The sequence below is a fragment of the Taudactylus pleione genome, unplaced genomic scaffold, assembly GCF_031769625.1.
Source record: "Taudactylus pleione unplaced genomic scaffold, aTauple2 ptg001463l, whole genome shotgun sequence".
Taxonomy (NCBI): domain Eukaryota; kingdom Metazoa; phylum Chordata; class Amphibia; order Anura; family Myobatrachidae; genus Taudactylus; species Taudactylus pleione.
This window is the reverse complement of record NW_028285861.1, coordinates 1,100,922-1,173,010: the sequence shown is the minus strand read 5'-3', so window position 1 is coordinate 1,173,010 and position 72,089 is coordinate 1,100,922. Positions and strand designations below refer to the sequence as shown.

Below are 72,089 nucleotides of genomic sequence, written 5' to 3'. Positions count from 1 at the left end.
CGGGTTGGCCCCATTGTTGTACCTCACCTGGGGGTTACTTCACCATACTGCCCTTTTCATCTCAGGGTATCTTGCAGTTTCTTGCACTCTTCCCCTGTGACACAGACTACCGCTCCCTGCAGGGGTTTTTCGCAGTATATGAATTCCCCCTGGTGCCACCATAGTCTGTCATTCCCCTTGCAGGGATTCCCACAGCCACCCTGGGTGGATGTCGTTTTCTACGAAACGCAAAGTGGCGTGGTTGACGCCCTGTGGTTACTTCCCAGTTGGCTCTGCGTGAACTGGATACTGTTTTGGGCTCTTTCCCTCTTATACGGGGGGAAGCCTATTTCAAGTATTTTTATCCCTGCTTTAGGGCTGGTGGCAGGTCCATTCTGGTTAGAGTGAATGTTGACCTGCACCTGTATCATACACCCTCAGTATTGCGTGCCTTCTGGTTCCCTGTTGCTGACTAGCGGGGGGATCGCATGGCGGGACTCTGGCTGTTGTCAGTTATGAGGTATTACAACAGTGTTTGGCCTCCTGTCCCAAATTCCCTGAGGGTCATCACGAGCCCCTCATGGGGTGGATGGGCGTGTTACTCGTCGGATTACAGACGTTACTACGCATCCCATTCCTGCGTGGTCGGATTCTTCTGATCCGTAGGTGGTAACTCTGCCTGAAATCAGTATACTCGCTTTCAGGGGTTGTTAACCATCCTACCATGGCTATAGCATGGTTGGTTAATACTATTGCATACTGAGCTGATGCATTTGTAATGTTTTTTCCCCACCAACACTTCTGGGGTTCAAATATATTTGGTCGCTCACGTAATATATGCAGTTGTCATAGGTGGACATGCCTATATTGGATACCAGTCTCCTAACTTTCGGCTGCGACGGTATCCTCCGTAATACCCTATGGCTGCGCTCTGGGAATGCAGGGGTGCAGATACCATCTATAGGGTAGATCTTGTTGGGTCCTGACCTTGACAGTGGCAGTACAAATTTCCCGCCTTCAGCTATGCCGACTACAGGGCCTCAGACTAAGTCTTTTTGTCCTCTGGGTCAGCCTAAAGGTCTGTTTCTTCAACCGAGCAGGCCTGGACTGCCAGCCGATCCTGCTTCTGAACCTACGGATATATCGTCAGCATGACGAGACAGGCCTACCACTGGGAGATGGCGATTTTCTCAGTTCGCCCGGTACTAGCATCTAGTTGCCACGGCTACGTGGGTAGGAGGGTACGCCCTCTCTTTGCTCAGGCGCCCTATTTCCATGTGATGGTACGCAGGCCCTTATTCGGACCCGAACAGGGCCTTACGAATCCAGAAAGCTCTACAGTTGTTGTGGTAAGCGGAGCTAATTGGGCCATCCCCACTTTCTCAGCGAGGGACTGGTTGTTCTGCTTTCTTTCTGGTGCGGTGGCTGAATGGTCCTCTTTGGCCTATTCTCTGTCTCAATTCCCTGAACCAGTTCCTAATGCTACCTGGGCTCAGGAGGCAATCCCTATGCTCCATCATACTATGTTTGGAACCTGGGGACTTTATGGTATCACTGGATATACAGGACGCGTGCCTACGGGTACTTACAGAGACCTTGCCTCAGCATGGACTGAGGTTTGCTGTATCACAGCACTTACGGTTTTTCGGGCTCTGCCTGTTGGGACTGTTCTCAGCCCCACAGGGGTTTACCAGCGTTTTGGATTTTCTGACAGTTCGTTCAGTATATCCCAATGCTCCTGTACCTGGATGGCCTCCTGCTCTTAGCAGGATCACCGGGGTACTTTACAGCCGGGTCAGGTTGACTGTGGCTTCTTCAGGGTGCAGACGTTTAATCAATGGGGAAAAAGTCCTCCCTGCATCCCTCTCTGGGTATTCTTCACCTAGGAGCCCTGCTGGATTCTCAGAATCTGAGAATTCTTCTGGCGTAAGACGGCATCTCCACTCTTCCATTAGGAGTACATGGATGTCTGCGCAGTCGACATATGTCTTTGCACTCTGGGATGCATGGTCCACTATTCAGTGTCTGTCTTTGGAAGGGTGGAATGGGCTTAGTTCCATTCCAGGCCTTTCCATAATTGGCTTATCTCCAGATGGAACAAGTTTTTTCTGTCTGATCACTGTTCAAACGATGCTGCTCTCCCCGGAGGCAAGTCGGTCCCTTTTCGGGTGACTATGACCATCTCGTCCAGGGTATTCTTTGCTAAGGACAGTGTCTGGTTCGCATCCATTTCAGTGCAATTGGATGTCTGTCGATTCCACCCTGTCAATTAACTTGTTGGAACTTTAGCCTGTCTTGGGCCTTCACTCTGGCATAGCCCTTGTTTCCTGGTGAACCTGAAAAAGTTCAGTCCGACAGGGTCAGAACAGTGGCTTCCTTTTTAGCAATACTGTTCGTTGGGTGGCAATGTCAGGTATGTCATACATTCGGACATTGTCTGAGGGTCTCCTCCCGACCATCTCGACAGTGTTCATTTCAGGTGCTCTCCATTGGGAAGCGGGAGTCCTCAGCCGTCACGACGTGCATCCCGGGGACTAGTCTCTTCCCCAAGAGAGGTTTCATCTCCTGGTGAGCAGGGGGGGGGGGGGCCCTCCTGAGGTGACACTCATGGCCTTCTGACTCTATCACACTATGGTGTTACAGTCCAACTCTGGGGATTCTGAAGCAACCTTCAGTGACTCTTTGTCGGTGAAGTGGTTCTTCCAATTTGCGTACCTGTGTTCTCCAGTCTCCATTGTTCTTCAAGGGAAGTGTTTCAATCGAGACAGAGATGCTTTCCTGCTGGTGGCTCCTGATTGCCCCAGATGTCAGGGGTATTTGGTTTTTCGGAGTCTCTCCATCGATATTCCATTCCTGATGCTTCACTGCCCAGACCTGTTGTCTCAGGGTCCTGGGGTTTGCCTTGGACCTGGGTCGTTTGTCTTTGACTGCGTCCCTACACTGGTCTTACGGCTTCCCTGGCTTTGTCATCGTTGGAATGATTAGAGCACATGGATCAGCTTTTGCTGGGACCTACCACAAACTGTGGCAGCCATAATTCTTATGGTATTACACCAATCGATATGATCCTCTGGTGTCCAGGATTTCCAGATATTCTGGCATTCCTTCCGGCTGGCTTGGGTTTCACCCTCGGCCTGGCCTTCCTGACAGTGCAGATCTCTACACTGTCAGTATGATTAGGATATGGAATTGCTCCGCTCTGATATCCAGTTCATCCTTTGGAGTGTTTTCTGGATTATGCCTCCATTTGTCCTCCCTAGGGACTCCTTTGGAGTTAGTAGTGGTTCTTCGTTAACTCCGGGGAAAGTTAATGGAACCGCTGGTTGTGATAGCCATTACATGGTCTATTGCTTTGGCTTTCTCTTTCTATCAGGGAGTTTATATCAACCAGGTGAGTGTCGGAATTGGGAGCGTTCTCATGTGGCTCCCTCTTCTGGAAGGTATCTTGTCAGGGTGTGAGTTGCTCTCACCCTGTGTTTCTTCTTAGTGATTTTCAGGTTCCATATTATTCTGGAACTTATGGTGCGGCCATTCAGTCCCCAGTCCTCTCGGCTGGTGTGGCCTCATTGACTGTGGTCCGGCCTCTGTGGATTTATGTGATCCATTCAAGTTCCTGACGGAAATCGGACTCCTTATTGGTGGTCTGAGATTTTTGGTTTTAACAGGAAAGGATGGCCGGCCTATGGCCATATGTTGGCTGGACGGCCTTGTATGTCTTCTTCAGGGGCCTACCCATGGGTAGGCCTTTCTGTTGTTGCTGCTTGTTTTTTCTCGGGCCATGTAACCCTCGTGGGTGGCTCGCTGTGGCGCCTTGGCTGTTTTGCCTTGCTAGGTGGCCACGTGGTCTTCTGTCCACACCTTTTTAAGGTTCTAGGCATTGTTTTCCTTTGCCTCTCAGGATGCTTCCTTTTTGGCGGCGGATTCTCCTCTCAGCACAGGAGCGTCCCCTCCCTTGGTTGAACTGCTTTGGGACATCCCCAAGGTCAACCCTGTGGACCCCCTATGGACCCTGAAGTAGAAAACAAGAGATATGGTAAGACCTTACCTTTGTTATCTCTGTTTCTACAAAGTCCATAGGGTCCACAGGGCGCCCGCCCTGACGCACCTGGCTTCAAATGGGCTGTGCGACTGGTCACCGGTTTTCCGTCTCCCATTTCTGTGAGTATGGTTATCGACTATTCCAGTTTTCTCTCTTTTTCTCTCCTCCTCCGGCCTTTGGCTACTTACAAGCTGAGGTGCCTCTGGCTGGGGGTGGGGTTATAGGGAGAGTGGACCCAAGTGCATCCCTGGGAGCTAAAAGCTTTAACTGTGTGGTGCCCGGATTTGGTTCCCAACCTATACCCCAAGGTCAACCCTGTGGACCCTATGGACTTCGTAGAAACAGAGATAACAAAGGTAAGTTCTTACCATATCTCTTGTTATTCTCTTCTTCTTAGAGGCCCAGTCATCTGCAGATTTTTCATAATCAAAGTCTGTTGGATCTGGTCCCTCTTGTGAAATCAGCATCAGGTTATTTATACCTCTTTTCCACCAAAAACCCAGGTCCGACCTGGGTTTTTGGACATGGTTCCAACCCTGGTCAGACCCAGGTCAGACACATTTACACTGCACCTTCGATCTGGGTTACTCCCAGGTCAGCCCTGTTAACACTGAACTCAGGTCTGCCCTGCTAAACCTGTGAGGTCATAAAGTGGGAGGTGAATGCCCCACAACCACCAATCAGCTAATTTTAGGCATGACCCGGGTTTCACCGTTTACACTGAACCATTACCTGGGTCCAACCCTGGTAGCTACCTGGGTTGTATTGCTGGGTCACTTGACCTGGGTTATTTTTCAGGGACCCTTTTACACTGAGCTGCGACCCGGGTAGACCCAGCAAAAACCCAGGTTTTTGCTCTGGTGTAAAAGGGGTATAAGTGTGCTCTGCTTCATGCGATTCCTTAAGCAGGTTTTAATTTGTTTTCGAGAAGAAAATCCTCTTTCACATTCAGCTGTGCTTACAGATATGATCAGTCCAATCGAAGCTAGTTTAGTTAAATTTGGAAAAGATTCTGTAAGCTCAGTTGTCATTGAAAATGTATGCATTATTTGTTTTGAATGTAGATTTTTGTAGGATTCTAGATCAAATAATTTTGATGCAACTGTCCCATTCTAGCTTACTATTTGCATAGTTTAAGATTGCGGGACTTCCATTTTTAGAATAATGCTCAAAAAGAATCTCACAAGCCTCATTTTGATCATGGTTCTCTGTATTGAAAACTCGTGAAAAACAGGATATTATTGGCATATCTGGAAATCTTGCTTCTAGGTGGTTAATAAGTGTATGTATTTTCCATAGATATTTTTCTTAAAAGCTGTAGCATTAGCATCAGAACAATTTACTTTTAAGGTCTGACCATTCACCAGCAAGATGGAGATTTTAAAAATGAGTAGCAGGTGTCTTTCAGTTCCATAATGCATATATTTGTAGCTTTCAAGATGGGGGTCTTTGTCTGTTAAATTAACATGTTGCCTTTGCCAAACTTTAGACAACTTGGACAAATGAGGCAGCACATCTGAAAGCATCATAAGTGAAGCTACGAAGTTGTATGTTCTCATATGTTTGCTTAAACTTTCAGCTGTGATGTCATTTCTCTCAGTGGCCTCTCTTTCCAGTGCAGCAATGACACTCGCCAAGGATTCTCAAAGACTGTACAGCAAAGTCAACAGACAGCCGCCTAGTGTCACTTGCCATTTTAAGTTTAATCTGAGGACTGTTCAGTATATTTTGGAATTCAGTTGAACCTGCCATTCTAACTAGGGAATTTTGAAAAAAAGATCAGTTGTCTTAAGAGGTCGTTAAATTTAACTAAATAAGGCACTTCAGCAGGTGCTTGGGCACTAGCAAGAGCCAGACGGTGGTTTATACAATGACAGAGCCTAGGCCTACAAAGTTAGATTTTTTTTTTTTTCAACCCTATATTGTCAATTTGTTCAAGTATTTTGTTATAGTTTCAGCTTTGCCATCAATTATACTACATGTGGATATAAAACTAACAGTAATCTTTTTTTTTTTTACTTGACAAACATATTTAATGTATATAATAAGTTGCTTCAAAACAGATGTCTGCTGTTTCATCACATAGAACACTGAAATATTCTGCTGAATGCAATTGTTTAAGTATTTCACATCTTATCGGTGAAGCTAAGATGTCAAGCAGTTCTCGCATTATTCTTTCGGAAGTGTCATTTGCGTTCTTTCCAATAACAAGATGGCGTAAATATGTGCAACCCATAGTCTTGTAGTGTTTATTCAAATTTCTGTACAGTGTAGTATGTGGTAGTTCGTTTTTTGGCCAACCAATACATACTTCTTAAAGCTGCCACAAAAGTATCTCTCTGCAAGTTAATAAAAATGTAAACTGATCGTTCAATGTCCCCTAAGCTTTCTTTACGGAGTCTTTTGCACGGAATAGTCACCCAAGTCACTTCCTTATTTGCATCCGGTCTCTTTCCATATTTTATACAAGTGGAACACATCATTCCACTATCTTTTCCCAACAACCGGTGAAATGTTTTAAACCAGCCATAGTTTACTCCTGCTGTGCGATGTTTACAGAAACATTTATCATGTGAAACAGACTGTGATTCAGAAGATGGTCCGGCCTCGTCTGCAGTGTCCTTGTTGGAAATCTCTGGCTCTGAGATTTTGTTAGTATTTTAATTTTTCTTAAAGAAACTTAAAATTGTTTTCTGATTTAAATTCTTAAGCTGCATACACACACAACAATTTTTTTAATGATTATCGTTAAACGATATCGTTTAACAATAATCGTTTGCAAAAATCGTTCAATTTCTGAGTCAAACGATGAACGATTATCGTTCATGCGCGTTCACGTTTGTAGTTTGTCGTTTGTAGTTCAGTCAGACTTGTCAACTCAACGATTTTCATTACGGGAATATGCAAAAATCGTTTGTAGTTCATAAAAATCGTTCATGACATTTAGTAAATGAACAACTTTAGTAAACTATTTTAGTTAATTTTTTCAAGGGAAAAATCGTTTACTAAAATCGTTCATTAAAAAAATCGTTGTGTGTGTATGCAGCTTTACTCATTATGGGTAACAAGTGGCTGAACACAGATTTATTTTTTTAAAAGCTCCCAACTACTGTCCCCACTTGCTGTCACCAAAGAAATAAATTTTTATACTGCCCTCAAATACAGGTGCCTTGCTGGCACAAATTAATTTCTTTTTATACAGCGCTCAAATACAGGTGGCTTGCTGGTATCACAGAATATACAGCCCTCATATACTGGCTCCTAAATACTATCCCCATAGATTATTTTGAGCACCAACACAAAGAGTGGACACAGGTCTATTCTCTTTAATCAGCTCAGGCAACTGTTCCCGCCTGAACAGTGCGCCTGTGATTTTATACAGGGGGAGGGATCTTTGCACTGCAGTCTGACACATCCCCTGCCCAGTACGGTCATCCACCCGACACCTCCCCCGTCGCATAGCTGCACCCCCTTGTCTGGCCTCCCCCTTCCCAATGCAGCGTCTGCTGCCCGGCACCTATCATAGCATCCCGACTGGCACCTCCCCCTGTCCCAATACAGTCAGTGTCCTCTGCCTGGCACCTTGGAGTCCAGCGTTGGCATCACATCCGGCACCTGTGTCCTTGGCAACAGGGACACATTAAGGGTGACCAGGAGACGTTGCGCATTGTGGCCAGGGGGGGATGCTAAGTGCTGGGCGGCAGAGGTCAGGAGACGTTGCGCATTGTTGAGACGTTGAGCATTTCCTGGGGGAGGGGAAATGCTAAGTGCCGGCGGCAGGGATTTCTTGCCGGGTGCTGCACCCGGAACATAGAGCATGGGGAGAACACTGGGGTCCATAGGCTCCACAGGGAGACCTTGGGGTATAGGTGATGGAGTCGTCCGGGCAAAACGCAGTTACATTTTTCTCCCAGGTTACACTGGGTCTCCCCCTATACCCGGCCAGAAGCACCTCAGTGTCGTTGGGTGCCCGGTCGGAGTCGGGACACTGATAACTTATTTTAGAAGTTTCTTCATTCTTCTGAGCAGACAGTCCAGAGGACGTCCCCGCTGCCGCTCCGTCTCGCCGCCGGCGCTGAGACGCTGGTACTGATTCGGGGTCTGAGCTAGCAGGGACCCTGCAAGTCACCTGGACTGCGGCCGGACGTCACGGGGAACAGGTAAGTGATGGGTCACTGTGCGGTTACCTGCTAGGAGCAGTCCTATTCCTCCAGGTGTTGGGGACCATCCGGGGATGACTGCATGTAGAGCCAGGCATTCATTTCCCTGCGCTGCCACTTAGATCACCAGGGACACAGGCTTCCAGCTTCCCAGGGAATAATTGCCGGCCAGGGGAGGCAGCCTTCCCTGTTTAACAGCTGGCTCCTCCCTTCTCAGCGTGCCTTTCCAATGCGGTCTGGCTGGGCTGAGGCAGCTCTGCTGCGGATACGCCCCCTCTGAGGTCTCTGGTGGCCATTTTCTCCTAATTCGCAGTACTGGCAAGCGGTATGAAGTCCGGGTCCCCTACATACCTGTCCTCCATTGTGGTCAGCGTATGTAGCACTATAACCTATCAGACGCTGAATTGTAGTGGCATTTGTGCAGGTGTTTTTCTGCATTGTATGTGACCTTATGCTAGCGCTGTCTGTATTTCTTTTTCCTTCGGTCAGCCATATTACTTTTCCCCTTGCTTTTTCTCACTGAGCCCTTACGGTACAAGTGTTGTCAGGGTGTGTATTAAACCTCACAGTTCATTCTATCTGTGGTGGGTCACATACGGTGTGCACGCTATCCTCTGCATTATGTCGGATGGCGAGGATGTGCTAAACTCTGCTCCCGACCTGCTGTCATGCAAGAAATGTGCTGCAGGGTTGGGTGAGGGAGAAATAGAACATGAGGGTTTGTGTGTGAGATGTTATACTCTAGGCCCCTCTACCATCTCAGCCTCCTCACAGGAGCCCCCTTGGGCGTGCTTTGCTCTGAATTAGGGTTGTCCTTCTTGATCTTTAGAGCGGCGTCCTGGCCACTCGTATAGCTGTGGGTGACCACCCACAGCTATAGCGAGTGGCCAGGAAGATGGTCGCGATGGTCAAGACCATCGGGCTTGCGACGAGACCCTTGTGGTAGGGTCTCGTTGCCACAAGCCCTGGATTGCTTTCGGCTCAAACACAACACACAAGTGATGTCAGTGGGGCCGGCCCCAGATGGTAGGCGTTCCCATGGGAACGCCTCTGTCTGGGCAGCCACGCCCCCGGCATGCCCACCAAAGGGGGCGTGCTGTCACTCAACATTGACAGTACGCCCCCTTTGGAACGAGACCCGGAGCGACGGTTTGCCCGTCGCTATCCGGGTCTCGCACATGCGCACGACGTAGCCGGCTCCGTCCAACCATCGACCCGCTTGCGAGCGCATCTGAATCAGGCCCTCTGTCCTCAAGACCCCACACAGGTCCTGTTTTGCAGGTCACGCACAGGAGCACAGGAGTATTCATTAGACACACTTTAAAAGATCCACATGTGGAGCTAATTATTTCAATGATTCTGTGAGGAGACCTAGAAAACATGCACTGCTTGGAGTCCTGAGGACTGAGTTTGAGAACCTGTGGAATAGCAGAAACAAACCAAAGTTTCTGGTTCATCGTATAGGGTATTTGGACGCTGTTGAGTAGTCAAATGCTTTTAATCACATGTGCGTCTTTTGTTTTTAGAAGGCTAAAGGGGCCTATCCATTTGCCGACTTGAAGGTCTGAACGTCTAGCCGTTCCGACTTTCAAGTCGCCGGTGCTGAGCGGCACTGAAAGACGTTCACTGAACGTCTTTTCAGTGCTGCCGCTGCTGCACGTCCGGCTTCCTATCTCCTAACATGCCGAACCTGACGACTGTCGTCAGGTTGACCGGCATGTTGGAGAGATAGTCGGGGTTGGCAAGGACCCAGTGTGCACGCGCATCGCAGGTCCTTGCTGGCTAACCACTTGCAGACTTTCTGCACGTTCCGACCAAAACCTCCTGGTTTTGGTCGCATCGTGCAGAAAGTTGGCAAATGGATAGGCCCCTTTACCCTTTTAATTAATGGTCTTAATAAATAGACCAGTGACACAAACTGGCAAACGTGATGGCCTGGGGGCTCTATTGCTGGATCCTAAGTTGGTGACTGCCACCCGGAACTAAAACTATCAGCATTTTGCAGCACAGAGCAATACCTTCTGGCCTAAACCTAGTTTGTGAAGGGTTCATCAAAAAGTAAGATAGTGACCTAAAATATGTCCGACTTTGTCAAAGCATCCTTTGAGCAAAAGAACAAGATGGGAGGCCTCAAATCATGGGTTGGTAAGAACTGGACAGAAGGGTGAAAGCAAATCAACCAACAAGGGGCGACACATTTGTGGGAACAGTATTTGGAAGATCTTCCCGAACAATGATTGATTTCCATTGTAGAAAGATGCCACAAGTGTGATTTCTGGTTACATCTGCAATAGTCTGCTACTTTGATGAGTCATAAAGTTTAACAATCATTGTTAAACTAAATTTAATCTATCAATTGTTTTTGTTCTATGCATTAGTTTCTGAGTACATTGAGATGTTAAACTGCATAAATTTCAATAAAAATGGAGATATCCTAAGCCTTTTGACTGGATGTGTACATCAAAGGGTTATAAATTCCATGAGGAATAGAAACTGGTAGAAACGTCATTCCAATGCTCAGAGATGAGAACATATGTATGAACTTGATTATAAAGATATGGAGATGATTCCTAAAGTAGATTTAGCCATAACCAGCGTGTCTGCTTCAACTTCAATGCTCTTTGAAGATGGGGTTCCTCTGAGAGATCTCGTGAACAGGAAAATAAAAACTGCTTTAAAAAAAAATAAATCTTATTTCTTCAGGAAACACACAAAAACCCAAGTATTTCCATAGCCTTTAAATATACTGCCTTTGAACCTTATGAATACCCCTGCCTATACCTTCTAATATCCTTCCTATAAACCCCTAAGGATGACGCTATGTTGCGTACGCAGTCATACAGTAAATAAAGACTCCAGACCTAGAACCTGTGGATCCAAAGCACAAAGTATTATTCAGGTAAAAAGTACAGCATATAATTTTAGCGCAAAGAAATTATACAGACCCAAGTACAGTTATACATACGCAACGCTCTCTGGTCCAGATGTAGGCATCAGCAAGAAACCCCTCGTCAATCAGCATTCAGCACGAAGACTAGGAACCCAGGGTCAGAGCACACATATTTAAACCCCCCAGAAATAAACAACACAATAGAGAAGTTTGTTGCTAATACCATTGGTCCTAAAGTAGAGGGCATATGTTACAAGGCATTTAACAGGTTGGTTCAAATAGACACAGTCCAGCCTCTAACAACTGGTGGTCTCTGGTTTCCCGCCTCATGCAAATCCTAACAGTTGTTCATATAATGTACATTTTGTTGCTTGAAGTCTGCGGTCCATAAGTTGAGAATGCATGTTGCGATCTCTCCATCGATATTACCGGAATACTGTTGAGAGAGTACGCATCAGTACAGTACCAAACATGGCTTACTTATCACGTATAAAACCTTAGTTACGAAATAATCTTTATTTCCTAACAATTATAATAAATGTGCATACTTGAATCTTATACCTTAAAGCATATGGAAACTTTTATGTGAGTATGTAATGTGTGAGTATGCAGGGTTTGATAAAAAGACGCTAGTTAACTTGGGGCAGATGCGTGCGCATGAAGCTAATATTTGGTGTTTTCATACAGAATCTTATGCATTCGCTAATATGCGACTAGTTAACAGCGCAATTGTGCGTATTAATGTGTGTATGACAAATGGTGTAAGATGCAATCGCATGATGCTAATAGTAATATCGCCACATGTACTAAAGTGTGAGTTTATCTAAAACGGCGCTTAGGCGGCCATTCGCAAAATGGCGTCTTGCGATCTCATTTCCAAGATGGCGTCTTACGGCCAGTCGCAAGATGGCGTCGCTGCGATCCAATTTTAAACCGATCTTGTCAATTATCCAGCTTCGACACCTTAGTGCAGGGGCTCCCAAATGCAGTCATCAAGGCACCCCAACAGCTAAGATTTTAGTGAAATCCACAGGTGAGCACAGGTGGTTAAATCAAATTGACTGATGTACTAATTAAGTCACCTGTGGTCAAGCATGGATATTCTTAAAACCTGGACTGCTAGGATGCCCTGAGGACCGAGTTTGGGAACCTCTGCCTTAGTGGCTAGGTCTTTTAAGATTATGAGGCTATACCCTGCAAATGCATATAGATGAGAAGGTTAAAAGGGGGAATTAGAGCAAAATTTGTTTTCTGTGTAACGCTTCTTTGGACATCATTGCTTCAGCAATATCTATGGCATCATCATTAGCAGCGAAGAGAGTCCACTGGTATTGTCCATCTATAGCCGATATACCAACTAAAAATAGTTATATTTGAAGGGACTTGTTCATTTGGAGAGAAACTAAAATCTTGGTAATTAAATCCTGTGGAGGGACGTTTAACAGAATATTACAGGAGCAAATGGACATGTATTTACTACCTCCTTCATTACATTGGCAAATCAGGGACACAAGAAGCTATAAATACACTGTTCCTTTACCTCTAGTTTCTAGCCTTGAAGATGAAGAGTGAAAGGCAAAGTTAAAGAATCTCATAATGGCTTTTGTCTGGAGCAGCCCGATCTCACCAGTAAAGGGGGGCATCCACTACACGATTTTAGCAGGCGATTGAACGATAACGACGTCGTTATCGTTCAATCGTTTATAAATCGTGCAGTGTTTGGTCGTTAATGATCAACAATGTGCGCTCCCGCTGGTCGTTTGATCGTCTCGTCAGTCGACTGAACATGCAGGTCAATTTCACTTGATCTATTAAAGATAGTTTACAAATCGTTTGCAAATCGTTCAAACTGAAAGATAAAATTTCAAGGGAAAATATCAAGGGAAAATCGTTTAGAGAGTGGACAGGGAGTAGATCGTCTAGTAGATGTGCCCCATAAGGGGTAGAATTTTGCATTATGCAGATGGTCACGTTCTGTCAAATACCAAGGGGTTTTAGGCATCGCTAGAAATGGATACAAGATGGAGTTTCACAAGGGTCCACAAGGAAATGTCTTTGCCCAGTCCATGATTCCATTAGACTTGGCAGGACATGTAGTTTTGATGAACTCTCTGAAAGCCTTAAGCAAAACATGAGTAATTGCCCCAGTTCCTTCAGATCACAAATGCAAAGGGTTTTTATTCCAGACTATCTTTTGATTATTTGTCAATGTTTTAGGAAAATTCCCCAAAGATGTCTCCTGTCTTGAAACTTCACCCTTCTATCTCTCCCGCCTCCTTTCTATGCCAACTGCAGAACCAGTAAATACTAGTTCTCACACACACTTGATCAAAGTATAGAGATTGCTTCCCCCATTTGCTGGGTCAAGTTACAGCCAGACTAATATAAGTGAATGAACAAAGACTGTGAGGACACACATGCATAGTTGCAAAGTCCCTTATAACAAGCGGAATTGGGCTTTTTTTTGGAAGTAGCTTGTTGTTTGTTTTTGGGCTTATATTTTTGTGTGCATTGCCGAGGCACCCCTAGAGGTAAGTAAATGTGTGTGTGTGTTTTACACTGGTAGTGACTGAGGGTGGGGGGAAGGTTGTGTCTGGGGAATAGAGGTCAGTGGACAGGGTGAAGTTGTAGGGGGCAGGCAAGAAGGAGAGGTAAACTAGATGATAGAAATGAGGCAGGTACATGTGGTCGAGTTAAAATTACTGACAGCCTCATTTATCAACAAGTTTATCACTCAAAACTAGTGATAAATTTCACTTTTTATGATAAATGGTGCTCCAGCCAATCAGCTCCCAGCTGTCATTTTTCTAACAGATGACAATTGGGAGCTGATTGATTGGCTGGAGCACCATTTATCATACACAGGGACATTTATCACTAGTTTTGAGTGATAAACTCGTTGATAAATGAGGTCCTCAAAAGAGGGGATAATGGAATTAGACAGGTGACAGAAATGAAGGAGGTAAAGAAGAGGGGTGAGAGAAATGCGGAGAATAAGAGTCGGGTAAAGAAAAGGTGGGTACACACTAGATGATATGTCGCCTGATCCTGTGGATTGGACTAACATATCGTCCACATCAGCCAGTGTGTACCCACTATGCGCGACCCTGCGCACTTCTGCGGGTCGTCCATCGGGGTCATTCCGTCGGCCTGCATGTAGGGCCGATGGAACGATCCAGATGCTGACGCCGGCATATTGGATGGAGCCGGTGCCCGACATATCGGAAGTTTGGTCACCACATCATGCAGTATGTATTGGCCACCTGCTATACATTGCGTGGTCGGGCGTCGCATTGCTGGGTGCACACATCGGTAAGTGTGTACCCAGCTGAAGACTGACAAGGGAATGAGGTATGAAAACGGAGGAGGTACAAATATGGTGGCTGGTGTAGAGGGAGAAAAGCAATATAGGCAGATAAGGCTGTGCATGCACTAACATATTTAGGTTAGAGAAGAGGGGGAATAAGGGAAGTTAACCAGGTAGAGAGTGAGGACAAAGAGACACCCCCATAAATTGGTCTTTTTATTGGGCTTTTTAGGATTGGGTTGGGCTTATAGGTTGCTTGTTTTCCATTTCAGAGTTGGCAACACTGCACACATGTTAAGACTGCAAGCTGAACAACATCTAAGCAAGGCCTGTGATCTCAAAGAACATAAGTATAAATTATATTGTTTTTATATGTGTAATTGAATATATTGTGTTGTAGTTAATTGTAACAGGGTTATGTATGTACTGTGTAATCCCTACTTTGATAAACTAATATTATACAGAGAACTCTATGGTTGTTTTATGTTATTTCATTTCATGATAGGACTTGTATAGTGGGGACTAAGATTTATAACAAAGAACTGTAAGGAATTAAAGGGAACAAAAGTATCCTTATCAGTCAAGAAAACCATGGGAGTTTTTTGCACTATTCTGGACATTATGGGGGGGAATTCAATTGTTTTATCACAAGTGTTTTTTCCTGTGATAAAGATGTGATAAATTTAGTCGCTATTCAATTGTACATTTTTTAGTCGTGATAATTCAGATTTATCACGTCTACATTCCAGCCTATCTATAACATGGCCAGGGCTATTCAATTGTTGGAAATTAAGCGTGATAAAAAATCTTTGTCAACCTATTTTTTTACTTTAGCACCTGTAATTTCTCACCATCCCTAGGGGTTGTGAGTTTTTAATAAAAAGTATTTAAACATTTGTATTGTTTTAATATTTAACTGGCATGCAATTGTTAAGGGTTTTTAGCAAATATTCATCAAATATTTCAATAAAATTGCTTTTTTTTGCTTCCTTTCAATTGCCCTCTTTTGAGTTGGTTTTCTTACAAGAAACTGCAGCTGTGAGGAGGGTTTCAGACAGACCCCAACAGCTTGGGGACACTTTTTTTTTTTTTGGGGTGGGGTTGCAGATAATATTCAGACAAAGGGGATTCCTGTGGCTTATAATACCAGCGCCAAATTACCAAAGGTAAGTATCGGGGTTAGGGGTTACATTATAACCCGCTCCGGGGACAGTGGCAGGTGGGGAGTTTGACTTGGGCGGTACACATGTCAAACCGTAACGCATTGTAACGCACCTACCTATACCTTCTAAACCCTGCCTATAAACCTCTAAAATTGACGCTATTTGCGTACGCAGTCATACAGTAAAATAAAGACTTTAGACCTTGAACATATATTCCAAAGCACAAAGTATTATTCAAGTAAAGTACAGTCAGTTACACGCTGTGATCTAAGTACAATTTAGCGCAAAGAATTATACAGACCCAAGATACAGTCATACATACGCACGCGCTCTGGACCAGATACCGGCATCAGCAAGAAACCTCCGTCAATCAGCAAGGAGACTCCAGACTGGGGTCACAACACACACATTTATACCCTCACAGAAACAGACAGCACAATAGAGGAGTTTGTTGCTGATCCCATTGGTTCCCAGTGCGGGTGCATTTGTTACAGGGCATTTAATAGGTTGGTTCAAATGGACACAGAACAGCCTCTAACAGCTTGTTGCCTCCTCTATATCCCCTGCATGCAAATCTAGGCTGTTGGTTTCACAAAATACATTTTGGTGCTTTATAGCTCTACGGTCCATAAGTTGAGAATGCATGTTGCGATCTTCACACCGATGATACCGGGAAGCTGTTGAGAAAGTGCGGATCAGTGTAATATCAAACACGGCTTACTTATCACGTATTAAACCTTAGATACCAAAATAGTCTTTATTTCACAGCATTTGTAATAAATGTATAAAACTTGGATCTTATACTTTAAAGCTATGGCACCTTTTATGTGTGTGCATTATGTAAGTATTAGGGGTTTGGGAAAAGGCGCTAGTTAGGTTTATCTGATTTGGGGCAGATGTGCACGCATGCAGCTAATAAACAGCGTTTGCATGCAGGATATTGTGCATTCGCTACTGTGCGTCATGTTAGCAGCGCAACTGTGCGTAATGTGCGGTGTTTATGCATGAGATTCTATTTATGATGGATTTAACATATATATATATATATATATATATATATATACACACATCTCATTCCTTACTAACAGTTTCAAACTGCAATGCAAATGTGTTATGGGCAGTGAGCTTCACTTCTCAAACAATGTGGAGACCCCCAGCTGTGAAGCTGGGGCCATTCTGTCTGAGAATGAGACTAAAACCTGTTTAGGATTCAGACAAATTCAATTGTGTAGATCAATGTCTGGGTTATAATTACAATTGCCACAACTATACTTGTCTATATACAGGGATTCCCAATTTGTATGTAAAACACTCACAGTATTTTGGTGTATTGTCTATTCTATTTACTTTTCTCAGGAGGCTGTTTTTCTAGTTGTTTTGGTATTTCTCTATGCAAGGTTGTCCCCAGAATGGGCTTTGTGTACATCAGGGCATGATTTCTGGAAGGATTACTAAAAAGTGTTCTAATGCAAATATGTAATTTTTTATGTATGTTAAACACTGTCAGTATGTGTCTGGGGAAGAGTGTTACTCTGTGGTTTTGACAAAATGGCGTTGTGTGATCTATTTCTAAGATGGAGTCGCACAGATTCCAATTGTAAACAGATTCTGTCTCAGCTGATTATCTGGCTTTGACAAGGTGCCCATACATCTGCAACGGATCGTCACGATGCAGGGATGCGATCAGAAATTTCCGATTGCATGCCTGCATCGCAACGATCTGTCCACCATCGTTCAGCGATCCGTCTCCTTGGTACTCACTACAATACAGTCCTCTTGATCAGACTCCGGTCTGAGCGTTAAACGTGGTGGTTCCAGCAGCTGCTAATCGCAGTGTGAATGTCGGGCCATGAGTGATGGATCAGGGAGGTGAGCTAACATTGATCATTCCAAGCTAACCGGCGGTCTCCCGTGTGAGTCCTGGGTCACGCTGGGCCTCCGAAAGCGGGATCTCCATCAGGCTGTAAATGCTCGTTCCAGCAGCCGAATGTTCAAGGTTCTAGCTGTATAGCAAATAGACAGTAGGTGCTCCGGAACCAGTGGCACCTGTAACTTCGACACGTTTCTCCGTGGTGCAAGGCTGTTTCAAGAAGCAGGTGTCTGAATAGACAGTGATAGAGGTAATCCTTTATAAGGAAGTTGTTTAATTGATTCAGGTGTTTGGGTCTTATTTAATGCTATAATTTTAATAAGCTCTTGCGCTAAAAAAAAAAATATTATATATATATATATATATATATATGACCAATCTTAAAGGGGAGAATAGATACTCCAGTCTACATATCAAACAGAGAAATATATAAATGTTAAAAATGGATAAATATATATAATTTATTTTGTTTTATTTATTTTAAACTGAAGTATTTTTTTTTTCAAAAAAAATCCCCAAAATGGTCATTTTTTTTATCACATTATGTAATTAGCTATTTAAATGTGATTCAATATTTTTTTTAAGCAAAAAATTTTAAATCACATTTAAATAGCTCTTATTTACATAATTAGCTTAAGAAAAAAGTGGCTAAGTTGCGACAGACATACTGGCTATGGCTACATCTACTTTAGAAACCACCTACATATCACTTTCATCATTATTATTATTATTATTATCATTTACATGGCGCTACAAGTGTTCCGCAGCGCCTTACAAAGTACATAGGCAAGTAGGTTGACTTACAGTACAATACAATACATGACATGGATAATATACATTGTTACATTAGCAACCATAACACCCAGATAAGCAACAGAGCAAAGCAACCAAGTGTTAGGTGCCTTTGTGGGGAGTAAGAAGTAGATGAAAGTAGTTAGGAGAAGCACAAAAGGGTAGAGGGCCCTGCTCATAAGAGCTTACATTCTAAATGGGATGGACAGACAAACAGGTGTGACACAGATGGAGTAGGCAGGGAGGAAGGAGTATATAGCAGCAAGTTAAGATGCTTCATCATCAAATGGATACATATGTTCTCATCTCTGAGGATTGGACTGACACTTTTCCACCTGTTTCTATTCCTTATGGCATTTATAACACATTAATGTACAGTACCGGTCAAAAGGCTTAAAATATTCTTATTTCTCCAGTTTTTATTGAAAAGTATGTCGTTTAATGCACTCGAAAATTAAAGCACAGAACAAACAATTGTTATTTTAACAAAACGTTATAGAAATTTTTGACTCATCAAAGTGGCCGCCTTTTGCAGATATAATCGTGGAGCACAACTGCGGCACAAAGGAAATGAAATAGTGTTTGGGATGTTTTTCCCAGCTCTGTTGCACAAGTTCCCACAAACGTGCTGCACTTGTAGGTTACTTTGCTTTCACCCTTCTGTCTTGTTCATCCCAACTCAATAGTATTTGCTGAAGACGGCACTGGCCATAAAACCAGTGCACTTAAACATAATGAAAATACACATGGACAACCAGATTGCCAATTACATTTGTCAACTTTTATTAATATCATCGTAACAGCAGTATGGTGGCAAAGGAGGGACAGCCTAGGTGAAGAGTCAGCATGTGTGGTAAATACAAGCTGATACTCAACATAAGAGGATGGGCCCAAGATACAGCCCAACCTCACCCAACTCGAGAGGGATCGGGGGAGGAACAGCCAACTGCCACCCCCTCTTGGGGTTAAATCCAGGAAGGATGGTGGCCAACTGCCAACCCATCCCCAACTTGGAGGTGGTGCCCTGTCAACCTATCATCCCACGAGATCAAGAAGCTCCCCTGGACCGGTGATGCCCCAATCATCTACGCTCTAGTTGACAGACCCCCTAACGCCTCAGAGTACTTACACACCGACCAGGCTGTCCCACCCGCCAAAGTTCTAAGAACCCCGCCACCATACCTTCTGAACCTACAAAAAAACAGGAGATATGGTAAGAACTTACCTTTGTTATCTCTGTTTCTACGAAGTCCTAAGGGTCCAACGGGATACCTTGGGGTATAGGGCTTGGCTCCTGCCATGGGCACCACATAGTTAAAAATCTCAGTCCCAGGATGCACTTGGCCCCCTCCTATACCCCGCCTCCAGGCAAAAGCACCTCAGTTTTAGTATCAAGCCATAGGCCGGAGGAGAGGAAAAAGGAAGAAGAAAGTCTGAAACACACAAGATTCACATTCTCACAGAAAAAGGAGACAGAAACTGGCGACAAGAACAACACCCTACAGAAGCACAGGGCGTCAGGGCGGGCGCCCTGTGGACCCTAAGGACTGCATAGGAACAGAGATAATAAAGGTAAGTTCTTACTGTATCTCCTGTTTTCTACCTCAGGGTCCTTAGGGATCCACAGGGATACCTTGGGGATGTCCCAAAGCAGTATCCTTCAAGGGAGGGGACGCTCCCTTGTGCCGAGAGGAGAACCCGCCGGCCGAAGGAAGCATCCTGGCTGCCTTACAAAGCTGAACAGCTGAGGCGCCACGTCGAGCTGCCCACGAAGGTTCCACAGATCTTGTAGAATGAGCTTTCACAGAGGGTGGCACTGGAAGCCCCTCATGAGTGTATGCCTCCGAGATCGCCATGCAAATCCAGCATGCCAAAGTCTGTTTATTGGCAGGCCAACCCCTCTTATGAAATCCATATAAGACAAAGAGTCCGATTTTCTTAAAGAACTGGTACGGTCCACGTAAATTTGCAGAGCCCGTACCACATCCAAAGAAGCCTCACCAGCCGAGAGATCAGATGAATTAAAGGCTGGGACCACAATTTCCTAGTTAATCTGGAAACCAGACATTACTTTAGGAAGGAAGTCGGGACAGGTACAAAGTACCGCCCTATCCGAATGAAAAATTAGAAATGGGGGACGACACGAGAGAGCCCCCAAATCCGACACCCTTCTGGCTGAAGCAATGGCCAAAACATACACTGTCTTTGCTGTAAGCCATTTCAAATCCACAGAACCTAAAGGTTCAAATGGAGAATCCTGGAGCGCCTTCAGGACCACAGCCAGATCACATGGAGCTACCGGATGGACATAGGGAGGCTGGATGCGAAGAACACCCTGCATAAAGGTACGGATATCAGGCAGCGTAGCAATTCTATGTTGAAACCAAACCGACAGGGCAGAAACATGCACCTTCAGTGAGGCTAGGCGTAGACCTAAATCCAAGCCCGCCTGTAGGAAAGCCAACACTCTTGATATCCGAAACTCATGAGGACCATACCCTTCAGGGCAACACCACTCAAAATAGGTATGCCACACCCTGTGGTAAATTCTAGCTGAAGCCGGCTTCTGAGCTCGTAGCATGGTACTCACTACCGCTCTAGAGAAACCCTTGGACCTCAAGAGGGAAGTCTCAAGAGCCACGCCGACAAAGATAGTCTACTCAGGTCTGGGAAGAGACAAGGAACCTGAGACAACAGGTCCGGCCTCTGAGGTAACAGCAATGTGTCGATGGACAGACACTGAAGATCCGAGTACCAACTCCGTCAGGGCCATGCAGGGGCCACCAGCAGGATCTTGCCTCCTTCCTGCCTGAACTTTCAAATTACTCAAGGCAGCAGGGAGAACGGAGGAAACAGGTACATGAATTGGAAGTTCCATCGTGCCGACCGATTGTCCACAAGGAGAGCTCCTGCGTCTCTTGTTCAGTTTGCGGTTGTGTCTGGAGGCCATGAGGTCTATTTCGGGAAGACCCCACTTGTCCACCAGGAGTTGGAACACCTGGTGAAGAGACCATTCCCCCGGGTGTACATCGTGGTGGCTGAGTAAGTCCGCTTCCCAGTTGAGCACACCCGGAATAAAGACGGCCGAAATGGCTGGAAGATTGCCTTCTGCCCAAGTCAGGATACGGGACACCTCCCTTAGAGCCGCTTGGCTTCGAGTTCTTCCCTGACAATTTAGGCAAGCCACTGTGGTGGCATTGTCTGACTGAACCTGCACAGGTATCCCCAGCAGGAACGGTCTTGCATGCTGCAGCGCCCTGAATACTGCTCGAATTTCCAATATATTGATCGGCAGGTCCGATTCCTCTGATGTCCACCGGCCCTGGAAGATGTGTGGGCCTGTCACAGCGCCCCAGCCCCGAAGACAGGCATCTGTTGTTAGAAGGCCCCAATCCGAAATCCAAAACGGACGTCCTCTGCTGAGATGGGACTTTTGTAACCACCAAGTCAAAGACAGACGCACCTTCGGAGTGAGCCTGATCATCTGCGACTTTATTAGACGGGGATTTCTGTCCCATCTGGAAATGATCAACATCTGCAGAAGCCTGGAATGGAACTCGGCATACTCCACCATGTCGAACGTTGACACCATGGAACCCAGTAACTTCCAGTAATGGTCAAATAAGTAGCACATAAACCATCCTGAAGTAACGGCCCCTCCCTCACACCTGCTTTACATATAGGACCAGGAAAATAGGAGAGGTGCTCCTCTAACAGAGTCCTCACTGGACATAGTGGTATGTGACACTCTCTCACAGTAATAAATCTTAAACTGTGAGGCAGTTTCTCACCCTGACAGTACTGGCACTGAGCGGGCTGGTCAGTAAGGAGAAATAGGGATAGTTAAAATGGCTGACAGGAGAAAATCAGGCACACAGCGCTAGCATAAAGGCACATACAATGCAGAAATCCTGCACTAAGTGCACAATCACTTACACAGACCTACAGCCTGGCAGTGATAGCGCTACATATGCTGACCTTACTGGAAAGGTATGTAAGGGGCACCCAGGCTCTGCACCCTGCACCAGCGTCTTGCCCGCCAAAACCTCAACGTAAGGTACCGGAGAACAGTGATGGGGAGGAGCCTCCTGTGCGCTACAGGGAAGGCATCCTCCCCTGGCAGGCTATTAACCCCCCGGGATGCTGGAGCGTGTTCCGCACCGCTCCAGCCCCGCATCCCTGGTGGTCTACTGTGAGCGCAGGCATCCACCTGGCTCCACTATACTGCCGTCCCCAGGGAGCCCCCAGCCCTGGGGATGCCGGACTGTGAGACAGCGGGCGCCTACCGCAGACGCCCGCTGCTTACCTTTGCAGCCCCCCATACATCTGGCCACAGTCCACGGCCCCAGGGGGTTCTGCTAGCATGAACCCCCAAGAGCCCGCCGAGTTCCCCGGATCACTACCGGTGGTTGGTGCCGTCGGAGCGGTAGCATGGATGTCCGCTGGACTGTCCTATGCTACCGCTCTTGAAGATCTTCAGGGGCTGTGAAAACACAGCCCCCCTTGTGATGACCCAGCTCCAGCCGGGCACCTACTGAAACTGAGGTGCCTTGGCCTGGGGGCGGGGTATAGGAGGGGGCCCGGTGCATCCTGGGACGGTGATTTTTAACTATGTGGTGCCCATGGCAGGAGCCAAGCCCTATACCCCAAGGTTCCCTGTAGATCCCTAAGGACCCTGAGGTAGAAATTCTAACCTCTAACTAAAGGCCTAACCTCCTCTAACTAATAATAAGCTTAGTATATATAAATGTTTTTTTCACTTTTCCCCCTTTTTTATTTTTATACTATATTTGTTACATATTAGTAATTTTAGGCTAGACCACATAAACCCTCAGTTTTTATTATAGGGTCCTTAGCCCACAGACCAGATCAGAGCTGAAGATGACCATCCCCCTCTCAGATAAGTGTACTCCATCCTCTTTGTACAAATCAGTATCCTTCGCACATAGTCGAGGATATTTAATGACAAAACCACTACCCAACACTATGGCCTTACTCACTACAGAGTTGATTCGGCGACGAACCAACTCGATGGCAGGGGTGTGGACAGCCCCCTGCCAAAAAGGCCGTTGCACTATGTCAGACCACCCCACTCTAATGAAAGGTAGCCTTTTTTTAATCTCCAGGATTTCCCTGCCGATGGAGCACCGCAGGTCAAGGCAAGACCTGGTTGTAATATCATTGCCCCCTGCGTGGAATATAATAAACAGGGGGCAGCCAAAACTAACCACAGTGTCCCAGAATAACTTTAACGTGTTCTCCCAGAGGAGACCCATCTGGCCAATCCATCGGACGAAATGTAGCTCCGGCCAATTAGAAAAGGACCGACTGTCGACACTCTGGGACGCCCAATAAACATACGAGTGTCCCAGGAACCAGATAGGCATCGAATCCAGGTGGTAATCTGGCAATTGAAAAAAGTGAAAACAAGTTAACATGTAATAACAACACATACCATTTATACATATACAACGCCTAACTTGCAACTGTAATACCAGGTTACACCAGTCCGAGATGAAAGCGAATTGGTGAATGGGTGTACTAATTATGCAAAAACAGTGTATGTGGATAGCAAGGGGGGTCCTAGACATCCACCTGCCCAGGGCACGAACCTCCGCATCCAAGTAACCTGCTGCAGGGTTAATACGAAATTAAGGCGAGACAAATTCTGCAGGAGATAACCCCAAACCTAGGATGTAGCGTTTCGAGATACAGCTGAACTGATACTTGGTAACCGAAGACCCGTCCCGGTATATCAACCAAAATCCACTCATATTAGGTATTCGAATACTATATTTCTGCGCTAGCTGGTTTGGGCACGCGTCCCTTCTCTGAGATCGATGTAGGGAAACCCAACTACCCCTGCCCAACTGATCAGTCATGGAGGGGCAGTCGCGAGGACACCACTAACTCCCCCACCAGAAATGCACCATGGTAAGCCATGGAAAAAGCCAAACTAAAATAATAATGCCTTGTATTGTGAAATGCAAACGCAATGCATTCATTGACTCAAAAGGGGGACATCAATTGGCCTGGGCATATCTGGTAAAGAAGGATGCGCCCTGGACCAACCCTTCAATGCCCCCAATATCAATAAGGATTTTTTAAAATCCTTTTCCCCATGCAAGCGCAAACAAGAAGATAGGCCAGCCAAGAACTTGCAAACAAAAACCTGCGACTTGCCCACCTGATAACAGCACCACATAAATGACATAAGGAACGTTTGCTCATACCTTCATTAGATTCCAGACCCATGAAGGTGTCCCACTCGACCAGTGCTGCCCGGTAAGCACCCAAGGTGACAGGGGCCAATGATTTCAGGGCTAAATCCTCCAATCCGGCTGTGTAACCTGCCAGACATAAGAAGGTCATAATTCACCAGACGCGGTTGCTTCTGGCGCCAAGGCTCGAAATCCTGGCCAGCCAAAACACAAGGCATAAGCAATTGAGTGGTCTACCCCCAGCACATGCTTAGCTTTAAATTCAATATTAAACTGAAAAAAACAGCACAGCACAACGTAAGCCTATAACCAAAGTACCGGCAAAGCAGAAGTCCGTTGATTGCTGACCACCTACACCACTCCCAGATTATTGCACCAAAAAATAATAGATTTGTTCCTCAGTCGATCAGACCAAAGCCCAAGATCGACCATAATAGGAAAAGGCTCCAAGAGATGCAGATTTACAGTCAAACCCTGTGCATGGCAGTCCTCCGGCCAAGGGATCTCCGGGAATTAGCTGGCAGAACGCAAATTACACCTCCTACCCGATTGAACCTCATCTGTAATTGGCAACGGAAAACCATGCTTGAAACCTTCCCTTAAAAATACAGCATCTCCCCTGTGCGGGATAAACCATAAAGCCAGATCTCCAATTTCTGAGGCCACAACCGAAATAAAAGCCCTAATTAGAGATAGCAGCTGTCAGGGCAATTGAACTCCGAGTCCTAAGGTAAATCGACCAAGGACCGTTTATCATCTTTATCCTTCACACCTTATTGGCCAGTACCATAAGGCCAATCATAACTCCACCCCTTTTCACAATAATAATAATTTAACGCCAAAGCACTTCTCCTTGCCGAAACCCCAAATTCTTAACTCAGGCTTCAGTGCTCACATACTCACCCTACGAAACTACATTCTTATGTTTGACCATTTTGCTATCCGTGTTAAATATGGGGACGCCAAACTCCCTCTCCCCGATAATCCCAAAAGTTTCAGCCAGTGCATCCTCGTGCTGGGATCTGAGGGTTTCTGGTCAGGGCGCCATTACTGGGAGGTAGATGTAGGAGATAAAACCGCTTGGGATGTTGGCATGGCCAGCGAGTCCAGCAACCGTAAGGGTAAGATCAAGCTGAACCCCAAGAACGGGGACTGGGCAATATGGCTTAGGAATGGCAACGCTTACAAGGCCCTCCAGTCTCCTTCCAAGACCCTTGTCCTGAATTCCAAACATAAGAAAATCGGCGTCTATGTGGATTATGAAGGTGGTCAAATATCTTTCTACAATGCGGATGACCTGTCCGCCATCTACACGTTCAATGCGACCTTCACTGAGAAGCTCTCCATTCCTGCACGATTCTGGCCGTAATGCGGAGGCCCTGCGGCTTGTACATAGTTGATCTCTAGTTGGTTTCATGGGGTAGAAGAGGAGTAATTCACATTCCATCAGGCTCTTAGTTATTTGTTTTTTTGCACCTATTTTATTGCCAGACTGAAGCAATTTAGTTTGGTCACCCTTGTAGTGTATTCTGTTACGGTTTCCCCCAAGATATGTGAATGTTGTTCTGCAGTTTTTTTACCTGTTGTATATTAAGTTGTGTTTTTTTCTTTGTTATTTTTAAATTTTTTAAGTTAAATTTAAGTAACTGCCATAAGCGTGTGCCCTTGTACTTGGTGTGGATTTGGCCTCATTTAGGAATGTTTGCACGTCACTTTCTGGTCATTTTAATAAAGTGGGTCTAAGTAATGCACAGCTATTGTGTACAAAATGCTCTGCTCATTTACTAAAGTGGTCTATAGAGAAATTGTTTTAATGAGTCAATGTAACGTTTTCTATAACCGCTCCAAAGATTGTCATGTGTTCAGCACACATTGGGCATTATGTGTGGGAAGAGACTTAAGCTGCGTATCCACTTGCCGACTATGGAAAGACAGTACGATTATGACTTCCTAATCGTACAGTTGTTCCTGATCCCCTGTAGTGCCTACACTGAACGATATGTCATTCAGTGTAGGCACCCTACCTCATCCCTGAACATGGCCAATCTGTCCTTATCGGCAGATTGACCGACATGTTCAGGCAATGATTGATGTTGGAAACGACCAGCGAGAGCGCACATCGCTGGTCATTTCCAATATAGTGCAGGATTAATGAACTATTATGATGTCTCTATCGCTCATCAAAATCGCCTAATGGATACGTGGCTTTAGCACTATTGGCGCTAGTAGAAGTTGCTGAATGCATTTTTTTCAGACCTGACATTTTCTCTAATGCTACAGTGTAACGGTCCTCCTGGAAGTCTCAGGAGATCTGAAAAGAATAAAACAAAGTTTTTGGGCCTAGTTCCCCTAAGTGCAGAGCTCATGACTCCAGTCAGAGCCTGGAATAAATGGCTTTCAAGGGACAGCAGAGGCAGAAGCCACTGATAACCAAGGAGATAGATGAATGGTTCTCACTTGCCCATAAACCTAGATGGGTCTATAATTGATGTTGGAGAATACTATGAGCAGATACAGCCACAGTAGAACCTATTTTAGTAGACATAGGCCCAATTATGTCTGGTGTGAAACACTGCCACCATGATGAGATGACCTGCAGTGTGATTGTGTTGGGGATGCTTTGCTGCCTCAATACCTGCCTGACTCTCCATAATTTAATTTTCTTGTAGAAAATTCTGAAAGAGAAGAAAGTCCAAACCACAAAAGCAATTACAGCTTTTGGAGCTGCCTTGTCAAAGTCCAAATATACCTAATAGAGGTGCTGTGACAGGACCTCATGCAGTTCATACTCACACAGCAATATATACTGCAGGGGTAGACTGGGCTGCAGGTCCTTCAGTGACTGTGTAAGACTGATATACTGGGTTACAGGAGGTGTCTGCAATGAAAGTGGAGCAACCAGGTACGGATGTGTCGTCCTACATCTGTCCTCAATACGCCACATGGTGCGGCATGCTTAGAGTAAGTGAGCCGCCAGGTCCGTGTAACTGCTAGCGTTTGCCAACTTTTTTTGCTGAAACTACATCCAAGTCGTGATGCGGCTAGGACGTACCAGGGGACACTGCTGCTTTGATATGCGACACTTGTATATCTGTGTGCATGGAGTCTGTAAACAGAAGTTGCGTTCACTTAACGGAGCTTTGCAGTATTGTAGCATTCCGTATGCGGATTGTGGCACTTGGTCGCACAGAGATATACAAGTGTTACATATCAAATTAATCAGCACAGTTACTGGTGCTTCCTAGTCTCATCGCTTTCCCACTTGTTCGGTGAAAAAACACCCAGCACTAGCCGTCTCATGAGTCGTGGTGCTCCAGAGATGGCCTGTTTGGCACGTCAGCAGCAACGATCTATGAGGGCACATATGTATTCCGTGTATAAGGACAATTACATTTAAACATGTTGGTTTGCACTGCAGGAATGAAATACATAGAATAAGTGTAAACAAAATGTTCCCTTAGTCGCCTTTTACTAAAGTGCTTTCTCTAAAGGTCTGACAACATCCAGTGACTAATACAACAGACCAGTTCAGTCAAACATTGGTTAGAATTGCTCTACCATACACTAAGCTCGGAGTTTAAATATAAAAAAATTCCTAGTTGATGTGGTTAGTCCTACAGGGATATGGATCATACAGTCCACAGTGGCCCTTTTGGTTGTGGCCCCAGTGCTCTGAGATACCAATCTAATCTTGCTGGGCCAGACCTCCTGGTTTGTTGCCTTGCGAAAACTAGTCATCCTAGAGGAAGACTGTTCCCTTGCTTATCCCTGAGGATGGAAGGACCTGCCTAGACTTTTTAATTATAATTTGATCCAACTCTGCTCCAAAAAGTACGTCTCCATAGAAAGGTAAGACTTCCAGCGCCCACCTGGACGTCAGGCATCAGATAACACTAGACGGGCTATCAATTTGATACACTCTATTCATAAGAGGAAACTCCCCTCCTTGATTTTAGCTCTAGATGTGGAGAAGTCCTTCGACCGCATTTCTTGGTCCTTTATATTTGCTGTCCTAGACAGAATGGGCTTCTCGGGCAAATTTTTAGATGGTGTCTCGGCGCTCTACCGTTCCCCCACGGCACGGGTCTTGGATAATGGTGTTTACTCTTCTAGTTTCAGGATCACTAACGGTACTCGGCAGGGTTGCCCCCTCTCTCCCTTAATATTTGCACTTGTTATGGAACCATTGGCTGCAAGGATCCGTTGTAATAGCTTTATTTCTGGAATATCCACAGGCCCCTCTGAATATAAAATTGCATTATATGCAGATGATGTCTTAGTTTCTCTCACTGTCCCGGCCCAATCCCTAAATCACTTCTAGAGGAAATAAATATATATTGTCAACACTCGGGTTATAAAATTAATGTTTCCAAGACTGAAGTTCTTGATTTCTATATCCCAGCTACCCTAAAACAAACCCTTGAAGCCACGCTCCCTTGTACATGGCAGAAAAAAAGATCAAATACCTTGGTGTTTTCTTAACCCATCATCATCATCAGCTACTTCAGGCAAACTTTCCTCGTCTACTAGATAGTATTAAATCTGATTTGCATGACTGGTCCAACTACTTTATCTCTTGGATAGGTAGAATTCATTCTGTTAAGATGAGCGTTCTCCCTCGGCTCTTGTATTTATTTCAGCCCCTATCGATTTATATTCCCCCCTACGTTTTCAAATTCCTTCAGTATCAGACTTCATATGGAACCAGAAACGCCCGCAGATCAGACTAAAGCTGCTTCAGCGTCCCTCCAGGGGAGGTTTGGGTATTCCTAATTTTAAAAAAATATTATTGTGCTGCGCAGCTCTCTCATTGTGCTCAGTGGTGTAACTTTAATGCAAGGAAGGTCTGGGTTGCTATCGAAGCCGAGGAGCTGGGACTGACCACTGTATCTTCCCTGTTATGGCTATCTAGGATTCATCGCCCCCGGTTAGTTTCTTCCCACTCTGTAATTTCCTGTTCTTTAGCAATTTGGGACCTAGTCAACAGACGGTTTAAGTTAGCTCCAAGCCCATCCCCTTTGATACCATTACTCCACAATCCCATTTTCCCTCCAGGCTTACGCAAATCGTCCTTCACCGCTTGGTTATTGGGAGATATTTACTATTTAAATTATATCATTTTTCCCACAATTTTCTGAAATTCAAGATAGAGCAGCAATTCCACCCACAGATTTTTTTCGTTATTTACAAATTAGACATTTCCATTCTAAAATTAGTTAGATTTTGATTAGTAGACCTTTGACCTCTCTTGAGTCTATATGTTGGAGACGACCTTCCACTAGGGGTCTTATCTCTACTATTTATTCTTTACTGAGGGAGGAGGTCAGTCCTGATCGGGACTCTAATGGATTAGCGTGGGAGCGTGATTTGAGGCACCCTGTAGATGCTGAGGATTGGACGGAAATTTGGGACAATGCCGCTGCCAGTTCTGTCTGCGTCAAAATTAAGGAAAATATTTATAATTTGCTATATCGATGGTATTCTGTGCCTTCGCGCCTGCAAGTAATGTTTCCCTATGCTTCAGATAGGTGCTGGAGGGGTTGTAGTGGCGAGGGCACTTTTTTGCATATCTGGTGGACTTGTCCCAAACTCACTAGAATATGGCAGGAGATTGTTGATCTCTCACGCCTCTTTGAGACCACTATTCCCTGATCCTCAGCATTTTCTTCTCCCCTTATATCAGAATAAGTTATTCCGACATATAGTGTCCGCTATGACCTGCCAGATAACAGCGGATTGGAAAACCCCTGATCCTTCTCCTATGCAGGTACTATTATCACGGGTTTGGTACATCTACAACATGAAATATATGACTGCTATTTTACGTAACACATCAAAATCTTTTAATAAAGTGTGCGGGCCCTTGGTTAACACTCCAAAATATTCCCTCTCCATTCAATATTTAACCTTTTTATTGTATTTAGATTGAAGGAATGTTTTCCTGTTTAGAGTTCTCCCACCCTTACCTCCCTTTATCTAATTTTGTTTTCTTTATGTTTTCTCTCCTTTTTCTTTATTATCTCTTGACAGTTTGCCACACCGTTGCTGTGAGATATTTTTCTTGCATTTATCTGTTTCTTTATAATTAAAAATGTAATCACTACATTATTGTTATATATTGCTACAATTTATATTCCATATGCATATTTTGTGCTGTAATTTATTTTTGAATATCTGTTTGTTCTATTTTATTGTGGTTTGCTAAATAAAAAGAATATTTAAAAGAAAAAAAAAAAAGACTTCCAGCGCCCTCTTTGATACTGTATCAGCTTTCTAGGATCTTAACCAAAGGGTCCTGCGTGCCACTATTGAAGATGCTGATGCTTTAGGAGCTAAAATTCCAGCATCTGCTGCAGCTCCTCCCAGATAGGAAGCCGCTTCCCATATACACATCCTCTGTTCTCTGGTAGCATGTGGTAGTCTTCCAATGCCCCCATCCGTTCTTCAACAGCTTTGGCTACCCAGGCTCCAGCTATAGCTGGATGAGTAACCGCTCCAGATGATAAAAATATTGCCTTAAGACAGGATTCAATTTTCTTATCTGTGGAATCCCTCAGAGAAGATGCTGATGGAATAGGCAATGTAGCAATCCTAATTAAATGCGTTACATGAGCATCCACAGTAGGAGGTACCTCCAGCTTACATACAGAAGCTGGGAAAAGGTACAACGATATTATTTTATTTACATAAAAACATTTTTCCGGGGTACCCCACGCATCATCCATAAGCTCAATGAGCTGTTCAGATACAGAAAACTGTCTTGACCACCTTCCGGTGGTTTTTAAACATTGGAGCCGTCTTACTATGAGCTGGTTCATCATCTTGAATATCTAGGATTGATTTAACCGCCCTCACCAAAGGACGAACATTCACTGTGGATGGATGGTCATCTCCCCCGAGCTAGACCCTGGAGAGGAACCCTGCGCATCATCCGATTCCCCTGATGATGTGTCTGAATCCATATGTTGAGCAGACTGATAAAAAGATAACTTGCACTTAGGCGCATTGGTGACTACCAGTCTGCTTTCAACATTAGATGGTGCCATACTCTGACTAGAATGCCTATAAACATCTTTCCAGGAAGGATGCATAGGAGGTGCAAACATAGCATTCTGTGGACACCCCATCCAAGGAGGCCCCGGTGGTGTAGTGAGGACGCGGACAAACCCGGGCCGCTTGCAGCGGCTTCTGGTGCGTCTCTGACACCAGAAGCAAGAACTGCCCTACGCGATTCTTCATAAGCGAGGAATCGCCTTACATGACATCTCTGTGCGTCTGGTTGCAGTCCAGGTCATGGCATTGCTGCTAGCAAGCTCAGCCACGACACGCCGAAATCACCAGCCCAGTTACTGGTGTTGCAGCCCGGTGGAAGTAGTTTGAGTCGCAGTATATACAAAGAAAAATGGTAGTTGCTCAGATCAGCTTAATTGCATAACACAGGTGCTTGTAAAGGGCGGGGTTTACTCTGAACACTTGCTTCTCGGACGTGAGCCCCTTTAATATTAGGGACGCCAGTATAGAGGAGCCTTGACGATTGGCCTGGCGCTTATTCATATATTTGCAAATATGTGTAACCAATACCTCTAAATCTCTATTATTATGTAGGATTTAAGTATTGTTTTTGCTGCAGTGTGCTGGAGGGCAAATCTCTCTTTTTTTCTGTGTTCTGAGTCGCAGTATATGCATCTTAATATAGACGCTTGGTACTACCAACCCAAAAAACATAAAAATAAAATAAAAAAAGATAAAAGTTTAGGACTGCATGAGCAGTCCTGTTACAAAGGTGTGTCTTTATCCTGTCGCACCAAACAAACAACTGAAGGCCTATGGCTAGGGTAGATATGGAGGACCCGAGGCATCCTGGGAGCTGAAACTTTAACTGTTTGGTGCCTGGTTCTCTCCAACCATAATATCCCCTATGGTATCCCTGTGGATCCCTATGGACCTTGAAGAACTGCTTAAAACAGGAGGTTCCCAAATTCTGCCATTACAGTCCAGGTTTTAAAGATATTCTTGAACACAGGTGATTTAATTAGCACCTGAGTCAATTTTATTTAACCATCTGGACTCAAGAATGGATATCCTTAAAACCTGGACTGTAACGATGACGTTTGGGAACTTCTGGCTTAAAATATTCCTATTTTTCCAGTTTTAATTGAGATGTATGCAGTTTAATTAGTCAGTGTACTCTGAAACTAAGCACAGAACAAATTGTTATTTTACAAATTGTTAAAGAAATTTATGACTCAAAGTGTCTGCCTTTTGCAGATACAGGTTGAGTCTCCCATTTCCAAAATGCTTGGGACCAGGGATATTTTGGATATCAGAATATTTTCTATTTTGGAATATTTGCATACTACAGGTTGAGTCTCCCATATCCAAAATGCTTGGGACCAGGGGTATTTTGGAATAATTGCATACCATAATGAAATATCTTGGGCATAGGACCAAAATATACACACAGAATGCATTTATGGGTTACATACACCTTATATAGACAGCCTGCAGGTAATTTTATAAAATATTTTCAATAATTTTGTGGCTCAAACAAAGTTTGTGTACAGAAATTAAATATTTTATGTTTCATATACACCTTATAAAACACAGCCTGAAGGTAATTTTATACAATATTTTTAATAATTTGTGCCTTAGACAAAGTGTGTGTACATTGAACCATCAAAAATCAAAAGGTTTCATTATCTCAGCCATGCCAAAATAATTCCGTATTTCGGAATATTTGGATATGGGAGACTCAACCTGTATTATGAAATTTCTTGGAAATGGGACCTAAATCTAAACTCAGAATGCATTTATGCTTCATTTAAACCTTATACACATAGCCTGCAGGGAATTTTATACAATATTTTCAATAATTTTGTAGCACAAAGTTTGTGAACATACATGAAAGTAATTTATGTTTTATATACACCTTATACACAGCCTAAAGGTAATTTTATACAATATTTTTTAATAAATGCATTAAACAAAGTTTGTGTACATTGAACCATCAAAAAACAAAAGGTTTCACTATCTAAGTCATGCTAAAAAAAAAATAATTCCGTATTTCGGAATATTTGGATATGGGAGACTCAACCTGTATAACAGTGAAGCACAACTGTGGCATTTTTTCTACAATGAAAATTAAATAGTGTTCGGGATGTTCTTCCCAGCACTGTTACACAAGTTCCCACAAATGTGCTGCACTTGTAGGTTACTTTGCTTTCAACCTTCTGTCTTGTGAATCCCAACTCAATAGTATTTGTCTAAAGACTACGCTTGCCATAAAACCTCTATCGTCCTAGGGTCTGCATTGACTATCGCACCTAAACATAATGAAAAAAGTCACAGACAACTAGACTGCCAATTATATTTGTCAACTTTTATTAATATTATCATAACAGCAGTATGGTGGCAAAGGAGGGACGGCCTAGGTGAAGAGTCAGTTTGTGTGGTAAATACAAGCGGATACTCAACATAAGAGGATGGGCCCAAGATCCAGCCCAACCTCACCCAACTCGAGAGGAGGGGTGGGGCAGAGAAAGCCAACAGACACCTTCTCGGTGCTAAATCCGGGAAGGATGGTGGCCCACTGCCCACCCATCCCCAACTTCAGGTGCCCTATCACCCCATGAGATCAAGGAGCCCCCCTGGACCGGTGATGCCCCAGTCACCCACACTCTAGTTGACAGAACCCCTAACACCTCAGGGTACTTACACACCGACCACACACCAACCAGGCTGTCCCACCAGCCACCATACCTTCTAAGCCTACAAAAAGTTCTAACCTATAACTAAAGACCTACCATCCTCCAACTAATGATAAGTTCAGTATATATAAATGCTATTTTCACATATATCTATCTAATATATATATATATATATATACACAGTGTATATATATATATATATATATATATAATACAAATATAATATTATGTCAGGCTAGACCACATAAACCCTCAGTTTTTGTTATAGGGTCCTTAGCCCACAAACCAGATCAGAGATGAAGATGGCCATTCCCCTCTCAGATAAGTGTACTCCATCCTCTTTGTACAAATTGGATTCCTTCACACATAGTCGAGGATGCCTAATGACAAAACCACTACCCAACAGTATGGCCTTAGTCACTACAGAGTTGATTCGGCGATGAACCAACTCGATGGCAGGGGTGTGGACAGCCCCCTGCCAAAAAGGCCGTTGCACTATGTCAGACCACCCCACTCTAATGAAAGGTAGCCTTTTTTTAATCTCCAGGATTTCCCTGCCGATGGAGCACCGCAGGTCAAGGCAAGACCTGGTTGTAATATCATTGCCCCCTGCGTGGAATATAATAAACAGGGGGCAGCCAAAACTAACCACAGTGTCCCAGAATAACTTTAACGTGTTCTCCCAGAGGAGACCCATCTGGCCAATCCATCGGACGAAATGTAGCTCCGGCCAATTAGAAAAGGACCGACTGTCGACACTCTGGGACGCCCAATAAACATACGAGTGTCCCAGGAACCAGATAGGCATCGAATCCAGGTGGTAATCTGGCAATTGAAAAAAGTGAAAACAAGTTAACATGTAATAACAACACATGCCATTTATACATATACAACGCCTAACTTGCAACTGTAATACCAGGTTACACCAGTCCGAGATGAAAGCGAATTGGTGAATGGGTGTACTAATTATGCAAGAACAGTGTATGTGGATAGCAAGGGGGGTCCTAGACATCCACCTGCCCAGGGCACGAACCTCCGCATCCAAGTAACCTGCTGCAGGGTTAATACGAAATTAAGGCGAGACAATTCTGCAGGAGATAACCCCAAACCTAGGATGTAGCGTTTCGAGATACAGCTGAACTGATACTTGGTAACCGAAGACCCGTCCCGGTATATCAACCAAGATCCACTCATATTAGGTATTCGAATACTATATTTCTGCGCTAGCCGGTCTGGGCACGCGTCCCTTCTCTGAGATCGATGTAGGGAAACCCAACTACCCCTGCCCAACTGATCAGTCATGGAGGGGCAGTCGCGAGGACACCACTAACTCCCCCACCAGAAATGCACCATGGTAAGCCATGGAAAAAGCCAAACTAAAATAATAATGCCTTGTATTGTGAAATGCAAACGCAATGCATTCATTGACTCAAAAGGGGGACATCAATTGGCCTGGGCATATCTGGTAAAGAAGGATGCGCCCTGGACCAACCCTTCAATGCCCCCAATATCAATAAGGATTTTTTAAAATCCTTTTCCCCATGCAAGCGCAAACAAGAAGATAGGCCAGCCAAGAACTTGCAAACAAAAACCTGCGACTTGCCCACCTGATAACAGCACCACATAAATGACATAAGGAACGTTTGCTCATACCTTCATTAGATTCCAGACCCATGAAGGTGTCCCACTCGACCAGTGCTGCCCGGTAAGCACCCAAGGTGACAGGGGCCAATGATTTCAGGGCTAAATCCTCCAATCCGGCTGTGTAACCTGCCAGACATAAGAAGGTCATAATTCACCAGACGCGGTTGCTTCTGGCGCCAAGGCTCGAAATCCTGGCCAGCCAAAACACAAGGCATAAGCAATTGAGTGGTCTACCCCCAGCACATGCTTAGCTTTAAATTCAATATTAAACTGAAAAAAACAGCACAGCACAACGTAAGCCTATAACCAAAGTACCGGCAAAGCAGAAGTCCGTTGATTGCTGACCACCTACACCACTCCCAGATTATTGCACCAAAAAATAATAGATTTGTTCCTCAGTCGATCAGACCAAAGCCCAAGATCGACCATAATAGGAAAAGGCTCCAAGAGATGCAGATTCACAGTCAAACCCTGTGCATGCCACTCCTCTGGCCAAGGGATCTCCGGGAATTAGCTGGCAGAACACAAATTACACCTCCTACCTGATTATACCACATCTGTAATTGGCAACAGAAAACCATGCTTGAAACCTTCCCTTAAAAATACAGCATCTCCCCTGTGCGGAATAAACCCTAAAGCCAGATCTCCAATTTCTGAGGCCATAACCGACGTAAAAGCCCTAATTAGAGATAGCAGCTTTCAGGGCCATTGAACTCAGGAGTGCAAAGGTAAATCGACCAAGGACCGTCCATCACCTCATTATCCTTCACACCTTATTGGCCAGTACCATAATGCCAATCATAACCACCCCTTGTCACAGAGCTCTTCCATACAGACCGATGCCCTAGAGGTTTACGCCACTATGGTCATATAAAATGTCCTCCGTTAACTTTCCATGGTTTGAAGCCCACCATCTTGTTCTTTTCCTCAAAGGTTGCCCTGACATAGCCTGAAGGAATATTTTGGGTCATTATTTTGTTTTTGGATGAACCCTTCACCAAGTTTAGACCAGGGGGTATTGCATGGTGCTGAGAAATGCTGTGACAGCCCTTTCAGTTTAGAGCGCCAGTCCCCAACTCAGGATTGAGCAGAAGAGCCTTCAGGCGCATCATGCTTCCTCCTCCATGTCTGGCGGTCAGTGTCACAGAGATTTATTTACTAGGGAGTACATTTACTACAGTGAGTTTTTAGAAGGGAGTTTTAGAAGAGATGTTGCCCATAGCAACCAATCAGATTCTACTTAACATTTAACTAGCACCTTCTAGAAGAGAATAGCTAGAATCTGATTGGTTGCTATGGGCAACATCTCTTCTAAAACACTTCTAAAAACTCTCACTTAAGTAACTTTACCCCTAAGTTTTGGATTGTAAGTCAGCACTTCCAGGTGTGTTTAAGCCCCAAATTTAAAAAAGGGCAATGCTTTTAATATTAAACACCCATCGCTATTAAAAGCATTACCCTTTTACATTATGGGCTTTACCATGCAAATAAGCCTGTTAAATACTCCCCCACACTGAGGAACCATCCTTTCGCTCACTCAACAGCATACTGTACAAATACTCTTCATTGTGAGCCAAAGATTTTAGAGTTTGGTTTAACAGACCTCCTTCCAGTTTCCAGCAATCCACTAGTATGAATACCTAATAATCTATACACCCTAAATGTTGCTATTTAGTGTTGTAAGTCGCACAAGAAATAATGGCTATCCAGACTTTTGAGTGTGGTTCCAAAGCACAAAAAGTTATTATTCACATAAAAAGCATTTAGTTACACGCTGAGATTGAAATACAATTAGCGCAAAAGATTATACATAAACAAGGTACAGTCGATACATACGAATGCGCACCGGTCCCAGTTACAGTCATCAATCCAGAAGCCTGCGGTCATCCAAGAAGAATGGCTACTGACTGGGACACAGGCTATATAACCTAACAGATCATGATAACAATGTAGACAGACAAACATAATTCCATTGGTTCTTGATCTTGGTCTTTGTAGTACGCTGTAGTTCATAGGACAGTTCACTAGGGGTATGTCCCAATTCTCCAGATTACATGGTGTTCCTATAATTGATTTAAACTAGATAGAGACACTGCATTACAGTGTATACATTCTAACCAATAATTTCCTATACTCCATAACCACCGAACACAAGATGCGACTCCCTCGCTGATAGATTCAGATATCTAGAAATAAATAGTGTGTCAGGTTAGTAACAAACATGCCATGTCTATCATGTTGTATACCATTAATATCAAATATACATTTTACATCATAATTAATAACTTTAATATAATATGAGATATGGTAAGAACTTACCTTTGTTATCTCTATTTCTACGAAGTCCATAGGGTTCCACAGGATACCTTGGGTATAGGTGATGACGTCAGGCATCGGGCACCATAGAGTTAAAGTTTTCAGCCTCCCAGGATGCACTAGGGTCCCCCTCCTATACCCCGCCCCCGAGCCAAGGCATCTCAGTTACGTACCAAGCCATAGGCCGGAGGAGGAGAAGGAAGAGAGAGAAAAAAGATCTGGACACACACAAGAATCACATTCTCACCAGAGGGAGATGGAAAAACCGGTGACCAGAGTAAAGCCCATCTGGCAGCACAGGTGCGACAGGGTGGGAGTCCTGTGGAACCCTATGGACTTCTTAGAAATAGAGATAACAAAGGTAAGTTCTTACCAGATCTCATATTTTCTACATCAGGGTCCATAGGGTATCAACAGGATACCTTGGGGATGTCCCAAAGCAGTATCCTTCAAGGGTGGGGACGCTCCTGTGCTGAAAGGAGAATCCGCCGCCCGAAGGAAGCATCCTGAGAGGCAAAGGTGTCAAACGCATAATACCTCACAAAAGGTATGGACAGAGGACCACGTGGCAGCCTTGCAGATCTGGACTGCAGAGGCACCACGTCGAGCTGCCCACGAAGGACCCACAGACCTAGAGGAATGAGCCTTCACAGAAGAAGGAACCGGAAGGCCTTCATGAAATTGCCATACGAATCCAACCTGCCAAAGTTTGCTTTGAAGCAGGCCAACAATTTTTACGGAAGCCAAAGAGGACAAACAAGGTGTCCGACTTCCTAAACGAAGAAGTGCGGTCAACATAAATCCTTAAGGCCCGCACCACGTCGAAAGTGGCCTCACCCACTGAAAGGTCAGGTGAGTTGAAAGTCGGCACAACGATTTCCTCGTTGATGTGGAAACGCTAAACAACTTTGGGAAGGAATCCAGGACGAGTGCGCAGCACCGCCCTGTTCCTATGAAAAATCAGAAAAGGGGGTCTACAAGAGAGAGCCCCTAAGTCAGAAACACGTCTGGCTGAAGCAATGGCCAGAAGGAAAATTGTTTTAGCTGTCAGCCATTTAAGGTCCACTGAGCCCAGTGGTTCAAACGGCGGTCCCTGGAGAGCCCTCAGGACCACAGCTAAATCCCAAGGCGCCACCGGTGGAACAAAAGGTGGCTGAATTTGTAGAACACCTTGCATAAAGGTGCACACATCAGGGATTGCAGCAATCCTACAATGGAACCAGACGGGCAGGGCAGACACCTGCACCTTCAGAGGCGCAAGGCGAAGCCCATGGTCCAGTCCCGCCTGTAGGAAAGCTAACACTCTAGACAGACGGAACTCCCGAGGAGCATAACCTCTCGGTCGACACCACTGGAAGAACGTATGCCACACACAATGGTATATCCTTGCAGAAGATGGTTTCCAAGCCCTTACCATAGTTTGCACTACCGAGCTGGACAACCCCCTGGACCTTAACATGGCCGTCTCAACAGCCACGCCGTCAAAGACAGCCGAGTCAGGTCCGGGTGAAGACAAGGACCCTGTGACAGTAGGTCCGGCCACAACAGCAACTGCAGAGGAATGTCCACGGACAGCCCCTGGAGGTCTGAGAACCAGTGCCGCCTGGGCCACGCGGGAGCTATCAACAGGAGCGTACCTCCTTCCTGTTTGAATTTACGGATTACCCGTGGAAGAAGGGAAAACAGAGGAAATAGATAAGCAAACCGGAACATCCACTGGACGGACAGAGCATCCACCAGAGACGCCTTTTCGTCTCTTGTGCGAGACCCGTACACCGGCAACTTCTTGTGTCGTGACGCCATGAGGTCGATCTCTGGAAGACCCCACCTGTCCACCAGAAGTTGAAAGACGTCCTGGTGCAGAGACCATTCCCACGGATGAACGTCCGGGCAACTGAGAAAGTCTGCCTCCCAGTTTAGGGCTCCCGGGATGAATACAGCTGATATGGCCAGGAGATTGCGCTCCGCCCAAACCAGGATTCGGGTTCCTCCTTGCCGATTTATGTAGGCCACGGTGGTGGCGTTGCCCGACTGGACCTGCACGGGGTGACCTTGGAGAACCCGATGTGCCTGCTGGAGAGCTTTGAAAACCGCGCGGAGTTCCAAGATGTTTATTGGAAGCTCCATTTCCGCGTTTCCGAGTCCATCTGCCCTGGAACAAGTGTGGACCTGTGACAGCTCCCCAGCCCCGAAGGCTGACGTCCGTTGTCAACAGGACCCAATTCGCCACCCAGAATGGACGATCCTTGTTGAGATGGGTCGTCTGCAACCACCAGGCTAGGGACAGGCGAACCTCCGGAGTGAGCACCATCGTCTGGGATTTTAGACTCTGAGGCAGTCCATTCCATTTGGACAGGATCAATTGCTGCAGAGGTCTGGAGTGAAACTGGGCATATTCCACCATGTCGAATACTGACACCATGGAGCCCAGTAAACTCATCGCCGAGTGCAGAGACACCCGACGACTCTTCAGACAACTGCGCACCCTCAACTGTAAGGCAGAGATCTTTTCCCCAGTCACAAAGATCCTTTGCTGTCTGGAGTCCAATAAGACTCCGAGGTGCAGAATCCTCTGAGACGGGATTAGGCTGGACTTCTGCCAGTTTAATAACCAGCCGTGCTGTTGCAGTACCGCAATTGTCAGGTCCAAGTGGCGCAGAAGGAGCTCTGGAGATCCTGCTACCAGCAGAAGGTCGTCCAGGCACGGCAACATGCGGACTCCCTGCAGCTGCAGGGATGCCGCCATGACCGCCATAACCTTAGTGAACACACGTGGTGCTGTCGCCAGGTCAAAAGGTAACGCCCGGAACTGGAAGTGATCGTTGCGGATTGCAAACCTGAGGAACTGTTGATGGCGTAAAAGAATAGGGACATGCAGGTAAGCGTCCTGTATGTCCAACGACACCATGTAATCCCCAGGTTCCAGCGCCAGAATGATGGACCGTAGGGTCTCCATCCGAAACCTCGGCACCCACAAGGACTTGTTGAGTGCTTTGAGGTTGAGGATCGAACGGTACGACCCATTGGGTTTCTGCACCAAAAATAGATTGGAATAGAAACCCTGGCCCCTCTGGGAGAATGGAACAGGCACTATAACTCCAGCCTGGAGCATAGTGTGCAAAACCTTCCGCGGTTCCATGGCTTTGTTCCGGTCTGATGGAAGACCCGTGGTGAAGAATCGGGATGGGGGCCTGTGCCGAAAGGAGAGGGCATACCCGTGAGAAACCACCTCGTGAACCCAATTGTCTGTCGTGGTTACCGACCAACACTGGGCGAACTACAGCAGGCGGCCTCCCACTTTGGGATCCCCCAAAGGGAGGCCCGGACCATCAGGCCGCAGGTTTGTCATCTGACTTAGGGGCCGGACGTCTGGTACTCTAGGCCTGTTTCCGGGGCTTGGCCGATTTTTTGGGGCCAGCCTGTTGGGGAAAAGACTGGGCTTTAGGCCTACCCTGGGCCCTGTAAGGCCGAAAGGATGACGTACCTGAACTGGAAGGAACTGCAGCAGACGGGAGACATGCAGATTTGGCTGCCGCCAGCGTGGCTAAAATTTTGTCCAGATCCGGACCACATAGGACTTCTCTATTATAAGGCAAAGCTTCCAAGCCCTTTTTGGAATCAGCGTCCGCCTTCCAAGATCGCAACCATAAGGTGCGACGAGCAGCTACAGCTGCCGAAGAAATCCGAGAAGTTAGGGTACTGATATCCAAGGCCGCTTCATTGATGTAAGTGGCCGAATCCCGGAGATTGCCTACCAACTCGGTCTGTTCAGCCGAACAGTTGGAATCCAAAGACGCCTCCAAACTATCCGCCCAGCGCTCCATAGCCCTGGCTACCCAACAAATGGCCATAGCCGGTCTGGCTGCCCCCCCCCGCGAGGGAATAAACGGACTTTAGGCAGATCTCCACCTTACGGTCCGTAGCATCCTTCAAGGAGGACATGGGCAATGTGGCACTTCGGACTAGGCGTGTCACATGAGAATCCACCTGTGGAGGGGATTCCCACTTAGAAAAGTAATTGTCCGCAAACGGGTAAGCCACTGCCAAGCGTCTCTGAGGCTGATACCGTTTACCAGGGTGTTTCCACTGGTCTACTAACTGACCCGAAAGAGGAAACACTGTGACGTCACCCTTAATAGCCTTAAAAAAGGCATATTTTGACTTGGACACCGGAGGATCTTCATCCTCAATCACTAAAGCTGTGCGGACTGCCCGAATAAGTCCAGGAATATAAACCTTGGACTTAGCGTCCAACTCTTTAGTACGGAGAGGTTCTTGGTCAGAAAGATCCAGAATCTCCCCATCATCAGACGTCACGTCGTCATCCTCATAAGGAGCGGACAGAGCCGCCACCGGCCGCTTATGTGGCCGCAACACAGACTCCCCGTGTATCACGTCCGACAAATGCTGTACAGAACTTGTCAGTGAATTAACCCACGCAGGCTCCTGAGAGACCTGGGGAGGGGAAATAGGGAGACCGTGTGGTACCATCAATTGTCTCGGGAAACCCTGCATGGGTGACGACACCACTGACTGCTGGGACAATCCAATCTGTGAAAACGCAGGCTGCAAAGCTAACTAGCCCACTAGGGTTGTAAGCGCTTTGGCGAAACAAGCCCAGGGCGGTTCCTGTACCAGAGCCGTGACAGTAATTGGCCGCGCCAATAAATAACACTGTCGACATAGCCCCTCCGCGTTACCCTCCCCCTCCGCTATTGGTACCTTGCACGTAGTACACATAAGCTGGAGAGGAAAGTCACTCAGACATGATGGTAAGTATGTGACCCCTCTCACTGATACTTGTTAGTATAGTGGGAGAACCACCCTGCAATCACCGCACCGCAAGGGCTTTAGCAGAAGAAGATCAGGGACAGTGAAAAGGCTGACAGTAGAAATGAAAGTACAGGCAGCAGAGCTAGCAGAAGTCACATACAATGCAAATAAATCAATTCCTGCACTATCAGCGCTGATCCTCAACTACGCAGACACAGAGCCTGGTAGGACACAGCGCTGCATACACAGACCTGTAACCAACGGAGGAGAGGTATGCCGGGGGACCCAGACCGCGATGCCACCGATCATCAGCGTCCAGCAGCACTCACCATGCTTCAGCAAAGACGGCCACCGAGGAGCAGAGAGGAGGCCGGCCTGGGGGAGGAGCGCTGCCACAGGGCCAGTCAGCAGATGCAGAGAGGGCTGTGTGCAGCGGGGGAGGCGCCGGCTGTGTTACAGGGAAGGCGCGCTCCCCTGGCATGCAATTAACCCCTGGGACGCTGCAGCGCTACCACTCAGCCGCGGTCCGCTGTCCCAGGGGGGTAGTCGAAGCGCAGGTTAGTTACCTGGCTCCACACTGCAGCCAGTCCCCAGGGAGCCCCCTGCCTGGGGACTCTGGACCATGTGCTCAGCAGGGAACCACCGCGGGACCCCGCTGCTTACCTGCTGCCCTCTTGAATCCGGCCATGGTCCCAAACATCTGGGGTCACCGCTAGCTGTGACCCCAGATGCTTACCACCATCCCCAGATCAGTACCAGCGTTCTGGTACCGACGGGGGTGTAGGGAAGACAGCATGGACTGTCCATGCTGTACTTCCAGATGAGCAGCCACAGCTGCTGCGAAGAAAACTTCAGGGGCTAATCATTAGCCCCCCTCTAAACAGGTGCTCCGACTCCGAGCCGGGCACCAACGAAACTGAGATGCCTTGGCTCGGGGGCGGGGTATAGGAGGGGGACCCTAGTGCATCCTGGGAGGCTGAAAATGTAACTCTATGGTGCCCGTTGCCTGACGTCATCACCTATACCCAAGGTATCCTGTGGATACCCTATGGACCCTGATGTAGAAAAACCATAATGTGCAGGAACCTTTTATGAGTGCGTGTATATTTATGGTTATATGTAAGGATGCGTTGTGTCTACATGCAGTGTAAAAGGTGCGCTGTGTGCCGGGTTTGTGTTACAGCGCAAAACATGCGCTGTGTGTTTCTATTTATAATTGTAACTGTGTATATATATATATGTGTGCACGCATTGTGGATACCCATGTGATAGTTTATTTCTTTATATTTGTCAACCTATACTTTTTTTTTTTTAAACTTCCAGCAGCTAATCACTTCCCTGTGTGCAGTCAGATTAGCCACTAAAATTAAATTTCAATTAAAACTGGAAAATTAAGGGTGTTCTAAAACTTTTGACTAGTAGTATAGATGTTTTTTATACATATTTTCCACATTATCCTCAGTTTTCTAGATATTTCTTCAATTTTGCCACCTGGAGTGTATATACTAAAGTACAGGTTTTTAGAGGTGGAGGTGTTGCCCATAGCAACCAACCAGATTCTAGCTATTATCTTCTAGAAGGTGCTAGATAAATAAGTAGAATCCAATTGGTTGCTATGAGCAACATCTCCACTTTTGAAAACTCGAACATTAGTAAATATACTGAAAGTTAGTTACGTGAACACTAGCGCACAAACTTTTCAGGTTCCTTATATAAATGATAGTGAAAAAAGTGATGAAACGTTGCAAAAAACACACCCTCCTGATAATAGCAGGTGGCAGCAATCTTCCAATGATCCGTGTGGCAAACGGGGAAATTAAGGTGTTGAAAAACAATGAGAGACGTGTGCCTAATAGTGTGGTAATTAAGGTTTTATTTAGTAAATATACCCCTTTGAGTGGTCTTTCAGTATCCCTGACAAATCACTTTGAGCGCGAATATGTATTACATCCATAAGAGACATTGGCCCGTATTCAAATTAGAGGCGAAAAGTCAGAAAGGTTTCGCCTGTCCAACTTTCAGCCTCCTTCGCCTGTTTCAGAGGCGAAAACTTTTCGTGCGCGTCCCTACTTTCCGCCCTATTCAATTTCAAAGCGAAAACGGAAGTCGGCGAATGCGTAAAGGGTGGAAAGTACTGTCCGATGTGGGGAAATCAGTCTGTAACCCCCCCCAAAAAAGATGCAGTAACAGGGAATCAATGTAGATGTGTACTAATAGCCCTAATAAAAGTGTTTGGGTACTTAAGTCGTTGTGGTGAAGAATGGTATAAAGAAGTATTTTTTGTGAAAATAGTCGTCAAATCTGGGGCACATGAAAATGGGTGCTAGCATATTTTTCTGTCTCCAAAGTGAGCTTTTACAAAATGTCAAAAATGCTCCTGCAATCCCCAAACACCTGAACCAGCCTTGCAGACCCCCCAGAAGTCTATTTCGCTAGTTTTTATGCTTGTCCCCCCACTACTTTTTCACCCCAAAAATGAATACTTTTTGAGGTGTTCTCAGTTTTTTTTTACAATTAGGCCTTTGGGGGACTGTGCAAAGGGTTCTGGGTCATTTCCCCACATTTGCACCCCAAAATAAAGATTTTGCCCTTCTTTTCACCTGCTATTCTTCTTTTTTGCCTATTACATTGCATGGAGTTTCCGCGTAGGCAGAATCCGGCTGGAATTGAATTTGGAGAGAAGTTCCAACCAGGTGAAAAGCGGCAATAGGCAAAACTTTTTCACCGATTACGGCTTTTCGCCTCTGATTGAATACGGCCCATTGTTATTTTAGCGCAGGGGTGAGGAACCTTTCTCCTGCTATATAGAGCCCAGCCCCACAGGAAAATGAAAAGACTCACCCAGGCCAGTAGTGTACGGTTCCAGTCCAGTCTCCTCTCCCCCAAAATAGCTACAGCACAGCAGCCAGGCAGCGAGGGATGCAACAACAGGCACAGACACCCACTGTCTCACTCAGGGCCTCATTTACGAACAAGTTTTATCACCAGAACGAGTGATAAATGTCACTGTGTATGATAAATGCTGCTCCAGCCAATCAGCCCCTAAATGTCATTTTTCAAACAGATGACAGTTGGAAGCTGATTGGCTGTCATCTGGTTGAAAAATGACATTTGGGGGCTGATTGGCTAAAGCAGCATTTATAAAACTCGTTAGTAAATGGGGGCCTTAGTCATCAGTCACTGGGTGTGGGGGTGCACCAGCAAGGCTCCCTCCCTCAGAATCAGCAGTACTGTATTTCTATCAATTGAAGACAGCCTGAGGGCTGCCCGCCTCCGCGTCCCACACCGCTGCACCTCTCCGTCCTCCTCCGCTTAAGATGTTTGCGGGCGGGCGAGGACAGGCTGGACGGCGCTGCGTGACTTCTGATGTCACACCACAGCGCCGGGCAGTGTCTTAGCCGAGTGCTCAGCGCTGCCTGTCAAAAAACAAAGAGAGGGAAGAGAGCCGCAGCTGGCTGGGCCTGAAAAAATGGTCTTGCGGGCCGCATATGGCCGGCGGGCCGGAGGTTCCCCATCCCTGTTTTAGCTCAATGTTTAACAAAACCCTTCTTTAGTGATAGCGTCTCTCAATGCATTTATTCCTGTACATTATTCTGCAGGCTGACTCTTGTTTGAGGAATGTCAGAATACAAGAAAAACTTTTTGAGCAGAATGGCTTCCATCACACACTGCCGAAATGTTATTATACTGCAATCTACTATCCCTTCTCTCCACCTTGTTCTAGGGGGTCTATAAAAGAATCTTGTCCCTAGTCTAATTATCTGGACATTAGTGCGCCATACTAAGTACACCCCTAAATGAAAGGCTTACCTCGGCTGTTTGGGACCAGGGTGCATCCTGCCATCTCCTACATGTGTACCGTTGGGTGCACACTAAACGATGTGTACCCAGTGCGATGTCTCATGCAGCTGGCTCCAGCGGGGTGCCAACATGGCAAGTACGTACACACTTCCTGATGCCGGGAGTGACAGCGTGCCGCATTCGGCAGCATGGCCCCCGCTGACGATAGCACCCGTGGGGCGATGTTGCTTATGACGCGCGGGAGTGCGATATGTTGTTCAATCTGCCGTATCAGAAGACATACTGTCCAGCGTGTACCCGGCTTAAGAAAGGCTGTACAGTAGACAGTCAGTAACAAATTGATTACTGCGCTAGGTGGTAGAGTACCTGAGAAAGTCCCAGACAGGAAATAGGGACGAAACGCGTTGACCTTTACTCCAGCCGGGATTGAATCTAGCCACTGCTCATATCAAATCAGCGGACATTGCTGCATGCTTCATTTGAGAAGCTGTACCGAAAGGACCACTTGCTGTATTACGACATCACCGCACTGCTGTGTTTAAAGCCGCGGATTCCGCGATCACGCTCCAAACATCCCCGTTAGGACACAATCTGTCCGCTGTGGGTAAAGCCACTACTCCAGCAAATATCTTCCAGTCTTTCCCCGCAGGACAAGTGTCGGAGAGAAACACCAGTTAAATCACGCCAGCCAGCGGATAACATCAGACTGGGTGAACGGAGACCAGCTGAGCGGCAGTTGGTTGGGACTGAGATAATTACATCACAGTGTGCACTGTGACGCCCGTACACACGGCTATTCTTATTTACAACCTCATACAGAAAGTGTGTCTATTTACAATAAGAACTGCTACAGTTACGAATCCAAAAGACTTTGGACTTGGCTACAAATTTAAGTTACATATGATAACGAGCCTGCATTTATATCAACTGTGGCTTAGATCCCTTAAAAGAGCACGGCTCTAAATCTCGGTGCTATTTCAGCTCCATTCATTTATATATGACTTTTTAATTTCTAACTTTTAATATTTGTTTACTGTGTATGTGGATATATGCCGCTTAATACTTTTTAGCATTGCAAGTCTAAATAAAACCTATTATGGTGTTTTTAAAACGGGCCTCATATTCATTAATAGAGAGCGGATTTATTACCAAGGGATTTTATTAATGTAATCTACCTACCACCAAGCGCAGTAATCAATTTGTTTGTGAGGTTTTTCTTTTGCGGTCTGAACACGACCATTATTACATGCAGCAGGTGCTGAAAGGTGTTTTGATATATTCAAACAGCGCCCAGGTGCAGGGACCGGTTGCTTGTTTTATATTTGTTTGTACAGCAGACAGCGACTCCTCATGATGTTTCAGCTCACAAACCGCTTGTATACAGGAAACGTTCAGGTAATACAGATGGTTGTTGCCAGAGTGATTAGATTGGTACCTCGCAGCACTGGGGACACAACCAAAGGGGGCTTTGTATGCTCACGGTTCACATGGCTTCCCCCTACCCCCACACCCTCAATACACATAGATGTAGTTTAATTGGATTGTGACCATTGACCTGTGTGTGGAAGAGACTCGTGCTGGTTACACACTAAGATGACAGATCGGTCAGCAGACTGCTCCGTCAGAGGGGCTCATTTGTTACCTATGCACTTACCAATCGGCCACTCAATGTGTCCGGGCTAACCTGGACGGACATATAAATTTGCCCCCCAGTTGTGATGGCGGTGGCCCTGTAACCGATGTAGCGACCGTTACTGTACGCGCAGCCGGAGCTCAGCTGTGCCGACCGGATAGTTCTGAACAAAGGTATTCACAGACATATCGCAGCGGCTGGGCTGCATAGCCAATGCCCGATATATCTGCAGACGGGTGGTCAGATGATTGTGGAGTCATCAGCACTGACCTTAGGGGAAATAACCCTGCAAACTTTATTGTTTTATTCTTTACAGATCTCCCGAGACTTCCAGGAGGACAGTTACACTGTAGTGTTAGAGACAATGTCAGGTCTGAAAATAATGCATTCAGCAATTGCTACCCGAATAGAACTACCCCTAGTGCCAATAGCGCTGAGGCTCTTCCCACACACGATGCCCCATGTGCTGGACACAAGAGCATCTTCAGAGTGGTTATAGAAAACGTTACATTGACTCATTAACACAATTTCTCCATAGACCACTTTAGTAAATGAGCAGAGGGTGCTGTGCAAACATTTCCATATTCACCCCAAGTACATATGGGCAGACATTTATAGCAGGTAAGTTTTATTTCACAAATTAAAAAAAAATTAATATACAACAGGTAAAAAAAAATGCAGGATAACATTCACATATCTTGGGGGAAACCGTAACAGAACACACTACAAGGGTGACCAAAACAAATCGCTTCAGTCAGGCAATAAACTAGAATAGATTCTAAACCACCTCCCCCCCCCAAAAAAAACTACTAAGTAGCCTGATGGAATGTGAATTGCTCCTCTCCTACCCCATGTAGCCGACTAGAGATCAACTATGTACAAGGCGCAGGGCCTCCGCATTACGGCCAGAATCGTGCAGGAATGGAGACAGGTAGGGATACAGCTTCTCAGTGAAGGTCGCATTGAGTGTGTGGATGACGGACATGTCATCCGCATTGTAGAAAGATATTTGACCACCTTCATAATCCACATAGACGCCGATTTTCTTAGGTTTGGAATTCAGGACAAGGGTCTTGGAAGGAGACTCGAGGGCCTTGTACACATTGCCATTCCTCAGCCATATTGCCCAGTACCCGTTCTTGGGGTTCAGCTTGATCTTACTCTTACGGTTGCTGGACTCGCTGGCCATGCCAACATCCCAAGCGGTTTTATCTCCCACATCTACCTCCCAGTAATGGCGGCCTGACTTGAAACCCTCAGATCCCAGCACAAGGATGCACTGGCTGAAACGTTTGGGATTATCGGGGAGAGGGAGTTTGACGTCCCCATATTTAACACTTGTCAACCCATCGGACAGTATCAAGTTGGGGTGCGCTGTACTGGGGTCCAACAACATTGGAGACAGATCTGAGGAACAGAATGAATAGCGAAATAGTCAAACATAAGAATGTAGTTTAGTAGGCTGAGTTATGTGAACACTGAAGCCTGAGTTCAGACTTTGGGGTGTCGGCAAGGAGAAGCGCATTGGCGTTAAATTATTTAATTCATATGGCCATACGTTGAAGCAAGAGGATCAGTTGTGAGGGGAGACACTACACTTCGGAAGCAGCGTTGGAAATTTTAGGAAAGGGGTATGTAATTGTGTCTATAAATTTAGCTCAAGATAATCATGGCAGTTAAGTGAACCCTCCCTATAGCACCAAATGATCTTTACAGCTAGAACATCAGTACAACACATTATATTATACCACAGCAGAATTCCATCCATAATTCCAGAATGCGGGAACAGACCAAAAAAAAAATTTTTTAATTTAATTGGGCGACAAGAAAAGCAGTGCCAACCTCAGCACCATCTTCATATTTAAATTAAATGGGATAGGAAAATAATTCAGTGGCCCCATTCTTGGCATAGCGCTGACCTCTCCCTGAGATGGAGACCAGGTCCTCCCCTAAGGTAGAGACAATCTAGCCAATCTTTCTAGGGGGAATGCCAGCCAACCGCTATTGCGCATATTTAGAGGCCTGCTGAGGAGCACTGCTTCCCACCAACTCCTGGTTTCACGAACCAAGGTCCTCTACCAACCTGTAGGCCCCTTCCCCCTCGTATAAAAAAGAACAGATGTCCTCTATGAAAATTTCCAAAGCCTCGTCCGTCAATTGGACCCCATCAGGCCCATAAAAGGCTTCATTCTCATACCTCAAGCGTGGGTGCTTGATGACCTTACCACCCAAAGTCACCACCGAGCGGGCTATGGCCGCGTTCACCTTTCTCCTCACTCTATCTAAAGCAGCGCCCCCTTGACCACCCCTCCAAAACCTCCTGGGAACGATGTCTGACCACACAACTCCTACTTGCGGCCAACGTGTAAGAAGCATCTGCAGGTCAGCTTTCATGGATTTGATGAGCTCAACACCCTTACAGGTGCCTAATTCGTTACCGCCTAGGTGTACCACCACCCAATCCGGGGTCTCCCACGTCTCCTCAGCCCTGGTTAGACATTCTAGCAAATCATTCGACCTCATATCTCTGGAAACCAACCACCTCACCTCACTTGCCCCCAACATCTCTGCAACTCTACCAGCTGCCTGATGTCTGCTGGCCCAGTATATGTAAGAGTGTCCCACAAGCCACACCCGACATGACTTCGTGAGTAAACCTGTAAGGAAAAGGTTCACATGAAATTAACAGTCTATAACAGTCACAATACTTACAGAAACAGCCCATCAGGATGGGAACAAGTGCTTTTGGGTGACCCATATGAAGATGAAAAATACGATTTTTACTCACAGTAAAATCCCTTCCTTGGAGTCCATCTGGGTTATGCATAGTGAAGGGTGGAGTCCGATACTAGCTAGTTGAAACTGGCTCCTCCCACCCCCTATATAACCCCTCCCCTTCCACCGAAAGCTCAGTCTACCGTTTAACAAAGCCTGAAAAAGACCCACGGAAGAAGTGAGAAACCAGAGACCACCATCTAGTATGAAACCAAACAAAAGAAGGACCTCGGCATCCCCCAGATGGACTCCAAGGAAGAGATTTTATGGTGAGTGAAAATCGTATTTCCTTTTTCATCCTTCTGGGGGATGCCTTATATCTGGGATATACCAAAGCAAGCCAATTTTGTAAAGGTGTACGGATGACCAGGAAGCCGGAACAGTCACATTCAAGGACAAATATGCCTGCCGAATCGCAGAAGTGACAGATCTAGCGATGGATCCGTTTGAGTCAGGCCAGCTTCTTTATGGTGCATCAATCAACACCTACAGGGAATCCTTATGCCTCAAAGACGCAGTACTGTCCAAGTAAATGCGTAACGCATGTACCACATCCAACAGCGCTAAGGAAGAATCTTCATTAGTTACTAAATCCTGGCGAAAAGCTGGCAGAACAATATCCTGGTTAATGTGGAAAGCCGATATCACCTTTGAAAAAAAGGATGGTTTAGTGCATAACACTACCCTATCCTCATGGAAAATGAGATTTACAGGAAAGAGCTGCTAACTCAGATACCCTTCTGGCCAAGGCCATGGCCAAAAGGAAAACAACCTTCAAAAGTAAGATATAGCAAATCTACAGTTTCCAAAGGTTCAAACGGTGCCTTATGAAGAGCCTCCAAAACTAAATTCAAGTCCCAAGGAGGAATCGGCAGTACATACGGAGGCTGTATGTGAAGAACACCCTGCAAGAAGGTTTCAACTTCAGGAATGGAGGCCAATTTCTCTGATCTATAGGGCCGAAATATGTCCCTTAAGAGAGGACAACCTAAGGCCCTTAACCAACCCCTCTTGCAGAAAAGACAAGAGACGAGATATTTGGAACCTTTCAGGTTTGAACTTATGTAGTTCACACCAAGAAATCTATATCTTCCATATTCGATAAGTCTGGGAAGTAACTGGTTTGCGAGCCCGTATCATGGTTTTCACCACAGATTCTGAAAACCCTTTGGCCCTTAAAATATTGAATTCAAGAACCATGCCATCAAAGCAAAACGAGGGAAACTGGGGTGACAGCATGGACCCTGAAGCAACAGATCTGAACGCAGGGGCAGACTATATGGAACGTCTGCCAACATGGTCCAAAGAATTGCATAGCAATGATTGCGCGGCCAGTCTGGAGCCACCAGAATGACCGGCCGTGCCACTGATCAAATCCGCTGAATTACTTTTGGTAACATTACCAGAGGAGGGAAAGATGTATCTAGCTGGAACACCCCAAGGTGCTGTCATGGCATCCACAAAAGATGCCTGAGGATCCCTGGACAGAGATCCGTAACTTGGAAGCATCTTGTTGAGACGAGAAGCCATTAGATCTATGTCTGGAGATCCCCATCTGGAAACAATTTCTGCAAACATCACTTGGTGTAATTCCCATCCCCTGGATTGCACGCTGTGGCGACTTAAGAAGTCCGCCTCCCAATTGTCCCCTCTCTGAATTGTAAATTGCTGAAATAGCTGGAAGCCAATTTGCTGCCCAATGAAGGCTGTGAGAAACCTTACCTATTGCTTTGCAGCTGTGTGTGCCACAATGCTTGTTTATGTAAACAACTGGCGTGGCATTGTTCGATTGGATTCACACTGGTAAATTCCTTAGATGGCATTGAGCCTGAATCAATGCATATCGAATTGCCCTTAATTCCAGTATATTGATGGAAAGAGAGGCTTCCTGGACAGAACAAAGACCCAGTAAGTGTGTCTAGAACCACCGCCCCCACTCCCAGCCTGTTAGGCTTGCATCTGTAGTGACAATGGTCCAATTACTGACAATTGGCAACCCCTGTTCAGATTTGCATCCTGTAACCACCACCGAAGAGACTGCCAGGTCTGCAGCAATAATCTGAACATCGGCCTGGTAAATCAAGGGTCTGGCTTCACCCATCGATGAAGCAATTGGTTTTGTAGTGGATGGGCATGAAATCTGGCGAAAGGAACGGCTTCTAATGAAGCCACCATTTTTCCCAGTATCTGCATAGTCCTGAGAACAGATATGAGACATCTGTAAAATGGTCCATATTCTAAATTGCAAATCCTGAATCTATGTCTGAGGAAGAAACACCGACCCTGGGTGACGAAGAGACAACCAAAAAACACCATCCTCGGAGATGGAATTAAAAATGATTTGGGGAAAGTGTCCCGCCGTATCCCTGGAGCATACCTAAAGTAATCTAAAGATGTTCTTGCAATAGGGCTATAGAGGCTGCCTTTAGCAACAAATCGTCCAGATAAGCCAACACATTTATCCCCCCACTCCTGAGTGGGGAGATCATGTGCGCCATAAACCTTTGTAAATACTCTGGGGGCGGTGGCCAAACCGAATGGCAGAGCCTGAAACTGAAAATGCAGAGGCCCTACTGCAAATCGCAGAAGATGCTGATTACCCCTCCATTTAGGAATATGGAGGTAGGCATGCTTAATATCTATGGAAGCCAGAAATTGTTTTTCCTCTATGGAACAAATGACTGACCTTATTGACTCCATCTTGAATTTTTCTAAATGGAGATAATCATTTAACCCCCTGAGGTTGAGAACGGGATGAAAAGACCCATCTGGTTTGTCTAACAATAAGAAACTGGAGTAGAACCCCAGGCCTTGCTGTAGTACCAGAACAATTACTCCCGAGTTGGAAAGAGCAGAAATTGCCTGAATGAGAGGCGCCTTTCTTCAACCATCCACAGGGAGAGGAGTGGAAAAAAATCTTTTTGTAACAGGACCCTCCAAATCCAAAATGTAACCCCTGGTTACAATCAGACTCACCCAAAAATGCGGTTTGGATTGAATCTAGGTTTCCCGGAATCTTATTAAGCGGCCTCTCACCAAAGGACGAGACCCAGTCCCATGACAGTCATGTGGATTGACCTGCTGGCTCAGCAGGAGGGCGACTGGTGCCGGAGACACCTCGTCCCCTAAAGATCCCTCTTCGGGGACCCCTAGAGCACACCTCAGAAAGCCTGAAAGCTTCCTCTGCCTTGAATACGAAAGGAATAAATCCTAGGAGACTTTGGTTTAGGTGTAGTTACAGGGAGGTAAGGACTTTTTCCTCCAGTAACCTGAGAAATAAGTCTGGACCAAACAAAGAACCTCCTTCAAAAAGGCAATGCCTCTAAAGCATGCTTAGATTCTAGGTCTGCCTTCCATGTTTTAAGCCATAGCGAAAGTCTGGCAGAAACAGCCAAGGCTGAAATACGACACTGTACCCGAATTGTATCTATTAAAGCGTAACCTATATAGGTTAGATCTTCCGAAATCTGGTCAGCTAAGGGGTTAGCTTCAGACACCTCCCCTGATTGAAAGCCAGTAATCATCTGGTTCAGCCAGGGATTGATCGCCTTTATCACCTAGGTGCTGGCCAGAATTGGCTGCAGTGATACTCCTGACAAAGTGAATAAAGATTCAAGTACAACCTCATTCTTTCTATCCATAGGATCCTTAGTAGTTACAGACTGAGTTGTGGGAATAACAGTATTATTGACCAACCTAGCAATAGGAGCATCCACCATGGGTGGAATTTCCCAAAGTTGTGTATCCTCTTCATAAAAAGGATAAAAGACACTTACATTTTTTTCAGAATACAAAATTTAAAATCCGGTTTTAAACCAGTCTCTTTAATATTTCCTCAAAATGTAAAAATTCTGGGAAGACCGATCAGTTTCTTTCTTTAAACGTAAAAAGAAACTTAATTAGTCTCTGGCATAATGGCTTCCTGTAGCTGCATAGTCTCCCTAACCACATCTATAAACATAGAAACCCCTGAATCAGAATGAGAGTCATCCTCCCAGTTTGAGGTATCTTCCCAGTCATAATCCAAATCCCCTTCTTCCTGGGAAGAGGTAGCTAAAGACTCTTCTCCAGGGAAATCCACTGAGAAATGGCCTGAACGCCTTAACGGCTGTGGCCCCTGCAGATGTCAATTTAGGGACGTCGCCACCTGAGCGATACATCGTCCCATATTCTAGGTCCATCTGGGTTCTACCGAGGGATCAGACAAAGGAGGAGCTTGAGCACAGGGCATCATAAATTTTCTTGAAAGTGACGTAATTCACCTATAGCATCAGCCATAGATCAGGCACCACCGGCTTCCGATAACGAAACCCCCTATGAACAAGCAGCACAGAGTGACCCTGGGTCCGTACTGTGTGGCAATTTTTTCTCACATTTCATACAAAGTATAAACAGTGACTGATCCCTGTTTTTTTTTAGAATCCTTGTCTAGCTTATCCATACTGAAAAAGAATGACAAGTCTAGTCGAAATAGATACATAAATTCACATGGGAAAAAAAAAAGTGTAGCACTGATTGAATAGAAAAAAAAAAAAAAGGCTAATTAAGACTATTCATCCATCTGTTTATTGCAAGCAAAAGACCTGGACTCTTAAAAGACTAAATTCTTTGCAAAAAAAATCAAAAAGGTAAATAAATCTCACATTCTCCTGTATGTTACTGCCTATATTTCTGAGAAAACAGTGCAGTAAGAGATGCTTATATATATATCTAAAAGCCCAGAAACACCAGGTTAAATACATAAATGTAATAATACTAGTTTACTGCTTAACTTGTCAGCCTCTATCCCCCAGTATCTGCTGTGAGCTCCTCCACACAAACGTCAGCTGTACTCATGCCCGGCTTTGCAGCAGCAGCTTGAACTACTGATAATACCCGGGGGAGGCGTGGCCAGCCGCGGCATCCTGCTCACTCAGGACACCTGTGTAACCATAGCCTCAGGCATTCCCCGGAGACTAACCACGGCCTGGCCCGATGACTTCACCAGCTGCGCGACTACACGTGCAGCGGCACTGCGTCCTAGAACACAGCAAGCCCCCTCTCTCCTCAAAGCCAGCAGCATGTTGCTGCTCTGTAACCCCTCTGGCAGCCCAACAAAGAAACCGCCGGGGACTGAGAGCAGCGTGGTGCTGTGGAAGCCCCGGGGAGGTGTGAGACAAGCCGGCTCTACAGTGCATGTGAGTAATAACTAGCCCGGCCAACCTGCTCAAAAGCAGTGAGCCGTGAAGCAGTACAAAACGGCAATAAGATTTTACATTTTTAAATCAGATGCGTGTCTGGCATGGAGAAAGACCTAGGGACTCTAGTTTGGCGACTCTCTCAGGGGCAGTCTTTAGAGTGGGATACAGGGTTCACACAGACCTCTAACCTATATATCTCCCACTCTGTTAGTGCCAGTCGCCAGGAACAAACATCAAAATAAAGTAATAAAACCTAACTAAAAGATAGGACCTAGCCAGTGCCTTACTACAAGGCACTAATAACAAGACTGACTGACTCCACCCTTCACTATGCATAACCCCCGATGCAAAGCATCCCCCAGATGGATGAGAAAGGAATCCCAAAACCTCTTTTTGGAGGGCAACATTGGAAAGAACTTCACTCCCCCAAAGTAGTGGGCAGCATAAGGCCTTGGGTTTCCCAAAAGACATGTAGGAAGCACATTCTACAAGGCAAATTACCCCCCCCCCCAAAAAAATAAAAAAATTAATTCTATAAGATCCAGGCTTCCAACGACCTAACTTTTTAATAGTGTCGATGGAAGATCCAGCAACAGCAGGGCAAGCAGCTGCCCCAATTCTCATCGAATGAGTGCTATAAATCGGCCACAGGCAAATGTACAACTCAAACGTTTTTTTAAACACTATAAAACGTGAATTTAGCCAAAAGAGGAACAGTTAACATGTATTAGACACTTTAACTTTTTCTCTACAGGCGCAACTGGGCAAAATAAGTTTATGGGCCTGTAGAAGGAGTATGATGGGAAAGGCGAATGGGGAGAAGACCTGAGCACTGGTATGAAACCTCTTAATTAGTAAAAGATATGTGCAGAGATAGTAGTGGTGGATAGGCTACTGTGATAAAAAAAAATATTAACCCAATATTAGTTTGAAATTAGTACACAGAGGTGCTCCCATGAGAGTAAAATAGAGCTATACAGAGTAAGGAGAAAGAGACCCTGTACTCTCCTTTGTGGGGGCACTAATCCAACACATGAAATCAGTGAATTTTGATCTATTTCATTAAAAGTTTATTTTTATCTTTGATATATGCTAACACTTAAGAGCTCACATATATTGCAATAGAACAACAACACACAAACACATAATGGCACAAATCAGTGGTATATCGTTAAGAATTTTTTGGTCCCATAATTGTTGAAATAATACATATATGGTTCAGACTCATCAGATGTATACTTTTATGCGTAGGATAAGAATCATTAAATCCAATCGGGCACAGTTGGCAAACATTATATAGTCAATCAATGTGTATGCAAAAATAATCTATTTCTTTAGAAATAATGCTATACTATCCCCTAGCGAAGATATATAGGATACAGTTATATCATATTCCAAAGAAAAAAAATTCCTTAATGAAAGTAAGCAGCAGTCACCACGGCAACACCAAACATAAATAGCAGCTCATTAATTCCCATAGAGAATATATCATGTATGTAAATCTAGAAACAATTTTAGTATACAAACACAATTAAGGCAGTATATTATATAGAGCAGGGCTTGACAAATTTTTCTAAAACCTAGGAGCCAGGATGAAAGTGTTAGGAGCCAGACCCCCCCCTTCCCCCAGGGCAGCATTACTGAGCACCTATGCCCCGGGCAACCAACCCCCATGGCCACACCACTAACGAGGTACCCCAGGTAAACCACCCTCCCACAGCCACATTACTGAGCAACTAACCCCCCCTCTCCAGGCAACCAACCCCCAGAAAGACCACCCCTCCGCAGCCAAAAAACCTCGAGCAAGCAAAGCCACCGCCGGCAGTGGCCGAACTAGAGAGCGGTGGACCCAGATGCAAGAATATGCTTTGGACACCCCTCTGCAGTGCCCCCAGCAGTAGTCCCCCCCTCTGCTGTGCCCCCAGCAGTAGTTCCCCCCCCACCCCTCTGCAGTGCCCCCAGCAGTAGTTCCCCCCCCACCCCTCTGCAGTGCCCCCAGCAGCAGTTCCCCCCCACCCCTCTGCAGTGCCCCAGCAGTAGTTCCCCCCCCCCTCTGCAGTGCCCCCAGCAGTAGTTCCCCCCCCTTCTGCAGTGCCCCCAGCAGTAGTTCCCCCCCCTTCTGCAGTGCCCCCAGCAGTAGCTCCCCCCCCTCTGCAGTGCCCCCAGCAGTAGTTCCCCCCCCCTCTGCAGTGCCCCCAGCAGTAGTTCCCCCCCCCTCTGCAGTGCCCCCAGCAGTAGTTCCCCCCCCCCCTCTGCAGTGCCCCCAGCAGTAGTTCCCCCCCCCCCTCTGCAGTGCTCCCAGCAGTAGTTCCCCCCCCTCTGCAGTGCTCCCAGCAGTAGTTCCCCCCCCCCTGCAGTGCTCCCAGCAGTAGTTCCCCCCCCCCTGCAGTGCTCCCAGCAGTAGTTCCCCCCCCCCTGCAGTGCCCCCAGCAATAGTCCCCCCCCCCTCTGCAGTGCCCCCAGCAGTAGTCGTCCCCCCCTCTGCAGTGCCCCCAGCAGCAGTTCCCCCCCACCCCTCTGCAGTGCCCCCAGCAGTAGTTCCCCCCCCTCTGCAGTGCCCCCAGCAGTAGTCCCCCCACCTCTGCAGTGCCCCCAGCAGTAGTCCCCCCACCTCTGCAGTGCCCCCAGCAGTAGTCCACCCCCTCTGCAATGCCCCCAGCAGTAGTCCACCCCCTCTGCAGTGCCCTAGTAACACCCCCCTCTTATACAGTGCCCCAGTAGTTGTCCCCATATACAGTACCCCCAGCAGTGGTCCCCCTGTGTAGTGTCCCTTTAATCAGTGCCCCCAGAAGTGGTCCCCCCTATGCATTGCCCCCAGTAGCTGTCCCTCTAGTAGTAGTTCCCCTCTATACAGTGCCCCCAGTTTGCATTGCCCTTAGTAGTGCCCCCCCCCCATACAGTGTCACCAGTAGCGGCCAACCCCACCTAATTGAGTGCCCCCACAGTAGCGGCCACCCAAATATGCAGTGCCCCTTAAAAAAACAAAAAAACACGCAACTTACCTGATCCACGCCCCTGCCGACGACCGCCGCTGTCCGCTCCTCCTGGCCCGCTCTGCACTATGGGAAAGACGTCATGACGATGACGTCTCTCCCAACCCGCTGCGGGCTGACCGTGAAGACGGAGCTCAGGAGTCTGTCTGACTCTCATCGGCTGCTATAACAAACATACAGCCGCCGCTGAAGGCTGTATGTTTATAGTGTGGACCGTGCTCGCGGTCTGCACTACAGGGCCCGGGGGTTGCTGAAAATCTGGTCACCAGGCAACCAAATCTGGTCGCCATGGCGACCTGGCCCCCGGGTTTTGTCAAGCCCTGATATAGAGTAACCATAATCCTGTATAAAGTAATAAGCTGTAAGAGTATTTGAGGATCAATGCGATTCAGTACTAAGGCAATAATGTAAATGATGTAATGATCAAATAAAGAGCTTCTTACCTACAGCGTACAAAGATATATAAATCCTGCTGAAAAGCAGATATCATTTACTTTCTTCTATGCCCCTATGTACTCTCAGCAAGTCCACTCACATATTATTCACTGCATCTGCACGTAATATGCAGCAGCCACTTGTCTATGCCAGGTGAATAGGGGCAATTTACTTCTGAACCCAAATATCATGGATCTGATCATATACTGATCTCTGTTGAAATGTAGGCTTAATTGTGTATACAAAAGCACGATTCACACTATTGACTGCTATAGGATTTATATATACCTTTATCTCGTGCTCATTATATACAGATTATATGCTATAGGTAAGAAGCTCTTATTTGATCATTACATAATTTTCATTATTACTTTAGTACAGAGTCTAATTTTTTTAACCCATTTATACAGGATTATGGTTGCTCTATATCATATACTGCCTTAATTGTGCTGTATATTAAAAATTGTTCTTAGAGTTACATACATGATATATTGCACTTAGAAGATGACAATTCTCTTTTTTGAAGACCATGGGAATTAATGAGCTGCTATTTATGTTTGGTGTTGCCGTGGTGACTGCTGCTTACTTTCATTAAGTAATTTTTTTCTTTTGGAATATGATATAAAACTGTATCCTATATATATTTTCGCCAGGGGATAGTATTGCATTATTTCTAAAGAAAATGATTATTTTTGCCTAAACCTTGATTGACTATATAATGTTTGCCAACTGTTCCCGATTGGATTTAATATGATTCTTATCCTACACATAAATCTGTGGTTATTTAAAGTATACATCTGATGAGTCTGAACCAGATACGTATTATTTCAACAATTATGAGACCAAAAAATTCTTCTTAACGATATACCACTAATTTGTGCAATGATTTGTGTGTGTGTTGTTCTATTGCAATATATGTGAGCTCATTATTTTTATCTTCAATAAATTGAATTAAAAGTTAAGTTTTAGCATATATATCGAAATTTACTGATTTCATGTGTTGGATTACTGCCCCACAAAAGGAGAGGACTGTCTCTTCCTCCTCTTACTCTGGGCCTGCAGAAAGGACAGACACCAAATGTCACCTACGCAGCTGGTTTGTCTTTGATCTATGAATTTTACAGAGCAAAACTTTCGATTTAAACAATCGAAAAAAAAAAAAGACCAGAATCAATTAATATTTTATTAACTGCAACCAGATTTCTCTATCCTATAAGCTCCAAAGCCAGCAGAAAGGGCACAATTGGAGAAATTAGGTATCTAACCAATACCACATCACTTTGCAGTCATGTTTGGACTCCTATTATAGTTTAAAGGAGGGAGATTAATGTATACACACCATATTTTATGTAGTTATTACACTGGGAGCTTAAATACCATTAACCGGGTAGCTTACATAATACCATTATATGAACTTACAGAATAGTTAGGTGGGCAGTTCCTGGAGGGATCTAGATCTTACTAACTGCTTATCCAGTCATCAGAGACTTGGTTATGGCTTCGTACAGGGGTGAAACAGGCAATAACAGATATGGGAGTCCCTTGATCTATGGGAGACGGTCATTGCTGGAAGCAGGGGCAGACCAAAATAACTGAGGGAGTTTGGGTCGCTGAGCCTGTGCATTTGTGAAAGTGTATGACTATGAATTGCTAATTGCTAGTAGCAGGGGGAAGCTGAACTCTGCGGCTTTTTTATGTTCCTGACCCTGCACAATTGCGATGCAGTGTTTGGGGACATGTGGCCTTCTAGAAGTGTCTTCAATATGTAGTGGGTGTTCCTGGACGGTGACAGGGAGGTGGTCTTTCCTGTAAGGGGAGCGTATATTCCTGAATCAGAAGGATCCAGCACCCCAGCAATAAATGTTACACCTGCAGGGACAGCAGGCCTAAAGCACTGTTCAGAGCAGGACTTACATGGAGTGACAAAGGACTTCATCTCCTTCCACACTGTGTACTGAATGGGTCCCTTGAATGTTCCCTGGCACAGATCCTTGGATAGCAGGGTGTTCCCGGAGGAAATCACCTCTTTCTGCTGCTCCTGGCACCTGGACGGCAGGAGAGAGGTGGACATTACATAACATGTAACAGACACGGACAGGAAGCTCATCAGACTCTAATTACTAGATAATAGAAGTGTACGGGAAACTTACTTCTCAATGAATGATTTTATGTCCTGCAGGAATGGAATTAAAATAAAGGTTATTTACATCCATTGAGGGAAACTAGAGATAAAGTAGTAAGTATAACCGGGCATGTAGCGACACTTACTGTGAGGAAAGAGTTTGAGTCTTTATCGTTCACCCTCTCGTTGGCCACAGATATGGTCTGCTTAATGTTGTCCCTGTTCTCCTGCATCTTGATCATGTTGGACTCCATCTCTTTCAGCAGACTATCCCCTTGCTCATTAAGCTGATCCAAAAGTTTCTCCTCGCGTTGCTTCAGGAAAGATTGCAGCTTCTCAAACTCCGACACAATGTGCTGCTTGTATTCAGACACGTTCGTCTGAGGGTACAGAGAGGGGAGAGAATAAGTCAGACGACCTGGTTTTCCTGCAACAGTTGCCTCTGTGCTTCCCCAAGTGGCTACATGTGGTAATACATTTTGAAGGGTACAAGCAGTGACTTTTACACCCCACTTCACTGTATGAGATCACTCACTCTGTGCTGTTCAACCTTCTCACTCTGCTGATTGGTCAACTGCTCAGTCACCTTCAAGGCTTCTTCTAGTGGAGCCACTATGGCAGACAACTCTGACTGGAGGGGAGGCAATGTTACCAAGGTAAATAAGAATCAAAGTTGAGAATCCGTCTGAAACTCTTTGGTTAACCCAACAACTTACCCTGTACACTGCCACAGCGTCCAGGATGGGTAGGAAGTTGTGACAGGAGTGTTTCAGAGAGTCCCGGCAGATGAGGCAGCTCAGAGTCCCATCGTTTTTACAGTACAGCTTCAGCCTCTCATCATGCTCAGGGCAGTTCACTGCGGGCTTGGACTTTTCTACAGGCTTCACTGGGGTCTTGACAGCGGTGGCACCAACAGTCTTCTTCACCAGGTTAGCAAGTGCTCGGTTGGTGGTGTATTTCTTCTCAGATATGACATCCTTACAGTCGGGGCATGTGAAGGAATCCTGACCTTCCCAGACCTTGTCGATGCAGTTGCGGCAGAAGTTGTGGCCACATTCAACCATGACGGGATCCTTGAAGAGTTCATTGCACAAGAGGCACGTCAGTTCCTCCGCAAAATCCCCAGAGGCCATCACCGAATTATTTGCTGGAGCATTTTTTTCCACCTTGGCTTTCTAGAGGAACAGAGAGAGAAGTCTGAAAGGTGTCATACCTAGGTACGAATGAGAAAACGTTATTTACATCAAAACTAGTGAATATTCTAAAAGGAGATGTGTATCTTGTGTTTAAAGAGAAAATATGCATTTAACAAGTGTGTAGTTAACAATTACAATGAGACCACAACCGTTTAATTTACCATCAAACCTCAAAAAGGTAGATAACACATCCAGACATAACTGTAAAGGCCGTTACGGTCACTGGGCAATGCAAAGCACTGCTCCTGCACATAGACTTTCTGCTTTTTTACTTGGGTTGTGTGTTCTCAAACATGGCGTTTGCTATGAGGCCAGAAGTCACAAAATTAAACCTTAAAAACCTCTACAAGTCAGGTTTAGCAGCAGGAGTACAAGGAACACAATTTCTTCTCCCATCTCACACTACTTGGTACGGGTACGGGGGGACCAGTCTCCAGATAACCAATACTCAGTGCAGCCAGTAAGCATGTTCTACAGCATCCATTACACACTATACAGACACTCCATATAACGTTATTACTAGGTCATGACTATAACCGAAAGCAGATGGTAAACTATGCGGCGTCCTAGTCAGACGCTTTCCAAAAAAACGGTCAACTTTCTTTAGATACCCATCATGTATTCCACCAAAAACACAGCTAAGGCAGTAAAAGTGGTGGAGAAGGTCACAGCGACAAGCATGGATAAGAATCCTACAAACGAGCAGCTTAGGATCCCAAAGGATAAACGCATGCGCCGCGCAGAGTATGCAAATTCTTTCTGATATTAATATTCCCACTGTAATAAGGGTTTTAGATCACTTTTGGCAAACTGATTGATATTGGGCTGTTGGGAGCGGATGGACAGCAGCCATGATGGTGCCAGACAGTTTGGCGTATTACGTTGAAGTACTGAGAAGAAAGAAACACGTTCCAGGGTGACCTGCAGATTACTACGTAGCTCTAGTTGGTGCTGCAAATAAACAGGCTGATTGTACTTTTAATCAGGGAATGGTTTTGGTGCATGTGGGGAATTTGTAAAAGCCTCCAAATTAGATAAGGCAGGAAGAGATGGAATACATACGATTTATCGCCGGCAGCGTGAGCCCGACGGGTGAAAATCCCGATAGTTTTTCCTAACCTAATTTTAGGGTGTGCCTAACCCCAAGTCCCCCCCCACCCCGGGAACCCTAAATCTAACCCTCCCCCCGCAGATGTCCGTGCTCATCTTACCTTCGAACGGTAAACAGGGTGTCGGGGTCCCGGCGTAGGTCTAATGAAGGGTGAAAATCCCGATCGTTTTTCCAAAGCTAATTTTAGGGTGTGCCTAAACCTAACCGCCCCCGAGGGGGGGTTGTGCCTAACCCCAAGTCCCCCCCCCACCCTGGTGACCCTAAACCTAAACCCACCCCCTGCAGCTGTCTGTGCTCATCTTACCTTCGATCGGTAAACAGGGTGTCCGGCACCCGGCGTAGGTCTAATGCCCGGCGTCGGGGTCTCGACGCCGATCATTAGACACCTCCCGGGATTAAACAGTCGGGATGCTGACGGTCGGCATTTAGACCATCGGCATCCCGGAAGGGATGTATGTTAATGCATGTTATCTCCTGCTCTATGTATTAACATGCACCATACCTACTGGACATGTGGGCCTGACAGAGCATGCTTAACTTTGCATGTATATTATATCTGTATAGCCTGCAGACCAGCCTCTCCATGCTCATATATGCTGACGGTGGTCTACAACGTAATACAAAGCAAATCACTGAATGCCGAGAATGGACTCTACACCCAGAGATTGCTCATAAACAGACTTTCCATGATTATTTGTAGGGTAAAAAACAATAAGAGCTCAGCTGATATAACGCCACACACGTCAAGCTATCTGAAGGCCATGTAGAGTCGCCTGAATGGTGGAGGAACGGATGAGCATAGGGCTCGCAACAATAAATAAATATATATATATATCTAGCGTTCCAGCCAGGCTGTTTTAGCGGGGCGTGGCGCCCTGCCCTCCTGTTACTCCAAAAAGTGCCCTGCCCTCACAGCCTGCGGGTGCCGTTCTCCCCCGCGGGACGCAGTGTCCCGCGGGTGGAGAAACATGCGGTGACCCGGTCACCACCGGAGAATAGACGCCGGGCGCATGCGTCCGGCGTCTATTCTCCCTTCTGCAGCGCTTGGGGGCTGCCCAGCATGTACGTAAGCGCAGGGCACGCCCCCAAGTATGACGAAAAGGGGACGCGTCTTATAGACACGCCCCTTTTCATGACCACGCCCCCTTTTCGGGCGCGCGCACAAGGTTGCCCTCTCTAGCTCCAGCGCCCTGCCTGCCGCCGGAGCTAGAGTGAACGAATATATATATATTTATATATACATACAGTCAGGTGCATAAATATTGGGACATTGACAGAATTTTCAGATTTTGGCCTCTATTCACCACCACAATGGCTTTGAAATGAAACAAACAAGATGTGATTTAACTGCAGACTTTCAGATTTAATTTGAGGGTAATTACATCCAAATCAGGTGAACGGTGTAGGAATTACAATGGTTTCTATATGTGCCTCCCACTTTTTAAGGGGCCAAAAGACACTACTACGGTCACTACTGCGGTCCCTCCAGTGCAGGCGGCGCAACGAGAGCGGATAGAGTAGACGGAGAGGATTGAACCTCGCGTTACCTTCGGTTCAGGTCCGGTCTCCTCGTATTTCCGTTTCTGAGGTGTTTTCCCATCTTCGGTCACCTCCTGGTCTGTACCGTTTACATCCTTCTCCAGTTTGGCCAGCACCAAGCGCATTTTGTCAACCCACTCATTTTGGCGGCGATTCACTGTGGAAACAAGCGAGCTTACAGCAAATAGTTTCATAACACAACAAGACGGGAAGAGAAGTAGGTCATTCAGCTCAAACACGCGGCTCTCACTTACCATGGTAGGCTCCTCGCACTGACAGAATGACCCATAACTAAATGTTACGTTAATGATTACACAAAGCAGATTATAGTTTCTTATCGCAGGTTGGGGCAAACGGGGGAAAAAACAAAAAAACTAAAAACTAGTTAAATACAAAATGTTTGGACATAAAAATCCAAACAAAAAGAAAAAAAAACAAAAACAAACCAGGAATAACCGCAAGTCCAAGTCCCTGAGCAGATACTGAGCTCGCTGCACAATGACCGTAACAGGAGGAAAACGTCAGAGCACACAGCACAGGCTGACGTCACACCTAATGCTCATTCTGGGCAATTCTCCTGACATGCTGCCTGTGTCTGCAAGGTAATCGTTACTTACCGTAATTATGGCGCAGCACCAGCTGTTACCTACTCAGCCCTGGCACCCATGGTACAGCACCAGCTGTTACCTACCCAGCCCTGGCACCGATGGTACAGACAGATCACTGCTCAGTCTTCCAGGAATACACATTACACAGCCAGATATAGGAAACATAGGTCTATAAAAGGCTTGTGTAGCGTGCTCATTTTATTGGTTACTCTAAAACAGTGGTGGGCGACAAGAGCCGCAGGTAAGAATGTGAGACGCTATGGGGAGGGGGAACTATCCATACCAGCCTTAGGGTCTCTTCCCAATGGCTGACAACCTGCTAGTATGGTAGTCACAGAAGCAGGATGGCACACGTACAACTGGATGGTGAAATGGTTACGTCTTCTCTCTCAATGATCGGACAGAAGAGCCATCACCCCCTACATATCCACCGTCAGTATAGATGCAAAGGACACTTATGTAGCCAATAGTCCCTGCAAGTGCAGTTTCCTTACGGAACCGGATACCACATACAAAGCCAATAGGGTGCATCTAGTAGCCCAACACTGCTCTAGAGACAAAAACGGTTGTTTGCGCCTCTGGAGATTGGTACATAGTCTGCGAGACGGTGACACGGATCCGCCCTGCAGTACAGGTCATGTAGCGTTACAGACCCATGTGGAGGGTATGGAGAGGATAAGGCACACGCCTGTTTCTGGTGCTGGAAGCTTCTTGCAAGTTTCATCTCCATAACGTCACGTACTCAGGAGCATCAGCTGTGTAACACAATGCTCACAGGAGCGCAGAAGTGGGGAAAGGTCCCTCTGATTTATTATACAATCACGTTTTTCATCCTGTTTTCATGCAGGTAAAAGATACAGAAGTACAATGCCCATACACTGTAAGGGACAGGCTCAGCTAGCAGTGAAGTTCCGTCATAACTGTGTGTGCTGCTATACCGCCGGCTTATGTGGGCAGGATACACTCGCTCGGTTCTGCCGGCACCACATACATGTGCCATCAAAAATGAGAGGTTCCCAGCTGCGCACACATCAATTAGTAACGATACCAACATCGCAAGTTTCCCTTTGTACCTCTATGGGGTGTAAGGCAAAGCTCACATTGTGGATGGATGGAATGCGATGTGTCGTTCCGGAACAGCACATTGTGTTTATCTTGTTGAATTGGAACCATCACCCCCACGAGGCACTATTGCTGAGGACGCAGGTTGTTACTTACAGCCGACGTAATGTACATAGAACTCCTCCCTGCCCGCCTGTTTATTCATCCTGGTTTTCACAATCTCAGCATCATCTGCAGAGAGAGAGAGGAGGGTTACATGCTGGAAACGTACAATATACAACTGTACTATGATTATGCCCAGTCTAGTGATGTGGGGAGAAGTGTGAGGGAACACAGAGCACCTCAGTCAGGTCACATCTAGGAACTAGTATTCCTGCAGGCTGTTTAGTGGGGCACCACGTCCGATATTAAAGGAGCAAAACGTGCCCTGTCCTTTTAGGTGCACTCCGCTAAAACAGCCTGCCGTGTGCCTTCCCCACCTGTGAGCGGCAGTGTCCCGCCGAGTGGGAAAAAGTTGCGGTGACTCATTGATCTCCGCCGGGTGAATAGATGCCTCCCCCGTCAGTCACACCCTCTTTTGGGAGGGCGCATGCGCAGAGACTCCCTGTCGGCATCCTCAATGCCCTGCCCGCAGTATAGCCGGAACACTATAGTAACCATTATATAATGTGCTTGGACGAGCCTGGATGTATTATGCTGGATGTGTGAATAGTAGAATTTAGTATTTGCAGCAATCATTACTATATACAGCCCCATTCCATAGATGGTTCATTTTCTGCCCTGGCTGGTGTAGCATGACTGCAGTATATACAGCCTGGGACGTGCTGTACACATGGAGGGATAGGGTTCCAGCATGATTGAAATCCCGACAGCAGCATCCCGGCAGCAGTGAATATCCCAATCATCGAGAGGTAAGTATTGACTAACCCATTCTCCGCCCGAACCCTCCCTTCCCCTAGCCTAACCCTAAACTTCCGTTGGGGTGCCTACCTTCAATCGGTAAGCCGGGTGTCGGGCTCCCGGCATAAGTAAAATGACAGGCGCCTGGATTTTGACGCTTGTCATTTAGCCCTTGCCGGGATTAGACAGTCGGGAAGCCGACAGTCGTGATTCCATCCATTGGCTTCCCGACTGCTTCCCCAGGAACAGAGGGGTCCTGCCATATACAAGGAATCAGGCTCGTCACAGGTACAGAGGGGTCCTGCTATGTACAAGGAAGGGGGCTCGTCACAGGGAAGATGTTACTGGAGATATTTTACAAACATGAACGTCACCCTCTGCACAGGGGATGCAATCGGTAAGCCGGCTGACATTATACCGACAGCTGGCTTCCCGACTGTCGTATCCCGGTGAGGGTGAAACGACCGGTGTCTAGATGTAGATGCTGCTCTCATTTCACCGACGCCGGGAGACCGGCATCCCGATCGATGGGATGCCAGGGCTCCGAGAGCGGACAGGGGGGTGGTTGGGTTTAGGGATCCCCAGGGGGAGGGTTACGTTTAGGCACTTAGAGGGGGAATTAGGGTCAGGTTAGTTCATACTTACCTGGGGATGATCGGGATTTCCAGCGCTGTCGGGCTGCCCCTGCCGGGATCTGTTCCACTGTCGGCCTGCCGCTGCCGGGAATCGAGCTGCCGGCGGTATTTCATACAGATTCCCTGTACAGCCCTTTAACCTCCATTTATAAGTGCAATTTATATTCCAGAGCTTTCTATATCACTGCAAATAAGTATAAAGTATGTAATCTATAGATCCTGGCCATCTGTATGAGGGGGGATAATGTATATAATACAGTGCAGGGAATCTCACATTACCAGACAAGGATAAGACTTAGCTTAATGTATATATTATACATGACATAGCCACAGGGGAGGGTATAAGGGTGTCACTGGACTATTTCTACAGTACTCCTACACAGTAAAGTGGGATTTACATATATATATATACATACATAGTCCAAATGAGCAGTGTATGTGTGTGTATATTACAGTATATGAGGGGGAGACACAGGGAGAAGGGGAGAGACAGGGGGGGGGAGAAGAGACTCACGGAAGGGGATAGGGATAATGCAGTATACATATTACAGTATATGAGGGGGAGACACAGGGGGGTGATGAGAGAGACTCACGGAAGGGGAGAGAGATAATGCAGTATATGAGGGGGAGACACAGGGAGAAGGGGAGAGACACAGGGGGAAGGGGAGAGTCACAGGGGGAAGGGGAGAGAGACTCACGGAAGGTGCCGTCCGCCCGCTTGCACGAGTAGGTGGCCCCGATCTGCACGATCACCTCTTCCTCCACATCCTCGGCTCCGTCCTCGTCGTTCTCATCCTCCTCCTCATCCATCGGCTCCTCGGGGTTGCTGTCCTCTTTCTTCTCGGTCTCAGTGGAGGAGGAGACTGCGGCCATGACTGTGTGCGACGGCGGCGGCGATACCGGGAGCGGGAGAGCGAGGTCCGTGTCCGGTAGGGTATAGATCCCCGGAATAGTATATTTCCCCTTCAGATTTTGTTCCTGGAAGTGACGTGGTGTGAGGGCGGAAGTGACGTAATTGTGAGGGCGGAAGTGACGTGATTGTGAGGGCGGAAGTGACGTTTCCTGCCCATACAGTCCACCAAAAAAAATAAATAAAGTTGTCCTCTCGCGCAATCTATCCGCTTTCCATACCCCTCTACCGGCCAGGGACCTCCCTGCTCTCCCGCTCCCGGTATCACTCCCGCCGCCGCCGTCATTTATATTTGGACACTGACATCCGCCCCTGCCCCAGTGTAGCTTACACTATATATTCCCTATCACATGCTCACACACATACACACACTAGGGTTAATTTTTGGAAAGTGGGAGGAAAGCCACGCAAGCACAGGGAGAATATACAAACTCCACACGGGTAGGGCCATGGTGGGAATCAAACCTATGACCTCAGTGCTGCGAGGCAGTGATGCTAGCCATTACACCGTCTGTGCTGCCCATGGCCACCCTCGCACAGCCCACCACCGAGCCCGAGAAGAAAGAGGCCGGGGAGGAGGCGATGGATGAGAACGACGAGGACCGAGCCGAGGAGGAGGAAGAGGTGAACGTTCAGATCGGGGCCACGTACTCGTGAAAGCGGGCGGACGGCACCTTCCGTGAGTTTAACCCCCCACCCCCACAAATACATAGCTCATATACTGTAATATATATATATTACCCTTGGAGTGCAAGCAGAAATCTGATAAAAGTAGGGCTTTGGTGCCAGATGCTTAGCTTAACGCGGCTAATCCCATGCATTTGGGCAAAAATATGCGGCCGTCGCGACCAGCACGGGGCTAGTTGTGCAAATAGTTCCCATCACTTTAGACAGGCGCAATAAACAATTAAATCGCTCCCTTGGAATCATAGTACAGTTGTATATTGTACGTTTCCAGCATGTAACCCTCTTCTCTCTCTCTGCAGATGACGCTGAGATTGTGAAAACCAGGATGAATAAACAGGCGGGCAGGGAGGAGTTCTATGTACATTACGTCGGCTGTAAGTAATAACCTGCGTCCTCAGCAATAGTGCCTCGTGGGGGTGATGGTTCCAATTCAGCAAGATATTCACAATGTGCTGTTCCGGAACGACACATCGCATTCCATCCATCCACAATGTGAGCTTTGCCTTACACCCCATAGAGGTACAAAGGGAAACTTGCGATGTCGGTATCGTTACTATCTGATGTGTGCGCAGCTGGGCATAGATATGATGTTTGGCAGTACATCGCCAGTAACTGAATTCCCCCAGAGTGTCCTTCTGAAGTCTCTTTATTCTCATAACCAAGATTGTCCTGTACAAATCTCACACTTGCTGTTTATTTCTTGAAATAAAAAGGCGACTGTCCAATATTTGGCAAAAATATTAGCGAAAACCTTTTCTTGTTACTACAAATGATGGAGTAAGGGGCAGATTTCATTAAGCGCCAGGTTCCGATGGAAACTAGCGTGATGTGCGTTTGCCTGTATTGAACGTAGTTACTGGACGGGAACCTCTCATTTTTGATTGCACATGTATGTGGTGCAGGCAGAACCGAGCGAGTGTATCCTGCCCACATAAGCCGGCGGTATAGCAGCACACAGTTATGACGGAACCTCACTGTTAGCTGAGCCTGTCCCTTACAGTGTATGGGCATTGTACTTCTGTATCTTTTACCTGCATGAAAACAGGATGAAAAACGTGATTGTATAATAAATCAGAGGGACCTTCCCCCACTTCTGCGCTCCTGTGAGCATTGTGTTACACAGCTGATGCTCCTGAGTACGTGACGTTATGGAGATGAAACTTGCAAGAAGCTTCCAGCACCAGAAACAGGCGTGTGCCTTATCCTCTCCATATCCCGCACATGCGTCTGTAGCGCTACATGACCTGTACTGCAGGGTGTATCCGTGTCACCGTCTCGGAGACTATGTACCAATCTCCAGAGGCGCAAACAACAGTTTGTATTAAAACGGAGTAGGATTGGGGGGTTCAGTGGTAGGCCTGTCTGTTCTAAAAAACGGTCTACACATGGTTGATCTTGTATGGTGGGTAATGTGGTTGTGTCAAGGTTGTTGGTGTTATTGATGCTCTGTGAATCAATGTCACTATTTGGTATGTTCACGTTGCTGGTATCGTGAATGGTTAGATCTAGGAGCTCTGGTGCTATTTCTAGCCAGCCTCTTTCTAATGAGTGCCTTGCAAGTTGGTGGTCAGTGATATCTTCTATGCAGTGTAATGAAAAAGATTCTTCACTTAAAGAACTGGTGTCAGAAACTGATGAAAA

General features: G+C 46.1%; 1 protein-coding gene across 3 annotated transcripts; it reads right to left on the bottom strand.

Annotated features, from left to right (window-relative positions):
* Nucleotides 1–33,528: 33,528 nt before the first annotated feature.
* On the bottom strand, nucleotides 33,529–69,973 carry LOC148442557 (nuclear factor 7, brain-like). 3 transcript variants are annotated; one of them, XM_088463818.1, is made up of 10 exons: nucleotides 69,550–69,973; nucleotides 67,473–67,547; nucleotides 65,655–65,803; nucleotides 62,517–62,975; nucleotides 62,336–62,431; nucleotides 61,947–62,180; nucleotides 61,829–61,851; nucleotides 61,593–61,723; nucleotides 35,782–35,898; nucleotides 33,529–34,953 (listed from the first exon to the last, which is right to left on the bottom strand). In XM_088463818.1, the coding sequence occupies exons 1-10, from the start codon at nucleotides 69,722–69,724 to the stop codon at nucleotides 34,391–34,393; spliced, it is 2,022 nt and encodes a 673-aa protein (XP_088319944.1). In that variant the 5' UTR covers nucleotides 69,725–69,973; the 3' UTR covers nucleotides 33,529–34,390. The 3 variants fall into 3 exon arrangements, with proteins under 3 accessions (XP_088319944.1, XP_088319946.1, XP_088319945.1); XM_088463820.1 differs by lacking the exons at nucleotides 33,529–34,953; nucleotides 35,782–35,898 and adding an exon at nucleotides 48,913–49,702 and having other exon boundaries at nucleotides 69,550–69,854; XM_088463819.1 differs by lacking the exons at nucleotides 33,529–34,953; nucleotides 35,782–35,898 and adding an exon at nucleotides 49,690–50,952 and having other exon boundaries at nucleotides 69,550–69,859.
* Between the last annotated feature and the right edge of the window lie 2,116 nt (nucleotides 69,974–72,089).

What these genes read in the sequence shown, in the direction of transcription:
- LOC148442557 (XM_088463818.1), bottom strand. Translation starts at nt 69,724, where the DNA reads ATGGCCGCAGTCTCCTCCTCCACTGAGACCGAGAAGAAAGAGGACAGC. An exon ending in ACGCTGTGGCAGTGTACAGG is followed by an intron (nt 62,432 to 62,516) that starts GTAAGTTGTTGG and finishes CCTCCCCTCCAG; the next exon opens with TCAGAGTTGTCTGCCATAGT. An exon ending in ATAAAATCATTCATTGAGAA is followed by an intron (nt 61,724 to 61,828) that starts GTAAGTTTCCCG and finishes CCTGCCGTCCAG; the next exon opens with GTGCCAGGAGCAGCAGAAAG.